We start from the raw sequence: 72089 nt of genomic DNA, 5'->3' as shown, positions 1-72089 counted from the left end.
AACCTAACCTAACCTAACCTGAGCAAACTCAACTTAAGATAACAAAACCTAATCAAACCTAACCTGACGAAACTGACTTAACCCAACCTAACCAAACCTAACCTGACTAAACCGAACTTAACATAACAAAACCTAACCGATCTTAATATAGCCAAACCTAACCTGAGAAAAATTAATTAACCTATCATAACTAAACATAACCAAACGTAACTTGAGCAAACTTACTTAACCGAACCTAACCTGACCAAACTCAACTTAACATAACAAAACCTAACCGAACTTAAATAAACCAAACCTAGCCTAAGCAAACTTACTTAACCAAATCTAACTTAATATAACAAAACCTAACCAAACCGAACTTAATATAACCAAACCTAACCTGAGCAAACTTACTTAACCAAACATAACTAAACATAACCAAACGTAACTTGAGCAAACTTACTTAACCGAACCTAACCTGACCAAACTCAACTTAACATAACAAAACCTAACCGAACTTAAATAAACCAAACCTAACCTAAGCAAACTTACTTAACCAAATCTAACTTAATATAACAAAACCTAACCAAACCGAACTTAATATAACCAAACATAACCTGAGCAAACTTACTTAACCAAACATAACTAAACATAACCAAACGTAACCTGAGCAAACTTACTTAACCTAACCTAACCAAATCTAACTTAACATAACCAAACCTAACCTGACCAAATCTTCCTTAACATAACCGCAAACTTAACCTTACCAAACTAAGTTATAACGTATAACCAAACCATTCCTAACCTAAAAGTTGTATTATGTTCAGTTATGTTAAAAAACTCAGTATTTATCCTAAGTTATATGAAAAAAACTTTATTGAAATTTCCAACAGGAATTTCCTCAAGAATTTCCGCAAATAAATTCCTGGGAACTTTTTTACAAAGAAAATTCTAACTTAGTTTTAATCTCATACGTCTCTTTTTTTAACATACTCCTTAATTAGTTAAAAATTATCTTTTATATAGATAAAAACAATAATTTATCTAGCAACTGAATTGTAATTTAAGGTTTTGAAAAATTTTTGAAAATGTCACTCGTTATCTTTTTCTTTTCTGTTTACGAAACTAGAAAATCTCTCTCTGTCTCGTGTCGATAATAAATTTCAAAAAGACATCTGCCGTGTGTTTGTTTGATCACAATCTTAATTAAGAAAGGCAATCTAGAATTGTCAGGGAAAAACATATTATTGTTTCCTTCAAAAAAAAAAAAAGAATTCCCATTGAGGCCAATTACTTTTAAGATAAGCCATTGGTCACACCCGGTTGTGCGTCTTTACGGATTGGCAGATGGGATATAAGTCAGAAAATGTATTAGTGTGCGCGGAAAGCAATATATATATGTGTGTTAAATAGCAAACAAAAGTTCCAATATGGCTTTTAACGATCATCATTTAGTATATGTGTATATGGTGTTGAATCGTTTCACAATTGGATAGTTCGTTTAGTGTTTATATAGCCACATTGGATAATGAGCACAGACCATTAAAGACTAACCGATATCCATCGACACATTATATGTACGCGGATAGATCTCGATTAATGATCCAACATCCTATCCTTTGGATGCTTCACTGACGAGAATATGTAACGAGTCTAATTACTGATATCCCCTATCTTATACTCAGTCTCATATTAATATCTTCAGATAAGAGTTAAAATGGAGCCACTTCTTTGGAATGCTATGGAATTTCTTGAATGAATTTTTTACGAGAAGAATTAAAATCTCATATGATTACTCTTTGAAATTTTGTTTTTGCATTTCAAAAATTTATTTATCAGTTTAACTTCTTTTTATGGTTCATTAAAACCACTTATGTTTAACTTTCTTTATAGATATATGAGTAATTAAATCATTAAAAAAAAAAAAATATGCTTAAAATAGAACAAAATAATTTAAATTTCACAGTGAAAACAAATGTATGCTTTAATATTGTCCGAACCCCTGTGAGATATATAGCGAAAAGGTCATGATGATGACGAAGGGAAAGAAAACCTTGGACCTATACCCAGAGGTTGTGTGTGGACAGTCGACTCGTCTCTCGTTTGACAAATGTCTTGCTCATCCCATGGGATTGAGGTCCACTATCATTCCCCTTCTATAACTTAACTTAACACATGACGTTACTTTGGACGCAAAATCCCGCGGAGCAACGACCCTTTTTTGACACGGTGAGAGCATTCAATTACTGCGCGACGTCACACAAAACTCCTACTATACCAGAGTATTTCAAACTTTTTTGGACCCTTGAGAAATACCTGGAAATGACATATTTTGCTCTATTGCGAGAGATGATAAAAATTCTTCTCAAAAATATAATACAAATTTTCTAAGAATTTATTTTTTTTTTTTTGAAGAAAATTTTGCAATAAAATTAGCAAGGTAAAAAAAAATTAATTACATTAATTATGAAAATAGTAAAAAATTTAATGGTGAACTAAGAAAATTAAGGGTATATTGGCAATATTAGCATATGAAGATCTGATAATGAAGATTAATTTTTATTGATATTTTTATGTACTAACTGTTTCTAACGTTTTTATTATTTTTGAATTTGTTCCGAGGTTCAAGCGACAGATGGCGCTTTAGTTGAGACCAGAGAGATTAATGGGACGAGTATTTGATCAAGTATGTATATATAGTTAGTCTATGCTCTGAAAGATTATAGACTACATGAAACCAAACTAATGTATTTGAAGGCAAGTGAATTTTAGTTGGATGTGAGTCGAATGATGTTGATAATATTATAAAAAATTGTTTGCTCCTTTTATTAATTTTAATATTTTCATTTTTTCAGGTTCGGCGATTACTATTTGGTCGTGATTTTGTGTATTGTAAAAGTTAACCTTAAAAAAAAGTTTGAGTTGCTATCAACATTTATTCATGAATACGATTTTGTCGTAATTTTGTGTATTGTAAAGTTAACCTCAAAAAAGAGTTTGAGTTGCTGTCCACTTTTATTCATTAAAGTAAAAACTATTACTATTTGGTTGTAATTTTGTGTATTGTAAAGTTAATCTCAAAAAAAGTTTGAGTTGCTGTTCACTTTTATTCATTAAAGAAAAAACTATATTACTATTTGGTCGTAATTTTGTGTATTGTAAAGTTAACCTCAAAAAAGAGTTTGAGTTGCTGTCCACTTTTATTCACGAATACTATTTGGTCGTGATTTTGTGTATTGTAAAAGTTAACCTCAAAAAAAGCTTAAGTTGCTGTCCACTTTTATTCACGAATACTATTTGGTCGTGATTTTGTGTATTATAAAGTTAACCTCAAAAAAGAATTTGAGTTACTGTTCAAATTTTCTGATAAGATTAAACGTTTCCAGTATTAATTATATTATAACGAAATAAATTTTCCGAATTGTTGTACAAAAATTAGACAAATACATAAAAATTAATTTTTACAAATAAAGCGAATTTTAAAGTTAGGTTATAAATTGAGACAAAAAATTCCCTATACAAGAAATATAAACTAAAAAAAAAAAAAACCCAAATTGAGGGAATATAGTATAAATATTTTTCTCTATATAGTAAAGCAAGGGGAAAAAATTTTTAATTAGTTTATATAAAAGTAATGTATGATATAATGTGGAAGACAACAATTAATCTGCTTAATCACTTGGTGCAGTGGGATGTAACGAGGTGGGCAACCCTCAACGGACGTCATTATCGAGATAGTTGTTATTGTTGTTTCAGGTAACAACTATAACAACTCGTACATTAATTAACCAGCTCGCTGGGCCTCTGTTTACCAACATAAACCCGTTTTCCTGCAGGACGCGTTCAATATTATTACATGAGTAAACGAAACGAGAGAGAGTAGAGAGACGCTATCTTCCATCAGGTCGCGCGCAGCTTCCCCCCCGAGAGATATATTCATCAAGCGAGCAATTCTCAGGGTTTATCAGTCTTTTAATGAAATTAAATTGTCTCGATTCACAAAATAAAAAAAAAAAAAATTAAGAAGCATTTTCAATACAGAAAATTTATTCAGTGAACTCTTATTCAAGAAATCAGTTTTTTGATTGAAGAAATCACTTTTTGGAATGGATGAGGGGGTGCTGAATGGAGAAAAAGAGTGAGGGTGAGAATACGCAGAATACGCGGATCACTTGCTTACGGTGGGGGTGTGTCCAGGACAAGGAACGGGCGGGTTCGAGTTCACATTGCTGAGCCAACATTGTTCCCCTTTATTTGATTACAGGGCATTCGTATACACGATTTTGTCGAAGTGAATTCTTCTTTCGCTTCTGGTTCGAATTGTCATATACATATATAGTAGATAGCATCATGGATTTGAAATCGAGTTGAAGTTAAACGCAAGGTGACAGTAGACGTCTCCGAATGTATACCTTTTTTTCTTCTTCATCCAGAAAAACAAATCCACCACGTAATTCCTAATGTATACAATTATGTAAAGGTAGTTTAGGAAAAGCGTGAGGGCGAGAAAAGTGTGACTGAGTACTCCCAATGGAATAAGGAATTTTTATCTGCCTTTGCGCTGAGAAACCGAGAATCCAACACACTATATAGCAGGTAAATATGTTTCCTAAAGCCGTTTACACTAACATTCTAACGGGGAGAATACATCCTTTCGCTTTATAAATGGAGGTGTAGAGCATGCCCCATAGGAATCGGGTTGGATTCACACCGGCTAACAGATGAAGCATTAGGCATCGTAATGGCGCTCCATTTCCCGAAGGAGGGGCTCAAAATATTTCTACAAATCATTACTTTTAATTTGTTCGTCCCTTTTCATCAAGAATAATGTCCGCGCGCCTTTCTTCCTCTTCCCCTAATTTTTTACATTAAAGTTGCGATGTTCAAAAACAAGAAGAAAAAAATAAATAAGAAAAATTAAAGCCAATATTGTGGCTTAAATTCTCATGAAAAAAAAAAAAATAATAAAAGAGATGTTTATATATAACAGTAATAGAATAGTCAAAATACAAATGTTGAAAAGAACGCCTTTTTGGATCCATATAGAGGAGGGAACTCGGAGAGAGACACCCCGCGGTTTACCATCCGGTAACTCGATATCGTCTTTTGCTTTTATATTGTACATAACAAAAAAAAAGCATGAATACCGTATCTACAACAATAAAAATCCCAATGTGTTACTACGATGCTGTGACATTAGATACCATTTAAGGATTAATATAGCCATAAATAAGACTGACTTCTGAAAAGCTATCCAACTGACTTCATCCCTCCAATCAGATACTGACTCTGCACATATGGCAAATATACAATAATTTGTCATAATGGTCTCGCAAAAATAAGGAGGGGGTAACAGGAATTCATTCGTATTTTCAGCTAATTCAAAATTCTTTTCTGTATAGTTTAAAAAAGTATTTTAGGAAAAAGAAGGTTTGACAATAGATCGTTCGTTCAAAATTTTTTTTGTTGCGTCAACAAAATTTTTGATATAGCCCAATTTGAATTTGAATGGAGCTACCAAAATTTGGATACCCTAATTAGAATTTGAATGGTACTTGCAAAATTTGGTTCAAAGTGTAGTTGGCACAATCAAAATTCGGTTCAAAATCTGCAGTTGGCATGATCAAAATTTGGCTCAGACTTTAGTTGGCACAAACCAAAATTTAGTTTAAACTGCAGTTGGCACAATCAAAATTTATCTCAAACTATAGTTGGCTCAGACTTTTGTTGGCACAAATTAAAATTTGATTCAAGCTGCAGTTGGCACAATTCAAATTTGGCTCAGACTTTTGTTGGCACAAACCAAAATTTGATTCAAGCTGTAGTTGGCACGATTAAAATTTGGCTCAAAGTGTAGTTGGCTCAGACTTTTGTTTGCACAAATTAAAATTATTCAAGCTGCAGTTGTCATAATTCAAATTTGGCTCAGACTTTAGTTGGCACAAACCAAAATTTGATTCATGCTGTAGTTGGCACGATTAAAATTTGGCTCAAACTGTAGTTGGCTCAGACTTTTGTTGGCACAAATTAAAATTTGATTCAAGCTGCAGTTGGCACAATTTAAATTTGGCTCAGACTTTAGTTGGCACAAACCAAAATTTGATTCATGCTGTAGTTGGCACGATTAAAATTTGGCTCAAACTGTAGTTGGCTCAGACTTTTGTTGGCACAAATTAAAATTATTCAAGCTGCAGTTGTCACAATTCAAATTTGGCTCAGACTTTAGTTGGCACAAACCAAAATTTGATTCAAGCTGCAGTTGGCACAATTAAAATTTGGCTCAGACTTTTGTTGGCACAAACTAAAATTTAGTTTAACCTCTAGTTGGTACAATCAAAATTTGGCTCAGACTTTAGTAGGTATACAATCAAAATTTGGTTCAATCTGTAGTTGACACAATCAAAATTTGGCTCAAACTGCAGTTGGCACAATCAAAATTTGTAGCTCAAACTGTAGTTTGCTCAGACATTTGTTGGCACAAACTAAAATTTGATTCATGCTGCAGTTGGCACAATTAAAATTTGGCTCAGACTTTTGTTGGCACAAACCAAAATTTGATTCATGCTGTAGTTGGCACAATTAAAATTTGGCTCAGACTTTTGTTGGCACAAACCAAAATTTGTTTGAATCTGTAGTTATCGCAGTCAAAATTTGGTTCAAACTTGGTTGGCACAACCATAGAGAAAAAAAAGTAATGGAATTTTATGGTCTTACCGGGTCTTACCCAAAGTTGGGTTCAACCAAAATTTTATTAAAGCACATAAATAACTTCGGTTGCAAATATATATTTTGTCGTCAACCAAATCCAGTGTACTTTCATATTCTTTATATCACCTAAAAAAAAAAAATTTTCACCAAAAATATTTAATCTGCAACAAAAAATATGTGTCGCACATAAAAAGGACAATTTTGGAGCGCATTTTTCAAAAATGAATGTATTTAATTTGTTGAATGTGCGCGCACACGCAAGAAAGTGAGACTTGGAGATTCCGGAGGTGTTAAAGTATATAGGAAATATAATATTCACAGTTTGTAGGAACAGGGCCGTTTAACATGCCAAATAAGAAAGGCACGCTCGCATGAAAGGGATGACATAAAACACATCTGCTGCCATGCAATCAACATTTCCAGTGCTCATGGTCCTTCATATAACCAGACTGTCGCATATACCTATGAATGTACATTCACATTCGCAAATATATACATACATATATATATATATATATATATATATATATATATATATTTCCCGGAAAGCGAATAATTTCATTCATGCAAAACGTTCGCAGACTCGGCACGTTCTGGCCGCCAAATTCGTGCTTTTACAGAACACCAAAAACTCCTATTTTTTTTGTTTTAGCAAATACTTAATTTTCCTACTATTTGCGAAAATTAAATAAATAAAATATTATTTCTTTAATCCTATCAAAATTTGACTACTGATGTAGTACCAGTACCAGTAGTAAACTCAATTTTTGGTTGTAAATTATTTTTCATTTGTAAATAAACTATTTTCTTTCATATATATTTTATTTGCAACGAAAAGTTTATTTCCACGATGTTGATTTTTATTGTCTTCTATGCTGAAAAGTCTTTTAAGAAATTTTCATATTATGCTTAATTTTCCTTTTTCATTCCCCCATGGAGGAATTTACTTTCTCAGCCTTGGCGCTTTTGTATATTATATATGTATATAGTTTGGACCATAAGCAAAACACTTGTCGCCAAAAGTCACGACTGCAAAGGAGTCTTAATTTCATTGCAGAAAGTTGTCGCTTGAATAATTAAAACACGTTGAAAACACGCGAGTTTTTCCACTTGCTTTGCATAAGAAATATGTATATATATATATATATGACAACTTGGGCGCATAATATTTGTCTCACTTTAAATATTTTATGCTTATTCCAATTCTTCAAATGAAAAAATATATAATAAAAAAAGTAATGAAAAAAATAAATCAGTTTCATCCAATTTCTAAAGTTTATAATTTGATGAATTATGGTAATTTAATTTTATTTATAGTAAATATAGTTATTAAAATAGTTAAATTAAATTGAATATAGTTATTAGTGAATCATTTGTTTTGCTAACCATATCCATCAACTATGATTTATAAAGGATATTTTATGAGATACATTATGTGCGTTCGTTAGCGTAGTGGTTAAGGCGTCAAGTTATAAGTGCAAGGGTCCTGAGTTCGAATCCCGACGTGTGTGATTTTATTTATTTTCTAAGTTTGTGTTAATTCTAAGCTACGTTTATAAATTTTAACAAAATCTGAAACTCTGTACATATTTACGAATAGAATATCCTAATTATTGAATGTGTACTTATTTATAGGAAAATATTTTCTTACAGGAGCGGATATTTCAGGATATCCTATGGACATCTTAGGGATATTATTTCGTCCAGGAAAATTAGGATATTCCTAAAATGTCCTAGGGATTTCCTGGATGTCCCTAGAAAAATCCTAGGGATATCCTAATTTTCCTAGACAAAATGATATCCCTAGGACGTCCGTAAAATATCCTAAATATCCGGATGCTATTAAGATTATTTCCTAAGTAAATATTATTAAAAATCACTTCGAATAAGTGAAATCTAACTTTAATAAGTGAAATTTCACCTTCTTTAAATTTAGAAAAGCTAAACATAAAGAGATTAAATTCAACAATAATGGGAAATAATAATTTTTAAATGGAATATGAAAAGAAAAGTTGTTATACAATAAAAGTGAAGTTGTGTATCGCGTTAGTTATATGGTGTTATATTAAGGTGTCACGCAGTCAACAAAGTGCGAACCAACCGAATCGAGGCTAATGAATGGCATCCTTTTTCTTTTGGTTGCACCATGAAAAATATGCTTACCCACCGCCGTGAAACGATGTCCCGCGGAGATGGCAGCTGGTTCAGAATGCCTCATTCACAACAGTATCTCCATCTCATCCTCTCCTGCCTCTTTCATGTATACAGATCAACTAGCTCTCAAATCACAGCTTCCTGCGTTATATTAACAAATCCTCATATATATCTCATTTATACTTCTGTATGATGCATTTCAATTCTCTTCAATTTTTCAATTCTCGAATTTATTATTCTGAATAATAATAATAATAATAATAATAATAATAATAATAATAATAATAACAATAATAATAATGTTTCCATTGTTGTTAAAACCGTTAATAATAATTTTGTAATAGAAATGCTATTTATTTATTAATACACGGAAAAAATATACCTGAAACAAGTAAAACTTTTGCTACCATAGTGAAACGTTTCGCTGTTGCAGGTAAAATTTTTTTTTATACTATCCCTCATAACAAAAGGATATCCCTAGGATATCCATAGGATATCCATATCAATGGTCAATATCCTAGAATGGTCCCCAGAATATCTTGGGATATCCCGCAAGGATATCCAAACCGCCGGTCTGTGGGACATCAACAGGACATCCATAGAATATCCACAGGATATCCCTAAGACATCCACAAAATATCTATTGGATATTATATCGCAGGATATCCATGGGATATCCAAACTGCCGATTTTATGGATATCCTTAAGAGATCCTTTTGATATCCATAGGACATCCCTAGGATATCTGCGGGATATTATCAATATATCCCAAGATATCTTGTGTTATTAGGGATTATTTTTATTTTATTCTACCAGAAATTGTCAAAGTTCATACGACTGGCGCAATAATGGTATGCCTCATCAGATTATAAATAATAGAAATAATAATATTGATGCGAATAATTCTAATTCAGGTTCAAAGAATTGAGTATATAGTAAAAGGAGGGAAAAATATAGAAATAACAAAAATTTATATATATATATGAATACTAAATGAAAGGATCTCAGAAGGAATACCGAGAAGACGGAGAAAAGTAAATCGCAAAGGGCCAATGAGCAAAATTTTATTCTTAATGTCGCCGATCAAAGACTCCTCAGAACGTGAGGAAGTCCAGGAAACATAAATTATTCTCTTAACAAGCCAAGTACACACTCTCTAATTGCAACGTTGAAATCGCATTTCATTAATGTTTATTTATTTTAACGACAACCATATCATCCTATTTTTGGCACACTTTGAATATATTTTAAAATTAAATTATAGTCATTTTAAATATATATAATTTCAATTGATAATTGTTCAAAAAAAAGATTAATTTACTTTTATAAATTATTTTTTAATCTATAAAATTTAAATGTCAAGGTAATTTTAAAATTCTATTAACTATCCATCAAAAATAGAAGATCTCTTTAAAAATTGTCGCAACAACTTTAGGTGAAATAAAATCATATATTTATAGAATTAAGCGAGGAAAAAAAGATATTTCTCTTTGCACTTGGCCTATATTTTTTTTTTTTATACTATAATGCAGTTATGAGATTTAAGTCGCTCTTATAGGGGGGGATTGCAAATTCATATATGTTTACCCTGTCAGAAGATTTTCTCACGAACCTATAGTTGGAATTATTTACCATCAGGGGAAGACAATTCGTGTAGGAGGGTGTGATATATAATATAATTTATAGGGTTGATCTACCGGCCACCAAGTGGTAACATCAATGGAAAAGTAAGGTCGTATATGACACGAAAAGAGCCACTCAAATGTTTATACTCATGCGGCTAAAATCACACCAAAATCTTTCCCTTAATCGACTACTTTTATCCCTCCTTGAAATGTCAACAATATAAAGAGAGCAAGAGAGAGAGAGAGAGAAAGAGAGAGAGATAAATGCATATATTACCTTTTATATATCTAAAATGTAAAAACTATTATTACAAGCATAAGAAAAACGAATAGTAAAAAAAAATGTTATTTTTACTGAGAAAAAACGAGTTCGAGTGGTTCTTAGCGATACTAGCGCTCTAGCGGAGAAACTGTTGCAACTCAGGTGAGAGATAATGGCTGACATATCTGCGCATCGCTAACTAAGTATGACATTGAACAGAAAAGTAACAAATTTTTTTCAAACCTATATCGAACTTTTATCTAAATCAAGAGATAAAATATTTTAATTTGCGCCAAATAGTTTTTAGTGAAATTGAATAATATAAATGCTTTCTATACATAAGGTATAAATTTTAGATGAAAAATAATGTCGATCTAACCCATTTAGGAAAAAAAAAGGGGGGGGGGTTGGGAGGAAAGGGGAATTGGAAGAAGGCGTACCTCCATCTGGCGCTGCATCTATTAATTAATTGACGCACAAGCGAAACTAACGGCGAGTTAATAAGCAAATTGCCACGCAATAAACTTGACTCACTAAGTAAAGCGGCGCGCGCGAGAGAAGAAAAGAGAAATAGCGAGGGCGCACTTTGGGATGTTAGAAAGTGAGATGGCTAGAACCCCGTTCTCATAAACATTTACACCCTCGACAGGGCCACAGATGCGGCTTGCTTATACCTCTCCTCTCCATCCAACTTTCTCTCTCTCTCTCTCTCTCTCTCTCTCTCTCTCACTCTTCCTACTACCCTTCACGCTTCTCTCGGCATAATTTAATGTCATTCATCCCATAGCTCGTTCACGAATTATTCACCCTTATTAAAATCTGTTGAAAATCCAACACTTGCGCGACCTACTACTCTGTACAAGTGTCACGTGATCGTTAATGGTTAATAACTTTTATCACCAACATTAAAAATATTTAAAAAAAAAAAATTGCCTTTATACAGCGTTGACTCGTTTATATTCAGTTATTATATTATATGAAATTTTATAAAATTTATTTGTGCGGAATTTGTCAATTTTATGGTTTTATGTGATAAAGATAATTATTAAAAAAATAACTTTTATTTAATGAATGTGGAGATTTTTTTTGTATTTTTTTTATATATAAATATAAAAGCAGATTCACTATCGTTAATTCATGTCAAGAGGTATATAGTAAAGTGCCGATCTGCCAATTATTTCGTATTCCTTATAGTATTATATACTGAATAGTGTGTGTGTGTGTGTATGGTGGAGGAGAGGATATAACCGCACTTATATGGTTAGTGCACACACAGAGGCTGGCACAGTACTTTGGGAAGTCGTTATTTGCCATCAAAGTTTAACGTCGTCGTTTTCGCGCTCAAGCCAATTTCAAGCCCACAACCAATCCGCTTCTGGTTACCACTCGCATATACAAGCGTTAGGGCAATAAAGGACAAGATGCATTTCAATTTTCCGTCTTTCATGTTCCAGATTAAATTCAATGCCCCTCACTCCTCCTTTCCTTCTCTTTGGGACATTTATAAAGGAAAATTTATTCACTTTAAAGAATATACGTATACTCTAAAAAAAGTTTTGTTTGAAGCAAATACTGAAAAAAAATTCTACTTTTAATTATACTATATTCTTAAATAAATATTTTAGGTTATATTTTCTTATTTAAATCAACCTATAAAGAAAATAACATTTTTGCTTTATTTTCAATTATAATTTAAAAAATAATTATATTATATTATTGGGTATATGAAATAAATTTAATGTTTTATTGATATTTCACTTATTTACTAGTGGCTATTGATAACACAGTAATAACTTTCCTTTTACTTTTAAAATTGAGAAAATAATAATTTTATTTTAAATTTAAACACGATTCGCGCCATTTTTTTAGAATTTCCGGTTACCCAGCTACCAATCACAGCTCAGCTTTACATTCGTCAACTCTCCCTTGAGGATCTCTACTGAAAACGAGGTATGTCGAAATAATATTATAAAAAATTGTTTGCTCCTTTATTATAGTTTATTTTAATATTTTCATTTTTTCAGATTCGGTGATTACTATTTGGTCGTGATTTTGTGTATTGTAAAGTTAACCTCAAAAAATATTTGAGTTGCTGTCCACATTTATTTATGAATACTATTTGGTCATAATTTTTTGTATTGTAAAGTTAACCTCAAAAAAAGTTCGAGTTGCTGTCCAATTTTATTCATTAAAGTAAAAACTATTACTATTTGGTCGTAATTTTGTGTATTGTAAAGTTAACCTCAAAAAATATTTGAGTTGCTGTCCACTTTTATTCACGAATACTATTTAGTCATGATTTTGTGTATTGTAAAGTTAACCTCAAAAAATATTTGAGTTGCTGTCCACTTTTATTCACGAATTCTATTTGGTCATGATTTTGTGTATTGTAAAGTTAACCTCAAAAAATATTTGAGTTACTGTCCACTTTTATTCATTAAAGCTTGGTCGTGATTTTGTGTATTGTAAAGTTAACCTCAAAAAAAAATTTTAAGTTGCTGTACACTTTTATATTCAGTAAAGCAATAACTATTACTATTTGGTCGTGATTTTGTGTATTATAAAGTTAACCTGAATGCAGACAATTCTTGAACTTGCAAATAGATTTTCATTGATAAAATTAATAAATGCATGATATAAGTTAAAATTCATTAATTTTAGTTACATCTTTTAATCTAATAATTTTTATTTTTTAAAATATTTTTTTCCTTTTACAAATGACAAAAATAAATATTTGCAATATAAAAACACATGAATAGCTGCGTACAATATATTTCTACCAAAAAATGTTAATGCAAGATAATTTTAACTTCTGACACAAATTCACTTAACCTCAAAATAATAAAAACCTCTAATAATAATCTATTTAAATAAATTTAAATAAATTTAAATAATTTTTGTCATTAGAAGTTATGTAACTTTATTTCATATTACCGTAAGAAAAATAAAGGCATTTAAAACAAATCATTAAAAATCATTAACGGAATTAGTTTAGTTAATAACTGTAGACTAACGAAAAAGAATAACAGAATGAATAATTGATAAGAGCTGAAGAAATGGTGAAGGTTTTTTTTTATGTCCATTGGGAATGACAACAATAACAATGATAATACTTTATGCAAATCCTCTATAATATTAGTTGATGAAGCAACGAAGAGTCCCCTTGTTGGGTTCATGACTCCCTCAGGAACGTTAGACGCACTCTCCCTCATCTTCTTGTCTCTATATATATATATATATATATGTATGTATGGTCCATATATATATGGACGCGAAAGTAAAGTGTCCCTTTTCCGTTTTGTCGATGCAGTTGACACTCTGAGAAATGACGATGCTTCATTATATTATAATATTGTAGGAAGTGCGTGCGTACATATTATACTGTTTGAATTCGTTTCGTTTTATTCATGCACACGCTTCAAGACCATTTATTTCAGGCGCGCGAACCTAGAAAAGTGGTGTGTGCGCCTTTCAAAAAGTGTGGGCGTCATATATATATATACATTTTCCTTTATTAATGATCTCTATTAATGTCATCTTCAATCGTTTTCTATATATTAAAAGTCAAGCAGTTCCTTTTTAAACCCCTTACAAATAATGTCCATTATTATCAGAATTAATAATAAAGAAAAAAAATTTTTTAAATATTTTTTATATTCTGAATTTTTAACCAACTTTATTTTCTATAATTATAAATTCTCAATTTTTTAAATATACTCTCTAAATCTAAATTAGTAAAAATGTTTACTAATTTAAATTAGTGACTCACTTTTTGCTTTAGAATCCCTAATAACACAAGATATCTTAGGATATATTGATAATATCCCGCACACGGAGAAAAAGAAAAAGTAATTTTTACTACTTTCATCAGAGTAAAACTGGACCAACTCGAAGTTTCTCCGCATCTCTGGCAATTTTTACTCCAAAAATAGTAAAATTTATTATTTCTGTAGTAAATTTTACTGTTTACTATTTCTAGAGTAAATTTTACTATTTTTGGAGTAAAAATTGCCAGATATGCGCAGAAACTTCGAGTTGGTCCAGTTTTACTCTGAAAGTAGTAAAAGTTACTTTATAAAAGAAATCTTTTTTCTCCGTGCAGATATCCTAGAGATGTCCTATGGATATCAAAAGGATCTCTTAAGGATATCCAAAAAATCGGCGGTTTGGATATCCTTTGGATATCCCATGGATATCTGAGGATATCTACAGGATATCTTCTGGATATCTCCATAGACTTTCATAAATGTCCTCCAGATATCCCATAGATATCGTCAGGATATCCCACAGATATTTTCAGTATATTCTTAGTATATCTTCTGGATGTCAAGAAGATATTTTCAGGATACTGTTTTTAAAGTCATTATGAGCACTACGAGTGAGAATAATTCGGTGAATTAAATTTTATATTTAAATAAAATAAAATGCAATTTGTTTTTTCGAGAAAGTTGTTTAATTTGAAAAATTATTAACAAATTTTTTTCTCATTCGTGATTCATTCCTTTATTCATATGCTTAATATTGTCAGAAAATAAATTGGCTTTAAACAATATAAATTCTTCCCCGCAAATAACGAATAACTATTAATATTAATTATACATTAAGTGCATGAGTTTATTTAAAAACTTTGAAAAATGCGTTTCAAATCTTCATTTAAAATAAATTAGAAGCTCATAAGATTTTTGTTTTTATTATATTATTATTCATTATATTAGCTTAACAATTTTAACCTTTAAATATATATGTTGAGATATTAAATATCACGTGAATATCCTAAGAATATCCCACGGACATTCTGAGGATATCCCATGGATATCCTGCGATATAATATCCAATAGATATTTTGTGGATGTCTTAGGGATATCCTATGGATATGTCCTGTTGATGTCCCACAAACCGGCGGTTTGGATATCCTAGGGATATCCTATGGATATTCCAAGATATCCTGAGGACCATTCTAGGATATCGACCATTGATATGGATATCTTATAGATATCCTAGAGATATCCTTTTGTTATAAGGGATTAGTTAAATTTTACTAATTGTTAGTAAAAGTGACTAATAATTAGTAAAATTTTACTAATTGAGAAGCAAAAAGTGAGTCACTATTTCAAATTAGTAAACTTTTTTACTAATTCGGATTTAGAGAGAACGAAATTAAAATAGTTTCTGATATATATATACCTAACCCAAGATTTATTTCTCGATGAATTTGGATGTTTATATTTCAATACGAGTTTATGAATGGCAATAATTTCCACACAACTTAACATTTCATATATATACATATATATATATATATACGCAGTTATATCTTTAGCCGCATATTGAGTTATAATTATTTTTATAAATATCCAATTATTTAAAATTTAAGATAAACAGAGAAATCTAATTTTCGAATGTTTCTCAACGAATCAACTTATAATAATGATAATAATAATAATAATAATAATAATAATAATAATAATAATAATTGAAGTTTTATATAGGATGCGGAAAAATTATTTAAGAAAAAAATTTAATTAGAAATGCATTTATAAATTAGTAAATAATGTAGGTAATTAAAAAAGATTCGATGAACTTAAGTGCGCAATTATAGAACTAGAATATAAATAAAGTATATTAAGGTATATATATGTATTATGATAAAATATATAATCTGAATAAAAGGAAATTAAAAATGAATAATAAAAAAGATAAACTTTTAAAATTAATTTTAGAAAAATTTTCTCCATTGCTTTTTGAATTAAAATTATTTATTATATTTGATTAATTCACCGAATTGCGTTCATTAAATGAATTAGTAATCGTTTTAAAATAATTGTTAGTCAAAAATTATTAAGTGTTAGTAGAGAAGTACTAATTCGTTTAGGGCAATATTTCAAGTAGTTGTATTTAATAACTAATTAGTAGTTTTCTATTGTCAATTATTAGTTTTCTACTATTAATTATTAGTTTTCTACGATCAAGTAGTAGTTTTCTTATATCAATTAGTGATAAGTGACAGTGACAAGTTTTCTACAATCAATTTACAATTTTTTATTAGCAAGTAGTAGTTTTCTATACTATTAATTAGTAGATTTCTACTATTAGTTAGTAAATTTCTACTATTAGTTAGTAAATTTCTACTATAAGTTAGTAGCTTTCAATAAGTAATTTTCTACTCAAGATTAGTAGTTTTTTACTATAACTTAGTAGTTTTCTACTATCAATTAGTAGTTTTCTACTTTTAGTAAGTAGTTTCCTACTTTTAGTAAGTAGTTTTCTCTTACCGCAGTTAGGAGTTTTCTACTATCAGTTAGTAGCTTTCAACTATCAGTTAGTAGCTTTTAACAAGTAGATTTCTTCTACAGATTAGTAACTTTCTACTATCATTTAGAAATTTTCTATTATCAATTTGAAATTTTTTTTATTATCAAGTAGTAGTTTTCTACTATCAATTCGTAGCTCTTATTAAGTACTTTTTTACTACAAATTAGTAGCTTTCTACTATCAATTATTAGTTGTCTACTATCAAACAGTAGTTTTCTACTTTCAATTAACAGTTTTCTAATATCAGGTATTAGTTGTCAACTATCATTTAGTACTTTTCTGCTATCAGTTAGTGGACAGTAGTTTTCTACTATCAGTTAGTAGTTTTCTACTGTAAATTAGTAGCTTTTTACAATCAATTAGAAGTTTTCTACTATCAATTTGCAATTTGTATTATCAAACAGTAGTTTTCTACTATAAATTAGTAGTTTTCTACCATCAATTAGTAGTTTTCTACCATCAATTAGTAGCTTTCTATTATAAATTAGTAATTTTCTACTATCAATTAATAATTTTTAACAAAAATTAGTCAAAACGGTTATTATAATTCTTAGTAAAAAAAATGATTAATTAATAGTAGAAAACTAAGAATTTGTTTAGTAAGGCATTATATCAATTAATAAACGTTAATACATAAATTAGTAGTTTTCTACTATCAATTCATATAGTTTTCTACTATCTACTAGTAGTTTTTTTTACTATCAGTTAGTAGCATTTAATTAGTACCTTTCTACTATAAATTAGCTTCTGTGTACTATCAATTAGCAGCTTACTATCACAGAAAAAACCTGAATTCAAATTGAGTATAGATTCTATACTCAATTTGATTCGCAACAAAAATGAAACTGGTTGTTTCATTTCGAGTTCTAAGGTAAAAGTATCAAAATGAAACAGGCAAGTTTCATTTTGAGAAAAAGAAAAATGGAAAAATATTGTGAAATAACGAATAATTTTGCACAAAAAAATGAAATATAATAATTACAAAGAAGTAAATAACACGCTAGACTTAATATATTTGATTAAAAATTGCTTGTAATCGTGTAATAAAATAATAAAGGAAATATGTTTTTAGGTTAGAAAAATGAAAACATGTGTTTTGACAACAGGAACGGTACTGCCAACTTAAATAATAGCGGTAAATTTAAAAACTTATGAAATTAATTATTATCTACGTAAATAATAATAAATAATTTTTATTTAAAAACTTCTAAATATTCGTACTGGTCAAAATAATCTTTCTGGTGTTGTTGAAATATTAGAAACAATAATTGAAATACAAAATTACTCTGCTTATGATGCCAACTTAGAAATCTGAAATTCCAGCCAATATCATTTTGAATAACATGAAGTTTGTCCCATATTCATTTCGATACCCAAAAGAAAATGAGTTGCAACAAAAATGAGTCTAAGTTTTTTCTGTGATTATTTAGTAATTTTCTATTGTCAATTAGTAATTTTCTACTAACAATTAGTCTAAAAATAATTTATTTAATGAACGAATCGTTGCAGTTAAATTAGTAAAATTTAACTAATTAATAGTAAAATTAAATTCTACTATCGAATTAGTAAAATTTAGTAAATTGAAAGCAGTAAAACTAATTAAAAAGCAAAAAGTAGGTCACTAATTCAAATAAGTTGAAATTTTTTTTTACTAATTCAAGTTTAGAGAGTTCATTTTTTTTTTCGTTTCTCTATATTTGACAGAATATATGGCATTTATTATATATGGCATATATATATGTATACATATAATCGTAGGTTTAGAATTGCGCGTGGTTGGAAAATGAACTCAATTCTGATGGTATATTACTAGTGCAATTAATTAAACCGATGTTCAGTCGTGTCAACGACCACGCCGTCGGGGTGGATAAAAGGGGGTGGAACTGGCTGGGATTTGCCAACTAAGCTACAGTACACTAGTATACTAGATGTAATACCTGCAGGGCTGTAACCAGAAAATTTTAGGAAGAGGGGGAAATAAACTGCAAGAGCCAACGTGGGAGGGGGGGTAGGGGGAGAAAACAACAAAAAAAAATGTTCAAAGGATTATTCTTCTTTTTTATATTGACTAATTTCTAATTTGCAATAAAAAAAAAGGAAAAGAAAAATAATTTCATAATATAAAAAAAATTTTTGATGTATTGGAAACAAAAAAATGTTTGCAAAAAAAAAAAAAAAATTTGCAATGGAATCAGCAAAATGGAAGCGACTACGAGAATTCTCGTTACCGCGTTATCTGTGGTAGCATTAAACTGGTGAAAGTGAGAGAAACCTCGAAATGGGGGGGGGGCAAAAAAGGAAGGACTCTCGTAAAGCTTAAATAAAGATAACCGAGGCTTAGGGGTTGATATCTCCTCGCGCTAAAGGGGGCGTTCCGGCTACGAAATCAATTTATTCTCCCTGGGCTATATAATAAACACACTTCTAACGTGACTAGAAGAAACTATATATATAGGGGTTGGACAAAAAAAAAAAAAAGTTACTTTGATTAGGTAAAATTAATTGCTATACACTCCAAACACGAAACTAATTTTATTGTCAAAAAAATAATTTTATCTTTAATTTTATTATCTTTATTAGCATTTTTTTTTCATTACAGAAATTCTTAACCTTTTTTTCTTCTTATAAAAAAATAATAAACGAAGAAAATTTTTTTTTATTAAATATAAATGATGAAAAATAGGTTATTGTAAGGCAGCGCTATCTACATAGAAATTAAAATTTCCGATTTTCAACTCGATAACAAGATTTTTTTTTCATTATTTTAACAGAAAAATGGTTTAGCTATGGTGTAATATTAATAATCAATTATCCTAAAGGATTTTCCTTTCTTGTTTTCGAATTGAAAATCCGAAATTTGAGTTTCTATGTAGATGGCATTGCCTTATAAGAACATGCCCTTACCCTAATAACACAAGATATCTTGGGATATATTGATAATATCCCGCAGATATATTAGAAATGTCCTATGGATATCATAAGGATCTCTTAAGGATATCAAAAAAATCGGCGGTTTGGATATCCTTTGGATATCCCATGTATATCGTCAGGATATCCCACAGATATTATCAGGATATCCAATAGATATCGTCAGGATATCCCACAGATATTTTCAGGATATTCTCAGTATATCTTCTGGATGTCAAGAAGATATTCTCAGGATACTGTTTTTAAAGTCATTATTAAACTAAGTGCATGAGTTTATTTAAAAACTTTGAAAAACGCGTTTCAAATCTTCATTTAAAATAAATTAGAAGCTCATAAGATTTTTGTTTTTATTATATTATTATTCATTATATTAGCTTAACAATTTTAACCTTTAAAAATATATGTTGAGATAATAAATATCCTAAGAATATCCCACGGACATCCTGAGGATATCCCATGGATATCCTGCGATATAATATCCAATAGATATTTTGTGAATGTTTCAGGGATATCCTGTGAATATCCTATGGATGTCCTGTTGATATCCCACAGACCGGCGGTTTGGATATCCCAAGATATCCTGGAGACCATTCTAGGATATCGACCATTGATATGGACATCCTAGGGATATCCTTTTGTTATGAAGGTAAATATCCACTTTTCAATGAATACATTTTTCCGCAAAAATACTTTTTGGGTTTTTTTTTCTCCGCGTGACTATATATTGAATTCATTTCGTTGTTTATATATAGAATTTATGGAAATCGATTGAATAATAAATTGTATTCATTTATTATAAAATATTCGATTATCGAAATATAAATAAATTAAAATAATCAGGTGTTTAATGAATTATTTATTATTTTAAATCTCGCGTCTGTATTAAATATATTGTCATTTATCTCTAATTAATATTATAAATAATTAATTGGTGTCTGTATATATTTGTGGAGGATATTCTGTAATTAAAAAATTAAAATCAACAAAGATTATTGAATGTTACTTGAATTGGCTATATGGCTTTATATCCAGACAGTATATGGACATCTTCTATTATTGAAACCTCGAAGTGGAAACTGTTGTAAGACGCGGACATTTCAAAGTCCAGTATCTCCCCTTTCCGTCTGTATAATACCTTCAAATCACCTTTGGATTTCGAATCACTTATATATATATATGTTTATATATAAAATACATTTTTTATTAAAAGATGTTTCTTACAGTGATTTTTATTTTTATACATAGTTGTACTTTTTAAAAATTTATTTAAAAAAATTTTTTAAATATATTTCTAAAATTTTAAAAAATTTCTCATATTTTTATATTTCTAATATTTTTAAAATTTTAAATATATTTCCCTCACAACAAAAGGATATTCAGGATATCCTTGGGACGTCCTGGGGATATCGATTTGTTTTCGGCGGTTTGGATATCCCTGGGATATCTTAGAGATGTCCATGGATATCCAGAGGATATCTTAGGGATATCCGAATCGCCAAAAGCAAATGGATATCCCCAGGACGTCCCAGGGATATCCTGAATATCCTTGTGTTGTGAGGGTTATAATATTTTTTAAAGTATTTTAAAAAATATTTCTAAAATTGTTTTTGAAATTATTTTTTTAAAAAAAATTATTTTACCCGAAAGGAGGAAATAAAAATTTAAGAAAAACCGAATACTCCATATTCAGAGACGCATTTGTTATCCTTTGAATGAGGAGCTATTTCTTATTATATTTTTTTTTTCTTGCGGGTCTGCTTTCCCCGTTGTGTGTAGTAAATGGATATAAGTCAACGCAGCGAGCAGTGGCTCTGTCATTTTTATCGCTTCGCTAAAATTAAGAAGGTGGAACCGCGAAGCTCTTTTCATTTTCATCTTGCACCACAAGAGGATCCTCCCTTTTTCTATATCTAGGCGCGCCACAAACCTGTCACACATTTTCCGCGCAAGATCCTATATTCATCAGATATAATTTATTTTCTTTTATTTTAAACTTTGCGCGCCCTACAAAATTTTACAGTAAAAAAAAAAATCTATATTAAAATTAATTATTAAATTAAATAAATCATAAATAACCAAATTTAGATTCGTAATCAGCGACTCCGAAAACATCCTAGTAGCAAGTTTCAAGTGAATCTAAATCATTTTTATTTTTTCGTCCGCCATATTGGTTCTGCCATTTTGAATTTCTAAAAATGAAGTTCAGATTTGTAATCAGCGACCCCTAAAACCCCCGAGTACAAAAATTCAGGCCAATTGAATGAATTTTTGCATTAGTCATCCGCCATATTAGATCCGCCATTTTGAATTTTTAAAAATAAAGTTCAGATTCGTAATTAGCGACCCCTAAAACCCCCGAGTACAAAAATTCAGGCCAATTGAATAAATTTTTGCATTAGTCGTCCGCCATATTGGATCCGTCATTTTGAATTTTTAAAAACTAAGTTCAAATTCGTTATCAGCGACCCAAAAAACCCCCGAGTAACAAAATTCAGGCGAATTTGATAACAATTTTTATTTTTCGTCCGCCATATTGGATTCACCATTTTGAATTTCTGAAAACGAAGTTCAGATTTGTATTTAGCGACTCCGAAAACCCACGAGTAAAAAAATTCAGGCGAATTTGATGACAGTTTCGCAATTTAACAAATATTTGCCAAATCTTTCAAATTTTACAAAGATTTGACGCCATTTTGGATCCGCCATTTTGAAATTTTGAAAATAAAGTTTAGATTCGTAATCAGCGACCCCAATAACCCCCGAGTGGCAAGTTTCAAGTAAATCTAAATCATTTTTATTTTTTCGTCCTCCATATTGGATCCGCCATTTTGAATTTCTGAAAATAAAGTTCAGATTCGTAATCAGCGACCCCGAAAACCCCCGAGTACAAAAATTCAGGCCAATTGAATGAATTTTTGCATTAGTCGTCCGCCATATTGGATTCGCCATTTTGAATTTCTAAAAACTAAGTTCAGATTCGTTATCAGCGACCCCAAAAACCTCCGAGTATTAAATTCCGGCGAATTTGATCTCATTTTTGCAATTTAACAAATATTATAAATTTTTATAACTGATTTGACGTCATATTGAGTCCGCCATTTTGAAATTTTGAATTCTACACTACGTTTCTCAAAAGTATTACAATTTTTATGCATTTTTGGTTGAGAATTGAATTTTAAACCACTATATTTAATTTTTTGATTAATCGAATTAATTTATAAAAACTTAGTTTTAGATTCGTTCAAAAAATTTTTGTGACTTTTTGAAATTCGAAGCAATCAGTTTTTATCAAAATCTAGAAAAATTATATTTAAATAAATTCTGTTATAAAATTCCTTTTTTCTAATTTAGTATTTTAATTTTTCTCAATATACATTAACACCAGTAGAAAAATGTCATTCAAATGTTACAGCATGTACACATGTGAATAGAGCAAAGAATAAAAATCAGAAATCCTCGACCTCAGGACATAACCGGATTATTTCATCTTTATAGAGAAATTCCAATAAGTGTTTTTTTTTTTTCCTTTTTTTAGGGGAACATATGGAATGTAGCAGGGGTAAGTATTTAATCCGACGAGGGTAACAATAAAAGTTACCCTCCTCAGAATTTTTTGGGCAGCCACAGGAGCAACGTAAACTTATATTTATATATATGAGTTTGAAGCGTGGTCCCTTTTACCAAAAGCTGGTACACATATAACGTAAGGAGAGAAAAAGTGAGAGAGAGAGAGAGAAAAAAGTTCTCCTTCTTGCTGGTACAATGCTCTGGGTATTGTGTGTATAGACCCCTCGGCTAATCGGATTAACGCATGCACTAAAAAAAGAGCAAACGCCCAAATCGCATTTATATTAGCTTCGTGAATGAGTCGTAAATATTTATGTTGCAGAAATTCACCCCCCCCCACTCCTTCTCTTTTGCTCTTAGAAATATTATCCCTTCTTCTTGTATTCTGCATTCAACAAAAAAAAAAAAAATGAAACTGAAAGTGGCTCACTAATCGGATCTCACTTCTTCCTATTCTTATTTTGTGACCACGACAATTTTTCTTCGCCTCATTCAAATGTGAATTGACACTGACGAGAGTATAATTGCAGGTGACCCCCTTTTTTTATATATGTAATTACCTTGTACAATGAAAGACTTTTCATTTTTAAAATTAATATAATGTATTTCTAAATGGGGACATCTACATATTTGTACTACGTATTTATAGTTGTATAAAACTGTTAGAATCTGAAAGTAAAAGTAGTACAAGTTTTTAATACTAAATAATAACTAAAATTAATACTGTTCGTATTATTTTTCAGTATGGTTAAAAATTGGTACGTTGTAAAAGCAGATAGTACTAAGTTTCTAACAATAAATAATACTGAAAATTAATAAGGTCAATATTAATTTTCAGTATGGTTAAAAATCTTGTACGTTGGGAAAGCAAAGCTATACTAGTTTTTCATTAAATAATATACCAAAAATACATTTTGGTTTAATGTTTCAAAAATTGGTATGTTCTGAAACCAAAAACAATAGTTTCTAATACCAAACAATACTGAAAATTAATAAAGCCATACTGATTGTCAGTATTGTTAAAATCTGTAAGGCTCTAAAAGCAGAGCCAGTACTTGATTTAAATTAAATAATACCAAAAATTAATGTTGTCCATATACTAACAATATAGTTTCAAAAACGTTACGGAAGCAACGCACTAGTTGTAACACCAAATAATAACGAAATGTAATAAGGTCCACACTAATTTTCAGTATGGTCAAAAACTGGTACATTCTGAAAGCAAAACTAATATTAGTTTCTAACACCAAATATTGTCGAAAATCAATAAGGTCCATACCAATTTTCAGCATGGTCAAAAATTGGTACATTGATACGACTAGTTTTTAACAAATTGATACCGAAAATTAATAACTATACTAATTTTCAGTATGGTCAAAAACTGGTACGTTCTTTAAGCAAATTTATAGTAATACTTTCTAGTACTAAATATTATCAAATCAATAAAATTGGTACGTTCTAAAAGCAAACCTCGTACTAGTTTCTATTAACATATATCTATATATTAATACCAAAGATTATTAAATCCATACTAATTTTCAGTATGGTCAGAAACTGGTACGTTTTTTTATACCTAAACAGTGTATATCCAAAACCGAGATATATCCCATTTTAAAATCTATTATTATAATTTTTACCTTTTTTTTGGATATTATCCTTTCCCAGGTGGAAAAGTTCCCGGTAGTACCGCTCCCGCTACCTGAACATTCACTACCAGTAGTCACTACCGGTAATTATTCCTAGACTACCGGTAGACACTACCGGTAATTTTTCCGGGACTACCGGTAGTCACTACCGGTGATTTTTCCATGACTACCGGTAGCCACTACCGGTAATTTTTCCGGTACTACCGGTAATCACTACTGGTAATTTTTCCTAGACTACCGGTAGCCACTATCGGTAATTTTTCCGGGACTACCGGTAGCCACTACCGGTAATTTTTCCGGTACTACCAGTAGTCACTACCGGTAATTTTTCCTAGACTACCAGTAGCCACTACCGGTAATTTTTCCAGGACTACCGGTAGCCACTACCGGTAATTTATCCGGTACTACCGGCAGTCACTACCAATAATTTTTTCGTTACTACCGGTAGTCACTACCGGTAATTTATCCGGTACTACCGGCAGTCACTACCGGTAATTTTTTCGTTACTACCGGTAGTCACTATCGGTAATTTTTCCTAGACTACCGGTAGCCACTATCGGTAATTTTTCCGGGACTACCGGTAGTCACTACCGGTAATTTTTCCTAGACTACCGGTAGCCACTACCGGTAATTTTTCCGGGACTGCCGGTAGCCACTACCGGTAATTTTTTCGGTACTACCGGTAGTCACTACCGGTAATTTTTCCTAGACTACCGGTAGCCACTATCGGTAATTTTTCCTATACTACCGGTAGCCACTACCGGTAATTTTTTCGTTACTACCGGTAGTCACTATCGGTAAATTTTCCGGGACTACCGGTAGCAGCTAACGGTAATTTTTCCGGGACTACCGATAGTCACTACCGTTAGTCATTACCGGTAATTTTTCCGGGAATTACAATCAAAAATTTTTTATTTGTTAATAAATTTTGATTGTAAATCCCGGAAAAACTACTGGTAATGACTACCGGTAGTCCAGGAAAAATTACCGATAGTGACTGCCGGTAATCTAGGAAAAATCACCGGTCGTGACTACCGGTATTAATTTACCACATTAATTTTTTGGTATTATTTAATTAAAAACTAGTACTAGCTTTGCTTTCAGTTACAGATTTTAACAATGCTAAAAATTAGTATAACTTTATTAATTTTCAATATTATTTGGTGTTAGAAACTAGTATTAGCTTTGCTTTCAGATCGTATATATCAATTCCCGACTATATACTAAAAATTAGTTTAGACCATATTAATTTTCGGTATATTAACTATATGTCGTATCAACGTACCATTTGCTTTCAGAACTTACCAGTTTTTGATTATATTAAAAAATAGTACAAACCCTATTAATTTTAGTTATTATTTAGTGTATCAGAAAATCTTTCTTTCCGAACATATCAGTTTGATACAACTATAAATATAGTAGAGATGTATTTTAAAATCCATTCATTAAATTTTAAAATCAAAAATCTTCCACAAAAGAAGTCATACAATTTTTTTCCCTAAATAACCTTAAGAATTTAAATTAATTTATACTAAACCAAAAAAAAATTGGTTTTTTTTGGGGGGAGGCACTTTCTTTATCTCATATTCGCTGTGGCAAACAACCTGTACGAGCGAGTGATACTAGGGAAGTAAAAAAAGAGAAAAAATAAGGCAGGTATAAAGTCGAGAAAGACAAGTCTGAAAGGTGAGTAAGACTGTTATAGTGAGGAGAAGGAAGAAGGAGCATAAAAGACTCGACACTCCGTTATAATAAAGTCCGCCCTTGGAAGCCTTCCGTCCGCCTTCTCTATATATACCTTCACTTTTGTGTGTGTATGTGCGGAAGGGTGCTTTGGCATTACCCAACTTACTTTGTTCCTGAACTTTATTAATTTTTCCTTCGGTCTTGGGGGAGCCAACGCTGTATAGAGATGCTGCCGGCTTGGATCTCTCGAGGTTTTTTAAGGGTTTGGGTTGAGTTGCGCGCGAAGGAATGAGATTCTTATGGGGGGACGAAGGGGGGGGGGCAAGAGAAGGGGGTTCTCTTCCTTGTGACGGGAAATTTTAAAATCTGTCGACGCAATGTCGAACGACCGAGAAAACTTTATTATTAGCGGCATCTGTGGCGATAAGAGAGAAAAAGAAGGGGGAGACAGATACAGACAAAGATGTCCCTTTTTTTTTTAATATTTAGATGATTTATTAAATTTATCTACTTCAAAAAATTTACATAAAAATAAATATACAAATAGTAAAATAAATATTAAAATAAATTGTGTCTAAAAAAAAAATTGTAGCTATGAAATAATTTTAAAGAATTATTCTCGCCAATGTATTTCATTGCAGATTTCATTCTTTTTCTCTTTTTTTTCTCTCTATCTCTCACTCTATCAGCTCTGCTGATGCAATATTCAGACTAGAAAACGACAAAAAAAAAAGAAATACGTGACCAAATCGTTCATCATCACCGGTGCACGAATCTGTCAGCTATATATAAAAAAAAAAAAAAATGTGCGCGCACTGTATAGGAAATTTAGGAAAAATGAGCTGGAAAGAAATTTTATTATTTATTTCGTAATATCTATTTTTTTCGGAAAACTAGATATTATGATTATTTATAGGAGTACTGTAGATTAATAGTTTAAATTATTAGTTTTTAATCTCAGAAATATATATTTAATGATTTATAAAATAAAATTAACTAATTTTTAATACAAAAAAAACTAAATTCCAAAAAAAATCTTTTCATTAGTTACTGGTTTTCTACATTTGTAACGAATATCCTTGCGCGGTTCATAAACAATATTTTCACCTTCATTTATATAACACATCATTTTGAAGGATATTGTAATATATCTGCCATTGCAAATTCCTGAAATTCGAAGAAAAAATGTAAGTATGGCAATGTTTACTATGGTAGCGATTATTATATTTACCGTTAATATGGTAGCAGTTACTATACAAACAATTATACTGCAGCAATGGTTAGTATGGCAACAGTTACTATACAAACGATTATTCTATAGTAACGATTTGTATATCAGCTGTTACTATACAAACTGTCACAAACGATTATACTATAGAAACAGTTAGTATAGCAAAAATTATTATACAAACAATTATACTACAATGGTAATTAGTGTAGCAAACTTGGGTATAGTAATAATTACTATACAAACGATTATACTACAAGAATGGTTAATATAACAACAATTATTATATTAGCAATTGCCATAGCAACTGTTGGTATGGTAACAATTACTATACAAAGGTTTATACTACAGCAACGGTTAGTATAGCAGCGGTAACTATACAAACGATTTTACTTCAGTAACGGTTAGTATAGCAACAATTGTTATAATAGTGATTGTTACAGCAACAATTGATATGGTAACAGTTACTATACAAACCATTAATCTATACTAACGGCTACAGTAGAAACGATTATACAATAGCAACAGTTTGTATGGCAAAAATTGTTATATTATAGATTGCCATATCAACTATTGGTATATGGTAACAATTACTATACAGAAGTTTATATTACAGCAACGGTTAGTATAGCAACAATTGTTATAATAGTGATTATTACAGCACCAATTGATATGGCAACAGTTACTATACAAACAATTAATATAAAGTAACGGTTAGTATCGCAACGGCTACAGTACAAACGACTATATGACAGTAACGAGTTGTATGGCAAAAATTGTTATATTATCGATTGCCATATTAACTATTGGTATGGTAACAGTTACTATACAAATGATTATACTATGGCATCGGTTAGTATAACAACTGTTACTATACAAACTGTCACAAACGATTATACTATAGAAACAGTTAGTACAGCAAAAATTATTATACAAACAATTATACTACAATGGTAATTAGTGTAGCAAACTTGGGTATAGTAATAATTACTATACAAACGATTATACTACAAAAATGGTTAATATAACAACAATTATTATATTAGCAATTGCCATAGCAACTGTTGGTATGGTAACAATTACTATACAAAGGTTTATACTACAGCAACGGTTAGTATAGCAGCGGTAACTATACAAACGATTTTACTTCAGTAACGGTTAGTATAGCAACAATTGTTATAATAGTGATTGTTACAGCAACAATTGATATGGTAACAGTTACTATACAAACCATTAATCTATACTAACGGCTACAGTAGAAACGATTATACAATAGCAACAGTTTGTATGGCAAAAATTGTTATATTATAGATTGCCATATCAACTATTGGTATATGGTAACAATTACTATACAGAAGTTTATATTACAGCAACGGTTAGTATAGCAACAATTGTTATAATAGTGATTATTACAGCACCAATTGATATGGCAACAGTTACTATACAAACAATTAATATAAAGTAACGGTTAGTATCGCAACGGCTACAGTACAAACGACTATATGACAGTAACGAGTTGTATGGCAAAAATTGTTATATTATCGATTGCCATATTAACTACTGGTATGGTAACAGTTACTATACAAATGATTATACTATGGCATCGGTTAGTATAACAACTGTTACTATACAAACTGTCACAAACGATTATACTATAGAAACAGTTAGTACAGCAAAAATTATTATACAAACAATTATACTACAATGGTAATTAGTGTAGCAAACTTGGGTATAGTAATAATTACTATACAAACGATTATACTACAAGAATGGTTAATATAACAACAATTATTATATTAGCAATTGCCATAGCAACTGTTGGTATGGTAACAATTACTATACAAAGGTTTATACTACAACAACGGTTAGTATAGCAGCGGTAACTATACAAACGATTTTACTTCAGTAACGGTTAGTATAGCAACAATTGTTATAATAGTGATTGTTACAGCAACAATTGATATGGTAACAGTTACTATACAAACCATTAATCTATACTAACGGCTACAGTAGAAACGATTATACAATAGCAACAGTTTGTATGGCAAAAATTGTTATATTATAGATTGCCATATCAACTATTGGTATATGGTAACAATTACTATACAGAAGTTTATATTACAGCAACGGTTAGTATAGCAACAATTGTTATAATAGTGATTATTACAGCACCAATTGATATGGCAACAGTTACTATACAAACAATTAATATAAAGTAACGGTTAGTATCGCAACGGCTACAGTACAAACGACTATATGACAGTAACGAGTTGTATGGCAAAAATTGTTATATTATCGATTGCCATATTAACTATTGGTATGGTAACAGTTACTATACAAATGATTATACTATGGCATCGGTTAGTATAACAACTGTTACTATACAAACTGTCACAAACGATTATACTATAGAAACAGTTAGTACAGCAAAAATTATTATACAAACAATTATACTACAATGGTAATTAGTGTAGCAAACTTGGGTATAGTAATAATTACTATACAAACGATTATACTACAAAAATGGTTAATATAACAACAATTATTATATTAGCAATTGCCATAGCAACTGTTGGTATGGTAACAATTACTATACAAAGGTTTATACTACAGCAACGGTTAGTATAGCAGCGGTAACTATACAAACGATTTTACTTCAGTAACGGTTAGTATAGCAACAATTGTTATAATAGTGATTGTTACAGCAACAATTGATATGGTAACAGTTACTATACAAACCATTAATCTATACTAACGGCTACAGTAGAAACGATTATACAATAGCAACAGTTTGTATGGCAAAAATTGTTATATTATAGATTGCCATATCAACTATTGGTATATGGTAACAATTACTATACAGAAGTTTATATTACAGCAACGGTTAGTATAGCAACAATTGTTATAATAGTGATTATTACAGCACCAATTGATATGGCAACAGTTACTATACAAACAATTAATATAAAGTAACGGTTAGTATCGCAACGGCTACAGTACAAACGACTATATGACAGTAACGAGTTGTATGGCAAAAATTGTTATATTATCGATTGCCATATTAACTATTGGTATGGTAACAGTTACTATACAAATGATTATACTATGGCATCGGTTAGTATAACAACTGTTACTATACAAACTGTCACAAACGATTATACTATAGAAACAGTTAGTACAGCAAAAATTATTATACAAACAATTATACTACAATGGTAATTAGTGTAGCAAACTTGGGTATAGTAATAATTACTATACAAACGATTATACTACAAAAATGGTTAATATAACAACAATTATTATATTAGCAATTGCCATAGCAACTGTTGGTATGGTAACAATTACTATACAAAGGTTTATACTACAGCAACGGTTAGTATAGCAGCGGTAACTATACAAACGATTTTACTTCAGTAACGGTTAGTATAGCAACAATTGTTATAATAGTGATTGTTACAGCAACAATTGATATGGTAACAGTTACTATACAAACCATTAATCTATACTAACGGCTACAGTAGAAACGATTATACAATAGCAACAGTTTGTATGGCAAAAATTGTTATATTATAGATTGCCATATCAACTATTGGTATATGGTAACAATTACTATACAGAAGTTTATATTACAGCAACGGTTAGTATAGCAACAATTGTTATAATAGTGATTATTACAGCACCAATTGATATGGCAACAGTTACTATACAAACAATTAATATAAAGTAACGGTTAGTATCGCAACGGCTACAGTACAAACGACTATATGACAGTAACGAGTTGTATGGCAAAAATTGTTATATTATCGATTGCCATATTAACTATTGGTATGGTAACAGTTACTATACAAATGATTATACTATGGCATCGGTTAGTATAACAACTGTTACTATACAAACTGTCACAAACGATTATACTATAGAAACAGTTAGTACAGCAAAAATTATTATACAAACAATTATACTACAATGGTAATTAGTGTAGCAAACTTGGGTATAGTAATAATTACTATACAAACGATTATACTACAAAAATGGTTAATATAACAACAATTATTATATTAGCAATTGCCATAGCAACTGTTGGTATGGTAACAATTACTATACAAAGGTTTATACTACAGCAACGGTTAGTATAGCAGCGGTAACTATACAAACGATTTTACTTCAGTAACGGTTAGTATAGCAACAATTGTTATAATAGTGATTGTTACAGCAACAATTGATATGGTAACAGTTACTATACAAACCATTAATCTATACTAACGGCTACAGTAGAAACGATTATACAATAGCAACAGTTTGTATGGCAAAAATTGTTATATTATAGATTGCCATATCAACTATTGGTATATGGTAACAATTACTATACAGAAGTTTATATTACAGCAACGGTTAGTATAGCAACAATTGTTATAATAGTGATTATTACAGCACCAATTGATATGGCAACAGTTACTATACAAACAATTAATATAAAGTAACGGTTAGTATCGCAACGGCTACAGTACAAACGACTATATGACAGTAACGAGTTGTATGGCAAAAATTGTTATATTATCGATTGCCATATTAACTACTGGTATGGTAACAGTTACTATACAAATGATTATACTATGGCATCGGTTAGTATAACAACTGTTACTATACAAACTGTCACAAACGATTATACTATAGAAACAGTTAGTACAGCAAAAATTATTATACAAACAATTATACTACAATGGTAATTAGTGTAGCAAACTTGGGTATAGTAATAATTACTATACAAACGATTATACTACAAAAATGGTTAATATAACAACAATTGTTATAGTAGTGATTGTTACTACTACAATTGATATGGCAACAGTTACTATACAAACCATTACACTATAGTAACGTTTAGAATATAGCAGCTACAGTACAAATGATTATACAATAGCAATGGTTTTTATAGCAAAAATTGTCATATTATCGATTGCCATATCAACTGTTGGTATGGTAACAGTTAGTATACAAATGATTATACTTTAGTACCGGTTAGTATAACAACTGTTACTATACAAAAGATTTTACTTCAGTAACGGTTAGTGTAGCAATGATTGTTATATTAACGATTCATATAGCACTTATTTGTATGGCAACATTTACTATACAATTGATTATACTATATAGCAAATGGTTAGTATAGTAACAGTTGCCATATAGAATAAAATAAAAGTAAAATACCATTACATAATTTCTACCTACTTTTAGCCAAATTTTCCGAATGATATTGCCGATGATATTCACTGGGATCCAATAAAGAATTTGAAGAATAATTGTAAAATAACATAATATTAATTAAAAAAAATACTTTTTTTAAGTGCATGTAGATAAACTTTTTTAAATATACATAAAAAGAATCGTAGCTCATTGAAAAATAAAACCCTTGGCATTGACAATCTATATCATTATAATCAATATATACATAATAATCAATTTAGATTAAAATTGGACATTAAAATTGTACAAGTTAATTAATTTTTTACTTTATTAAAAGTAAATTTCACAGCATCGATTATATTTAAAATTTATGCAGAAGCTATTATTATACTTTAAGAATGACAAAGTTAATTGCCCATTGTTTCGCAACGATATTTATATATATATATATATATATATATATATATATATTATGTAAGTTGACAAAACTTTTGATAAGAAATCATATCGTAAATTAATTAGTTTCTTAATTAAAAAATTTTAATAAAATGCCTATAATTTTATTTTTCTGTATATGTATAAAAATTATTTCTGTATATTTGTATAAAAAGTATAAAATATAAAAGTATAATTATTTTTGTATAAATATAAAAAAGTATAATAAAATATAAATAATAATTATTTTCTGTATATAATATAAAAAGTATAAAACGTTTAATTGACTTTGCGAATATATATATATATATATATACATGCTTTTGCTAAAATGTCCTATGGGGACTAATTTGAACTCAAGTTGGGCGCGACATTATTCTGGGAAATAATAGTTGTTTGAAGTACAGGGTATAATTGAATTGACTGGATCTAAATGGCAGGACGGCTATGGATAAGTTTAGTATATAGATATTGTCAGTCTAATCACAACGGGGGCACGTGCAAGGCATCCTGATCTTCAAACTTAAGCAAGACACGTTTGTAATATAGTTTAGAATTATATATATATATCTCCCGTTTATTGTCACTTTAGTATTGATAATTAAAAAGATGCTTTTTTATCTTTTAGAATATTAAAACAATTTTTTGTCTCAATTAAATAAAATAATAAAATGAAATAATAATAAAATAAAAGAATAATAAAAAAAAAGTATAAATAAAATCAATAAAATAATAATAAGGTAAAGAAATAATAAATAAATAATTAAATTAATATTAAAATGAAAAATTAAATTTTTCCTTAATTTTAACTTTTAAAAAATAAATTTATATATCGAGCGAGTATATATAATCAATTGACGAAATTAAAGAACAACTTTGTACTCTATATTAAGTGATGAAAGCTATCAAAATAATTAAACTAATCAAGTTGTCGATAATTAGATTAAAAAAAAAGTAAATTTCGACTATTATAAAATGATATATACTGAATTTAGTTTTTTCCAGAGAATTTAATGTTCTTTGTATAATCAATTTTATTCCTTGAAAATTGATAAGGAAATAATAATTAACTAATGATGGCAAAAAAAAAAAAGTGTGCACCCCATCACTATATATATATACTTTCATGTCTAATTTATTTTATTTCAACCGACTATAGACCAACTTTGATTCAAGAGTCGTTTTCGTTTGTTCCGTAATTAAGAAGGGTAGGGGGACCATTAAGGGGTCGTTGGGGTGTTTGCCCTCTAAATTCTTTAATGAATTGAGTCTATTTGGCCATTATGAGTTTCTTATTTACCTACATTATTGCTGTAATATTTAATAGTTGTTATGATATATTTTTTTACATTTCTTTTTTTTTTTTTATTTTATTTTCACTGTTGCAAAGATTAGAATAACGTTTAAATATTTTAAAATCTAAAATCTTTAGTTTGTTTCACAATTTTTTTTTTTTTAAATCCACTCAAGGAATTGATTTTACTTTATTAGATTATTTTTGAAAGATAAAAATGTTGTAAAAATTTTAAAATTCTAAAATTAGAAAAAAAATTCTTTTAAAATTGTTAGAATTTTTATTTTTACGGAATTTTATTGCTTATGAATGTACTCTTAGCCTAATTTTGATTTTATTATTTAACATAATTTTTATTTAACCGAATTTTTATATAACCGAATTTCTATTTAATTAAATTTCTATTTGACCGAATTTCTATTTAATTAAATTTCTATTTGACCGAATTTCTATATATATTACGTATATTACAGAATTGTTATTTTTATTTTGTTTTCTTTTTTCTTTAAAAAGTAAATTATATCACAGAAAATTAAAAGGCATTAAAATAAGCTGCAACGCTTATTATTTTAATCCAATTTTACTTATTTTAATACCAAAATGGATTAAAATAAGCAAAATTGGATTAAAATAATAAGCGTTGCAGCTTATTTTAATACCTTATAATTTTATGTGATAAAAATAATTTCCTTACTCAGGTAATTAGTAATGAAATTCATCCAAACAAATTAATTTTTACATTCTATTCATACAAAATATAAATGCAAAATTAAGTGCGTGGGAAAATGAAATTTTTAAACTCACAAGTTGAATTCATCCGGAAATGAAATCATCATTCAGAAGAAAAAGAAGAAGAAGAAGAAGAAGTTCCTTTTGAATAGAATTTTGTGTCATCCTTTATATTTTATAAATAATAAAATACAACAAGCTTTAGATGTCTTCTTAGCAGGCAAAGCCTATTATTAGAATTTCACTCGAGAATTTAGTGTTTACAGACATTGCACGCGCCTTTCAAAATACATATACACATAATCCTAAAGTATAGAACACACATATATAGAGAGAGAAAAAGTGACCACCCTGATGGTAGAATCCCAACTTCTCTTCTTCTTCCCGGAAAGAAGAGGAAATTTTCTTATTTTTATTATTTTTCAGTAAAAATTGTAGTAGCCTCTTTGAAATTCAAGTCAGAGGAAAACTACCTGTTCATATTAGTCACCCATTCTCCTCTTTACCCCGTCGTCATCAGTCACTGCAGGCGACACTTTCTTCGAGCTGGGAATCGGAACCATTCGCACAGGAGGAGACCCATTATTCGTCATTACATGGTTACTCGTGAAAACATGCTCACCCACCGTCATGATCTAAAATCTCATATATATATATATATATATATATATAGAGGGAAAAAAAGAGAGAGATCGACGAATTGTGTTTATATGTGAGAACGGGTCTTTGCCGAGAATTTCATGCTCTTTGTGGTCAATCGATTGTGTTGCAGGACGTATGTCAATATTTGGAGCTGCGTTCCGTTTTATATATATATGTATATATATATATACTCCCAAAACTAAGCCAATGCAATCCATCATTGCCAATATTATATTTTCTGGATATAGACTTTTATGACTGAAAATGTTAGAGGCGAAGAATACCATATGGTACTTAATATTTGACAGAATAAATGTATCAACAAAGAATGCAAAGCTCTTTTAAATTTGATATTTTCATGGAAAAAAAAATGAAATTTTTGACAATATTTGGAAATAAAAAGTTAGTGTTTAGCGAGAAATAGTATATGTCTTTCCAAACAAACGATATTATACTATATATAGAAACGGTAAGTATAGCAATCGTTAATATAGCAATTATTAGTATAGCAACAGTTACTATACAAAAGCAGCGGTTAGTATAGCAATCGTTACTATACAAATGATTACACTTTAGTAACGGTTAGTATAGCAATCATTACTATACAATTACGATTATACTATAGTAACTATTACTATGGTAGAGCCTTAATAACACAAGATATCTTGGGGATATATTGATAATATCCCGCAGATATCCTAGGGATGTCCTATGGATATCATAAGGATCTCTTAAGGATATCCAAAAAATCGTCAGTTTGGATATCCTTTGGATATCCCATGGATATCTGAGGATATCCACAGGATATCCACAGGATATCTTCTGGATGTCTCTATAGACTTTCATAAATGTCCTCCAGATATCTCATAGATATCGTCAGGACATCCCACAGATATCATCAGGATATCCCATAAATATCGTCAGGATATCTCACAGATATTTTCAGGATATTCTCAGTATATCTTCTGGATGTCAAGAAGATATTCTATAAGGATACTGTTTTTAAAGTCATTATGAGCACTACGAGTGAGAATATTCTGTGAATTAAATTTTATATAAATAAAATAAAATGCAACTTGTTTTTCGAGAAAGTTGTTTAATTTGAAAAATTATTAACTAATTTTTTTCTCATTCGTGATTCATTCCTTTATTCATATGCTTAATATTATCATAAAATAATTGGCTTTAAACAATATATAAATTCTTCCCCGCAAATAACGAATAACTATTAATATTAATTATACATTAAGTGCATGAGTTTATTTAAAAACTTTGAAAAATGCGTTTCAAATCTTCATTTAAAATAAATTAGAAGCTCATAAGATTTTTGTTTTTATTATATTATTATTCATTATATTAGCTTAAAAATTTTAACCTTTAAAAATATATGTTGAGATATTAAATATCCCGTGAATATCCTAAAAATATCCCACGGACATCCTGAGGATATCCCATGGATATCCTGCGATATAATATCCAATAGATATTTTGTGGATGTCTTAGGGTTATCCTATGGATGTCCTGTTGATGTCCCACAGACCGGCGGTTTGGATATCCTATGGATATCTCAAGATATCCTGGGGACCATTCTAGGTTATCGACCATTGATATGGATATTATAGGGATATCCTTTTGTTATGAGGGAGTATATGTCTTTCTAAACAAACGATTATACAATATAGAAACGGTAAGTATAGCAATCGTTAATATAGCAATTATTAGTATAGCAACAGTTACTATACAAATTAGCGGTTAGTATAGCAATCGTTACTATACAAATGATTACACTTTAGTAACGGTTAGTATAGCAATCATTACTATACAATTACGATTATACTATAGTAACTGTTACTATGGTAGTGATTGCTATAGTAACGATTTTCATAGTACCCATTGGTATGTCAACAGTTAGTATACAAACTATTATACTACAGCTACGGTTAGTATAGCAGCGATTACTATACAAACGATTGTACTATCCCACTTGGAAAGATTCCCTGTAAAGTGCCCCCTAGAGGTTCTATCAGAATTCGGCCGAAACTTCCAACGTAATTCCGTCAGAATTCCGTCGGAATCCCATTGGAAATTCTTTGGAACTCCAATGGAATTCCGCGGGATTCTGACGGAATTCCGTTTAATTTTTTAAAAAATTTTTAGAGTCCTAATTTCGTCGGAATTCCATTGGAGTTCCAAAGAATTTCCGATGGGATTCCGACGGAATTCTGACGGAATTCCGATTAATTTTTTTCAAAATTTTTAGAGTCCTAATTCCGTCAGAATTCCGTCGGAATCCCATTGGAAATTCTTTGGAACTCCAATGGAATTCCGACGGAATTACGTTGGAAGTTCGAAAGAATTTCCATCTGAGTTTCAAAGAATTTCCAATGGGATTCCGACGGAGTTCTGACGGAATTATGACGGAATTCCGATTAATTTTTTTCAAAATTTTTAGAGTCCTAATTCCGTCAGAATTCCGTCGGAATCCCATTGGAAATTCTTTGGAACTCCGATGGAATTCCGCGGGATTCTGACGGAATTCCGTTTAATTTTTAAAAAAATTTTTAGAGTCCTAATTCCGTCAGAATTCCGTCGGAATCCCATTGGAAATTCTTTGGAACTCCAATGGAATTCCGACGGAATTACGTTGGAAGTTCCAAAGAATTTCCATCTGAGTTTCAAAGAATTTCCAATGGGATTCCGACGGAGTTCTGACGGAATTATGACGGAATTCCGATTAATTTTTTTCAAAATTTTTAGAGTCCTAATTCCGTCAGAATTCCGTCGGAATCCCATTGGAAATTTTTTGGAACTCCGATGGAATTCCGCGGGATTCTGACGGAATTCCGTTTAATTTTTAAAAAAATTTTTAGAGTCCTAATTCCGTCGGAATTCTATTGGAGTTCCAAAGAATTTCCGATGGGATTCCGACGGAATTTTGACGGAATTCCGATTAATTTTTTTCAAAATTTTTAGAGTCCTAATTCTGTCGGAACTCCGTCGGAACCCCATTGGAAATTCTTTGGAACTCCGATGGAATTCCGACGGAATTCCGGCGGAATTCTGATAGAACCTCCACGGGGCACTTTCCGGGGAATCTTTCCAAGTGGAATGGTACCTTATTAGAAAATCTTTTGTTAAAAATCAAAGATTAAAAGTTTGATGAAATTGTCTTGTGTAAAAATCTTATTTCTTTTTGTATTATTATACTTTTAATTGCGGTTATATATATATATAGTTACAAGAGGGGAATGAAACATTTTTAGCTTCTTTTGAAACAAAAGCCACTGTCATTATGTCAGTGTTTGTGCGAACTAGATGAGAAACAAAAGCTGCAATAATTAATCCTCTGAGAGTGTGAAGAAGCACGAAAATTTACGACTGACTCCTAGACGTCGATTCAGACTTCCATTACGATCGTATTTAAGCTTTATTGATATTTACTTGGATGTGCCAAAGCCGACAATAGGTAACTTGGTCACGTGTTTCTTTCTCGTTATCGTACTAATCATCAGTTATATAAAATGTAACTTTATATTTTTTTTTATACTATATATCATCAATAAAAATCATTTAAAACTTAAAAAGAAACCTTGTTTTTCTAGTGTTAATAATTCTTAATCCTTATACACCTGCTAAAAGTACATTTTTTATTAAATTCTTAGTGTCAATGAATGTAATGCTAATGTTCCCCCCAAAAAAAAAAAAAAAAAAATCACGAGCGTCGATCAAATAGCGTTCATGTCGTCTGAAATCCCAGCAAAAGGAACCTGAGTTGTAAACAAATCGTAAAAGAATAAAAGCTTTTTTTCGTTCTCGCCTCTCTTTCGTTTTCGTTCATCGTTTCACCATTCAGAAACCGTCGACTAAGTTTTATACTATACGACATAAAAAAAGAAAAAAAAAAAAAGAAAAACCATTCCTCGTATTTACAGTGACGTTGACTTTTTAGCATCTCAAAACACAATTTTCTGACTTTGTTATTATGCGTCCAATAAAGCCAAAGTCATTTTGAATTGAATATAATATTTTTCGTCTCATAAAATATGAATGAAACTCATTCAAAAGAAAAGAAACAAGTTTTAAAAAAATTTTAGATTCAATATAATAAAAAGATTTTTTATTAGAGAAAAAAATAAAAAAAAATTTTTTTTTTATATAATTATAGATAATGTAATATAAATTATAGAAACTATATGGAATTATATTTATAGAATAGAAAAAAAAAAGATTTATATATACATATATTCTTTAAGCGAAATCGGAGAGAATTTGGTGTAACTGCATTTGTTGAAATAACAAGGCATGTGCGAGAAAGAATAATGGGAGTCTAAAGGGTGGCCACACCACCATGACCGTCATCGGTCTGTATATTTACCTACATTATGTATTACATTGGTTTATATATATATATATATATATATATATATATATACATATATATGAGGGGAATGAAATAATAACTCCCCCTCTATACTCGGAGCCATTAAAATCCCCTCCCCTTTCTCCTGAAGCATTATGCTGACACTTCTTTTTTTTATTTTCACAATATCTTCTTAAAGAAATATTAAAAATATTATAATTAATTATAATTAATATAATTATAATTAATATTAATAATTAATTATTAATTTATATTAATTAAAATTTTAACCTCAATCTCTTCTTGGGAAATTACTTTTTCACGCTCTCCTCAGACATAAAGCGCAAATGCTCCTTATTTTTAAAATTCTTTCTTCTAATAACAAAAATCTTCTATTATATTTAACAAATTTCCAAAAGCGATACCAATATACCGTGACCTCGACACCGAGCTTGGAGAATTTATTTTCACTTATTTTCAAATACAGTAGAACCCCGGTTATCCGAGCTAATGTGGACCGAACCCACCACGGATAAAGGGATAACTCGGATAACACGGACTTTTATTATAATTCTAATATATATAATTTCCCAGGTAGAAAAATTAACATTACTAACGTTACTAATATTACTAACGTTACTAATGTTACTAACGTTAGTACATATAAAAAAATTAAGAAAATGTTTCTAAATTGTATTTTTGCAGAAACTTGTCGAAAATCGACCACCAGGAAGTATTTAATATGTTCTTACCCGCACTTTTTATAATTTTCATTTCTATTATCACTTCCACTTTTTTATTTTCATTACCGTTTCCACTTTCACTTTTTCTAATTCTCATTCGCACTTCCATTCCCACTTGCACTCTTTCTAATTCTCATTTCCACTTTCACTTCCACTTTCACTTTTTTATTTTCATTACCACTTCCACTTTTTCTAATTTTTATTCCCACTTTCCTTTTTATAATTTTCATTCCCACTTCTACTCCCATTTTTTCCACTTCTAATTTTCATTATAGCTGTTGCCATTTCGACTAAAACTATTTCTAATTTCCATTTACGCAACCATTTCCACTTTTTTTAATTTCCATGGATGGAAATTAGAAAAAGTGAAAGTGATAATGAAAATTTAAAAAATTAGGAATGGAAGTGGGAGTGAAAATATAAAAAAGTTGTAATGAAAATAAAAAAGTGAAAGATGAAATGGGAATAAAAATTGGAACAAGTGGAAGTGAAAGTGTGAATGAGAATTAGAAAAAGTGGTAGTGACAATGAATATAAAAACCTGGAAGTGGAAATAGGAATGGGAATGAAAATTAGAAAAAGTGGAAGTGGCAATGAATATAAAAAAGTGGAAGTGGAAATGGGAATGAAAATTAGAAAAAGTGGAAGTGAAGTGGGAATGAGAATTAGAAAGAGTAGAAGTGAGAATGGAAGTACGAATGAGAATTAGAAAAAGAATAAGTGGAAATGGGAATGAAAATAATAAAAAGTGAAAGTGAAAGTGGTAATGGGAAAGTAGTGGCAAAGTTTCTGTGAAAATATATTTTAGAAACTCTTAATTTTTTTATAGGTACTAACGTTAGTAACATTAGTAATGTCAGTAACATTAGTAACGTTAGTAACGTTAATTTTTTCACCTGGATTAACATTTTATTTTTAAAAAAAAGTCTTTACTGCAAACGAGAAAAGTATTTTTTATATTCTTAAACAATTTACTAAAATAATAATAATTTTTCAAAAAGTACCTATTAAATATTTATTAACAATATAATTATACGAACAGTTACATATTTATATGTATGTAATACTGTTTAAATATATTCTTTGGTAATTCTAAAATATTATTTTTTAAAAGCAAACTTTCTTTACAATGATAAAAAAATAATATTTAAAACGTTTTTAACAATAACTGTTTAAACAATTAATTGTGAATTATGAAAGGTAAAAAAATTAATAGTGTTATTCGAAGCAATAAAATGAAATTAAAATTATGATGTAAAATTTTTTTATAAAACATTTAAATTGTTGTAAAAAAAAAAAATTGGGTTAATTAATCTGCAAAGAATTTTTAATTGCACTAAAGTGAATTTTTTGCGATCAAGATTATTATACTTTTAATGAGTATAAAGTATAATTTAATTTAAAAATTATTTACTTATTGTTTAATCATTTATTGTTTAAACAATAGAAACAATCATTTATTGTAATGTCCATGCTTGTTTTAATAATTTGCCTTCATGCAGAGTATTAATTTTCATAAATTATTCCACTAAGCATGTCAGTTCGTCTTATTAGATTAATACACTCAGAGAAATGGTATATTTGTCTCCGAGCCTACTAACTCATTTATTTGTTACAAATATATTTCATTTCATTGAAATAAAAAATTTATTTGAGCCAAAGAAAAATTTATTTCTGACAAATAAAATTTTTATTTACGTCAAATAAATAAGTTATAGTAGGCTCTGAGACAAATATACGTTTATTTAACTCAAAAATATATTTATTTCGTTCAAATAAATCATTTCTCTGGGTGTAAAAATTGAATATTTCAACCCCTATTTTCATCCCTTAAATCAACATCGCAGCCGCTAAAAAAAATTACATATCTTATATTTTTTGGTACTCTTTAAGACCTATATGGTTAAAAATCAATCTGGAGGTGGCACTTGAATAGTGTTATACTTGTAAGCAATAAAGCGCAACCAAGCGAGGAATATATCGCTAGTTATACGTAATTATAAAAAGAAATTTATTTTTAATATTTTCTTTTATTTTATATAAAAATTTTGTTCTAATAATCAAATATTTAGTTTTCATTTTTAGGTTAAGTGTACGAAACTGAATTCGTTATATATATACATATATTCCTCCATGTTCTATTTTCGAAGAAGCTGCACTAATTCTTCATTCAACATTTTTGAATAATAATTAATATTTACTTACTAATATATATATCACTACATTTAACAAAAATTTTCAAACTGTCTATGCCTTTTGATGCGATGTAAAAATGGCGTCACACCGGATACGGGGTTTACACGCACGGACTTGCTAATCTTTTAATTTTCGATAAAATTTCCTCAAAACTACATATGGGGCATTCTATGGGAAATTTTCATTGAAAATTTTTTTTTGTCCAAAATATTTTTTTTCGAAATCTATATGAAAATTAAGGAAATACGTAATTTTTTATTTTTTTTTTATTTGATGAAAATGACGGAATTAAAAATCGATAGTGTCTCTTTTGAGAAAACTCACTTTATAAGTTTAATTTCAACTTTTTTGTTGCTTCTGTTATACACGGAGAAAACAGGGTAATAAAAACAAAGTAAAAAATGATAGGGAGTTTGGTATAATTCTTTGACAGCATGGGAAAAATACTCGAATTCTATGCAAAAAGGAAATTTTGTATATAAAAAGAGTAAAAAATTATATATGGAAATTAAAAATAACTATGCTTACATAGTAGAAACTCTAACTTTGAAAATTTACTTGACGTTGATATCACAATTTGCGTTACACTTTGAGAAATTTAAAATGCTTGATGTGATTTTGTGCTTCTTAAATTTAACAATTTTAATTATACATACTTTCGTATAAAATGCGGTTTACAAACAATAAAATATTATAGAAAATAAAGTAAACAGTCCGAAATAAAGAGGAAAAAGTCAAATCTATAATGCTACAAAATGCATGTAGTTTAAACAATTATTTCCAGAGTAAGTAAATGAAGATTTACAGTGCATTGCTTGAGAAAGTGCTTTGCAGCATGGGAATATTTGCTCGTCAGGTAGGCGCTTATCCCCCATGTTTTTGAAGTAAGTTTCACTCGATAGATCTATCGAAAAATGTCTTTATATTAAGTACTTTGTGTGAAATAAAACATAGTAAAAATAATTTTTCTCTTAACAATTTTCACGATTATGAAAAAGATTAAATGTACTTCCGAAAGTATATTTCACATGTTGTATAAAGCAGTAAATATTTTAACCTATCTGGGTATTTTTACAAAAAGAATATAAATATATACTTCTTTTGAACTTATTTTTACCCAAAAATTTCTTGAAAAATCATTATGAAATAGGGAAAATTTGATATGTTTAAATAAAAACGTTTTGTGCATCCTGTAACGACGCAGCGTCCATGACGCGTCACTAGTTGTGATCGACATCTCAAGACGACAGCATCCATGTAGTTTTTGTGAAGTGAGAAATATTTATTATAATCTTCCTTCCGGTGAATTAATTTCAAGGTAAGAGAATATTATTTCATTATAATGCCAAACAATTTTATTTTAATATTTTCGAAAAATCTCGATAGCGTCGCTTTGCTTAATTCTCCCTGTCCCAATAGAAGCGTCTTAACCATTGATGCAGGGTCGGCTTCAGGCAAAATAGTAAAATTCAAAGCCTTAAAGCTTGCCCTGTTGACCGTTTCTCTTTTCCGTCCTTGTCTAACTCAAATGCTTCTATAAAGCAACGTAAACTTTAGAGAAGGACAAAATTAATTTATAATAATTTTAATATTTATGCAAGGTATTTCCTTGTACATAATTAAGTGATTTGAAGATTTTAGTAAACCTTCCTACCGCGGGGGAATTTACTAGTTAAAAACGTGTACACTTGACTATCGGTATTACACCTCATATTACCCTTATTACTAAGTATTACACGTTATTACAGAGTATTACACATTATTACAGAGATATTACAGAGTTTTTTGCGTTATTACAGCACCGTAATAACGCATTATTACATGGTATTACACAAGTATTACAGAAAGAGTGTTCACTTGACTGCCTGAGTAAATTTCCCCTCGTTTCCTATACTCTATAACCAACTCACCAACCAACTCCAACTCTACAACCAACCAAAAGCAACTTTAGTTACGTGCTGCTTATTTAATCCATCCATTTAAATATTTATTAATAATTTAATTGAAATTTCAAATTTACAGCTGATTGAATACTTGAAAAATAACGCCATTACTATTTCAAAAAATATAGATGTCTTGGTTTAAATGCTGATCCAGATTTGGTAAATGTGTTTTTTATATCTTATTAACACATTTTTGGTAACATAGGTTTTATTAATAGATACTAATACTTAATTTCTTTATAAACAGATAAACATTGAATTCAACTATGTATTTTTCCAAATAAGGGAAATAATTTGTTCCACATTTGGAAAGATATTCGCCAGGATATTGCACTTTTGCTAAGAAGCAAATTGAAAAGTAATGAAGACAAAGAGTCAATTTACAATATTGAAGAATTGTCAGAAGGTACATTTTCTAAAATACAAAATAAATAAATTAATTCCCTATGCTTATAATATTGTTTTTTTAACAGAATTTTGTTTCATTTTACAGAGCAACAAGATGCAGTGGTTCTTTACTTACTGCCGAAGCTTATAAGACCATCATTTTCGAAATACGGAGAAGATCCAAGGGCCAAAAAATCAGACAAGTACAGCGATTCATCTGAAAATACTTCAAAATCTACGTGCAATGATATACAAGAATCGTTTATTTATGTTTTCGAAATATTTTTGAAATATATAGAGAATTTATAAAAATTGTATGTCTTATTTATTTTAAACTTCATTTATTAGAACTATTTAATATTATTAAAATTGTCGTTTCAGATTATTTATGAATAATATAATCCATAATTATTAATTATCAGAGTTTTTGATATTTTGAGAATTAGAAGTGAACAAATATTAATTAAAATTAATATTTTTATAATATTAATTCCTAAAAAATGATTATTAAAATATGTAAAATTAAATTTTTAATAAAAAATTAATACAAATATTATAATTTTCTCATTAAAAAATAACTAAACTCTCTGCATAAAGTCATTTTCAAAAAGTATTAATACATATGAAAAAATAGTTTTATATCCTTCTCAACAGAGTAAAAATTCCCATGCTCATAGTATAAGATGATTTCTTGATGGCACTGGCAGGTAGTGTTGGATAGCTACCGCTACTTTCTAACATCACAAAAATTCCCATGCTCACGGTATAAGATGCTCTACTCGACGGTACTAACAGCTATTATTGTGTAGACGCCGCTACTTTCTAACATCACGAAAATTCCCATGCTCACGGTATAAGATGCTCTACTTGACGGCATTAAAAACTAGTAAAGGATAGCTTATAGTTCTCACTACCAAAATTAAAATTCCCATTCCGCACTGGTTTTCATGATATGTAGGATAAGATATTTTGTTTTGCAGTCTACAAAGTTATACTATGTTTTAATATATTTACAACTATAAGCACTTCTGAAAATTTGTAAACCAATATATAGGATAATATAGTATTTTAAAAATTATATTTTGCTAAAAATGACGAGTTGTCACCACCTTGCCATTAATAATATAAATTTTTCCCATGATTTCAAGCAAAAGTTCCAAGAAATTTTTCTCCGTGTAGGTACGTTATTTTTGAGTACATATTTGAAAAATTTGAGAAAAAATGAACAAATTTCATATATATAGAATAATTTTTAATTTATTAGTACAATAGATTAAAAAATGTTCCAAAAACACACTTTCTTCGTTGACGTTAAATTACAAAATAAATCATAACTTCCGTCATTTTCATCAAATAAAAAAATAAAAAATTACGTGTATTTCTTTATTTTTCATATAGATTTCGAAAAAAAATATTTTGGACAAAACAAAAAATTTCCCATAGAATGCCCCATATTATTAATTTTTTGCTTCATACGTCTCTTTCTTCAGTACGTGGACAAATTTTGATTTTGAAACGTTTTTGGTGTATTAAAACTATTTCTTCGAATGTTTTCATTTATTTTTTTCCATTAATAATATTTCTCCGATGTAAAAAATTGTACCAAAAAAAAAAAAACATAGGAAAATAATTTTTTCTTTAAATTCCGATGAGCAAACACATATTCAATGTATGTACACACTAAGTTTTATGATTCGCACATCGTTTTACCTGTCCTAACTCTGGTTTGTAAGTACGAGAGGAGCTTATCTTGTCTGCCTGTGCTTGAATACCTTATCTTGTTAAGCAGTGCGCTTAAGATTGTCGCGCTCTCAGTTAACCGTTCTCTCGCCATGTAGGTATATAGTCAGCATTGTCTTGGGTCACATTGAACAGGTTTGCGTGGGCGAACAAGCCGGTTTTACAGGTGACCGTTGGTCTTATGGCAACACTATATGCGAAGACACTAACACTTTCTTCAAAAAAAAAAAAAAAAAAATCACTAATCATTAATCCGTCTCTGTCAATCCTAAAAGGTTGTCATCAATTTCAAAAAAAAAAAAAAACGATATATTACAACAAAATTGTAAAAAATTTTTCAAAAATTTTATATCGTCTTAAAAAAAATCGTCTATATCAAAAAATATCATATTTCATATATGGGTCGAAGAAAATTTAAAGATTGAAACGTAAGTCTAGGAGTTTCGTTACAGACGTCGCGACAGATAGGCGACAGATTGACATAAAAGTGGTCCAAACATAAAAAATGCGGCAGTAAAAATAATTCTTCCTTCAGGTCAAAATCAGGATATTCGGTCAAATGGAGATAAAAATGTAACCATCCCGCTGGCAAAAGCTTTTAACATTTTTTTTTTTTTTTTACTACATATTTGATGTAATCATGCGTCTTAGTAGAATAACTAAAAATTAGAATCTACACAGGAAATTAAAAGGTATTAAAATAAGTTGCAACGCTTATTATTTTAATCCAATTTTGCTCATTTTTAATCCATTTTTATTATTAAAATAAGCAAAAAATTGGATTAAAATAATGCAGCTTATTTTAATGCCTTTTAATTTTCTGTGTAGTTTAAAAATTACTAATAAGGAAATTATATTTATAAATTGTAAGTGCCTGTTAAATTCTTATGGGGAATTTTTTTTTTTTTTTAGAAAATATATATCTTTAACACACTAATTTGGTATATTTATCTGAAAACGATAAATCATTGTAACCCTAATGGAAAATAGTTGTCTTCTAAAGTTGTTTGGATATACTATACGGAAATATCGGCTACTGTATATGCGGCAAGAATGAAAAATCGTTTTCTTCCAAGATGAGTCAAGGAAGGTTTTTTCAGTATATATATATATGTGTGTGGACACACGGAAGACCAAGTCGGCTCGTTAGAGAAGAGCCAAAAACAGTCCAAGGGTACACTACTAATTCAGCTTGACATAATTGGGGGTGTTTGTTACCTGGACACCATCCCCGTGGTACATGAGCGTCTGGTACAAGATCGTATAACGAAGAAACATGGAAAACCTCTTCGGGCGATTCTAGGGTCCGATTCGATGCTATCGCCATCAGACAGCTTGTAGCCCAGCATGCCTCTCAGCTTCCTTTTTTTTCACTCTTTTTCTCTCTCTCTCTCTCTTTTTTCATCTTCCTTTTTCTTCTTCTTCCTCAGCTTCCCTTCACCGCACCGATCCCCTAACTCACAATAAGCCTGATCTCATGTCGCTCTCTTTCCTCCCTTTTTTTTCTGGTTCAGGATCTTCCTGTAAACTTTCCTCGCACTCTTTAATACCCCCTGCCCCCCTCCCACACCTTCGATTCTTCCCTCATTTACACTCAAAAAAAAAGATTTTTTTGATTTAAAGAAATCAAATTCTTTGATTTAATGCACAAATTAATACAAAGAAAATTTTTTTTTGAAATTAAGAAGCTTATTATTGGTTTATAGTTTATTTAATTCAAATAAAAATTATTTGCTTCAAGTAAATATTTATACCCTCATAACAAAAGGATATCTTGAGGATATCCTCAGGATATCCTAAACTAATGTAGGATATCCTGAAAACGTCCATAGGATATCCTCAGAACATCCAAACCGCCGTTACGTAGGATATTTTTTGGGATATCCTGAGGATATTCTAGGGATATCCCTGAGATATTCCAAGGATATCCTAGTGATATTCTTGGGATAAACTTGGTATATCGTTAAAATATTCTAGAAATATCGCTAAGATCTCCCTAGGATATCATTATGATTCAAATTTTGACTATTTGAGATAGCGATTTTTTGATACAAATAGGTTTCCCGTGATTGTCAATCATCTTTAAAATCTGGGCCTTAAAGTTGATAATTAGAGCATATATTTAAGCCAAAAATGCGATTTTCGACACTTTAAATTCGTTTTTTATGGAACTGACGGAATGAAAAATTTTTGTTCTAACATATGCACCGAAAGTAAATTTTAGATATCTTGGAAATACATTATAAATACATCCAAAAAATATGTTTTCCATTTTTATTTAATGAATTTGTATGTTAGAGTCGTTTAATGGATACCTTAGGGACATTTTTAGAACGACTCAAGGATATTCTAACCCTTAAGATAATATAGACATACTGTGGATACTGTGTCCTAAGGACATCCCTAATTATTCCAGGGATATCCTTTGGATATCCTTAGGACGTCCTAAGGACATCTCTAATTATTCCAGGGATATCCACAGGCTATCCTTGGGACGTTCTAAGGATATCCACAGGATATCCTGATAATACCCGGGGAAAGGATTAGGATATCCCTGGGACGTCCTAGGGACATCCTTAAATATCCCTGGGATATCCTAACCGCCGCTACTTTGGATATCTTTAAAGTATCGTTAGTATATCCCTGGGGTATCCCTAGGATATTCAAGGGATGTTTTTGGAATATCCTAGGATATCTGGTGCTGTGAGGGTATTTGATAATAAATCAAGTAATCGGTTATTTGAATCAAATAAATTTTTTTCTCAATGTACGTCTATTCTGTTATCTAAATTGTTATTTTAGATAAAAGAAATACAATTCGAATTTCTTTTTTTTTTGGGTAATTAACATTTTGTAATTAGTTTTTGCTATTGTCAAAAAAAAAAAAAAAAGAAAAGAAAATTGATAGAAATCTAAATTTTTTTACTTCCTGTATTAATAAATTCCTTGTGAAATTTATATATACTGATTCGAAACATATATCTAGAATAAGATAAACCATGAACCGGAAATCTAGACTCATTATAAGATATTTGTGCGTGACGACGACAGATCTATGTCGGTGAACTTGAAAGAATTTCTCAAGGCTGAATAATGAAATTTAAATAATACAAGCTACTTAATGTGCGATGGATAAATTAACACGTTTATTATATTATATTTTAAATATACATAATGAAAAAAAAATTTAATTGAATCAAATAAACTGTATTATATCTCTCTCTAAATCTGAATTAGGAAAAAATGTTTACTAATTTGAATTAGTGACTCATTTTTTTGCTTATGAATTAGTAAAATTTTACTAAATTATTAGTAACTTTTACTAAAAATTAGTAAAATTTAACTAATTCTAAAGCAAAAAATGAGTCACTAATTTAAATTAGTAAAATTTTTTACTAATTCAGATTTAGAGAGTATTTTAATTTAAATCAATAATTTCTGTATTTCAAACAAAATTTGTAAAAATTACTTGGTTCAAGCAAAGATTTATTTGCTAATATATAGTCTACTATTATTATTATTATTTTTATTATTATTATTATTATTATTATTATTATTACTGTTATTATTATTATTATTATTACTGTTATTATTATTATTATTATTATTATTATTATTATTATTATTATTAATTATTAATAAAATAAGAAAATTCAAAATTTTGCAAAATCCGATGTTTTTTTGGATTTATTATTTTTTAAGATTCCTATACCTGTGTTTCTTGTTTGCACTTTTCATAAATATATATTCGAAACTCTGTTTTTCACAGCTGCAAAGTTATACGCATATATAACCAATATGATGTTGGAAAAGTCGGTAAAAGTCAAACGTCTTGTGTAAACAGGTAAATACTATGATCCATTAATAAACACCAAGTCGCACGTATATTTTTCAAAGGATATCAATGTATATATTTATATATATACTTGCGTGATCCTTTTTAAAAGTCGAAAATCCTGCTTTTTCGGGGTATAACTCATCTTGAATTTGTAATTTCATATCCACGCGCATTTTAAAAAAAAAAAATCGTGCCGCTTTTCAAATATTTTACTTTAGTGTGAAAATAAAAATTTTCCCCTCCATATGCAATATATATATATATATATATATATATATATATATATATATATATATATTTCTTTTTTATTTTCTCAGAGAGAGAAAAAATTATATATTTAAAAAAAATTTTTTATATTAAAAAAAAATATATATATATTTATTGTTACAGAAAAAATTATTAGGGTCAGTTGGGGTTAAATGGGGACAAAATCGCTATTTTTCACAAATTACGAAAGTTTCTTCCTTTAAAAGGTAATATTTGCGGGTTTATTTTTTTTAAGTTGTTATTTACATTCTCAGGATTAATTTTATGTAGCAGAAAAAAATTTAGATAAACTTTAAACACATGAAACTGACTGTCCCCATTTACCCCAAAATTTAGAAAATTTCATTAAATTTGGGGTAAATGGGGACAGCATAGTTTCTAAGAAAGTTTTAAGAAAAAAGTTACCTTAAGTATATATTACTGTATTAAGGGATGAAAAAACTTGAAAAAAAATTTGTAGTAGATATATAATAATTGAACCAATTGAAATTTTTTTGATTTTTTTTTTTTATTTCAGTATTTTGTCTCGCATTTGAAAAAAAAACAGACTTAAAAATCATACCAAATTTTTTTTATCTTGTCCCCATTTACCCCAACTGACCCTATTAAAAAAATATATATATATATTTTTTTTGTTACAGAAAAAATTATTACATATTTTTTTCTTTTTTGAGGAAAAAATAATATATTTTTGTAAAGTATGCAAGAAAGAAAAAACTGATTTTTTTTCTCAAGGGTTCTAAGAACCAGTGTATACTCTCAAGTGTATGTGAGTTGTAGGAAAAATTATGTTTGAAAAATGACATAAAACTGCGACCCAAGACACTTGTTTACAGGCCAATGTTTCGCTTTTTGAAAGCTTAATGGCCATATTTCGAATCAAGAGTCTTAAAATGTGACAAAAAACGAAAACATGTCACTCATTCATTCTCTTGAGACGCGTATATGCATAATACTTCTTCAAAAGAAGTTTATATATTTTATCGGTTTTCTGCGCTAAGTGCTTTCGTAATAAAATCTTTTCGTCTCAAATTATTAATGTTTTATTCCTTTTTTTTTCAATTTTTTTTTCTTCTTTTTCTTTTCCTTTTTCTTTAATTGAAATTCATAAAAATTATTCTAAAATTCCTGATGAAGATTAACTTAAAGAGAATTGGAGTATTTAACTAATGTACGGGTTTTATTAAGATAAATATCACCTTGGACTTTAGCTAATTGATACATCTTTACTGAGGTATATAATAAATTTATTTAGTTTGAGAAATTGTTTTTGAGCAAAATCTCTTATATGTATATATAAAGGACACGATAGAAAACCGGAGAAAATGAGGATGAAACTGGGAACGATATTTATAAGCAACAAATGACAAAGGTGACAAGTCGGGAGGAATTAAATTTATTACGCCGTCAAACGAATAGCTTGAGCTTTAACTTTCTTGTGTCTGAAAATACGCAATATATATATATATATATATATATATATATATATATACATACATACATGAGTTTATTCTCGGTTCTTCGTTGATGGACCATTTACACAGATCATCGACTTAACAATATCTCTTATTCCCTGCGCTCGCAAGAAATCATCAAAAAAAAAAAGGTGAAAACTTTTGCTAAATTTATCTAATTTACAAATTATATTATTACAATTATTATTTTATTTTTAAAATTTATTATTTAAATAATTATATTTCTATATATTATAAGAAGATTTCGCCGCAGCCGCCGCCGCTGTTTCGGAAATTTTGACCTAGGATGGGGGGAGTCCCCCCTCTCCTAAATTTTGAGGTTATGTTCGTTTCTAGACTCTGAATATAGCCGCAAGTCCCTCCTCCCTCCTCTCATTTCCCCTCCTCTGCCAAAAATGACCTAAATTTTGAGGTTATGTTCGTTTCAAGGCTCTGAATATAGCCGCAAGTCCCCCCTCCCTCCTCTCATTTCCCCTCCTCTGCCAAAAATGACCTAAATTTTGAGGTTATGTTTGTTTTAAGACTCTGAATAAAGCAGTAAGTCCTTCCCTCTTCCCTCATCTCTCTCCATATTTCCCGCCAAAAATGACATAAATTTTGAGGTTATGACTTGAATTTAATGGTTATGTTCGTTTCAAGACTTTTTAATAATTTATTGGTTTTTAGGCAATTTCATTGAAATTATTTTTAAAAATAATAGGAAGGGAGGGAAGGAAGGCAAGGAATAAATAGAAAGGCAACCCCGATGATTTTCCACTTTAAGGGTTAAATTTTTAAAGGCTTGAAAATATTAAAATTTCACCTAAATTTTGAGATTATGTTTGTTTCATGGTTAAGGGAATTTAAGGTTATGTTCGTTGGACATAGCCTTGAACCCAACGGTCGTCCCTTTATCTATGCCCTTGAATTTTGAGGTTATGTTTGATCTAAGGCCTTGAATCCTGAAAACCTATGAATTTTGAGGTTATGTTTGATCTACGACCTTAAATCCTGGATACCTAGGACGTTGAATTTTAAGGTTATGCTTTTGTGGAGCGTCAAATATAGTTATATTAATAGAATTATTGCTAAAAAAAATTTGTAAATAAAATTGACTTGTTTTATTTCTAAATTTTAAATAAACACGTGTACCGGAAGACTCTAATTAACATTGTATAATTGAATACAAAGTCATAGGGTAAAAAATAATTAGGAATGACTTTGTATCATTATTCAATAGTAACTATATATGTATATATATACAATACAATTTTGGTCATTTGATTAAATCGACGAAAAGGTCATGAATATATTTGTAAAGTTTAATTGAATCGAATTTGTAAGTTATTTTGTATTTTTTCTCTATTTCTCTATTTTTCTTTTTTTATTTTTTTTTTATAGTGTTCTTCAACCAAATTATGTCTAAATTATAACTTAATTTTCAAATTTTTTAAAAATATTTTATTATCAATTCAAATTTAATTTCTCTTAATGTAAGAATTTTTTTTTCTTGTACGATATTGATTGCGAAATAAAATATAATATTCGCGCCAATTTCTCGGTATAATTTCAAATAAATTGAGAAGGGTGACTTTTGGTATTATATATCATATAAGAAAAAGAGAGACGTGGAGAGAGAAACAGAGTCGATGGAACCTACGAATTCGGTTAAAGTTTGTCGACGACATTAAGTCACTTGTGACGTTATTTATAGTAAAACCTGCACAACCCTTATACTACATTTTGTCGTATTGTGAGTCGCGCAGGGCGTGTCGTTGACAATGGCTTTAATGAAAACTCACCCTTGACTTTTTCCCACAAAAACCTCCAAGATATTTAATTTCCTTCAAAACAAAAAAAAAAAAAAAAAAAAAAAATTCCATAAAAAAAAGTTGGAATTTTCTTTTTTGCTTTTTACAACAATAAAAAGAAAAAGTTAAAACTTTATTTTGGAAAAAATTTACTAATACACAAAACGTTTAATTATAAATCAAATAAATATATTTATTTGATTCAATCAAAAATTTTGTTTGAAATAATTATAAATTTTTTGCAAAAAATTGAGTGAACATAAAAAATTGTATATTTAGTTCAAATAAAATTTTTCCTTCAATTTTTTTATTATTTGAGATTTTTTTTAAAATTTATTTTTCTCATTTTTATTTATTCCTCTCATATTAAGAGGAACAATTTTTAGATGAATAGTCTTAGAAGAAAGTCCTCTCAATTTGAGAGTTCAAATAAAATTTTTCCTTCAATTTTTTTATTATTTGAGATTTTTTTTTTTAATTTATTTTTCTCATTTTTATTTATTCCTCTCATATTAAGAGGAACAATTTTTAGATGAATAGTCTTAGAAGAAAGTCCTCTCAAATTGAGAGGACATCCTTTCGAATCATATTCTAGAGAAGAATATAAATTCAAAATAAGATGAATCCTCTCAAAACAAGATTATTTCTTTTTCGGTGTATATGTATGTATATATGTATACATATATAAAGAAAGATGTAATTCGAAACAACTCGTTTCGTTTGTCAAAACCCATTATGGATAAATTTCTCGGTTATATGCGCGTTTCACAAGAGGAAGAAGATCGCGCAGATGCTGCTTTTGCTGCTGTTCACAAGCGAATACGTTCGACACAAAGACAATAACCATAAAATTCCATGATAACGATATATAGAAAGAAGAGGATTCTCGAGAAAGAAGAGAAAAGACTTGTCCTCATCGCGTACATTTATATATAAAGAGAGAGAGAGAGAGAGAGACAAAAAAAAAGTTGAATTCTTATCGAAAAACAGGATTTTATTGACAACTAAATACAAAAGTCGCTTTTAAAATTAGATTATAAATCCTGTTTGCAAAGTTTTTAGGACTGTTACCAAAAAAAAAAAAAATTTTTTATCAAACTGAAAAAATTCCTATTATTCGAGAATTACACGCAGAAAAATGTTTATTTAAATCAAAGAAATATTTCTTTAATATAAGGTCAATTTTTCTTTGATTTAAAGAAAATTAATTTGATTTAAAAACAATTTTTTTGATTTAAAGACAATTTTATTTATTATTCTTAATAAGACTTTGTTTGAAATTAAAAAAGTACCTATTTATTTAAATTAAACAAATTTTTTTAAATCAAATAAATTTTCTTTAAATTAAACAAAATTTCTTTAATTCAAATAAATTTTCTTTAAATTAAAGAAATGTTTTCTTTGACTCCAAAGAAATACATCTTTTATCATTCAAATGATTAACTGAACTGTTTTCCGTTTATAAAAATTTATACTTACTGTTCGACTCGATTGATAACTATATATACTTGTAATTGCGCAGTAAAGTGAAACATGTTTTTAGGTTATAAAAATGAAAATTTTTAACAGCACTGTAAAAAAATTCTATAGAGTAATTTTACAAGGTTGGAATTTGGAAAAAAGTGATCACACTTCCCAGGTTGTAAAACAATTTTCGTTGTATAAATAAAGCCGGAAAATTAGATAGCAACATAACCTAAAAGTTGTTTTTTGTATATTATAAATTTTGCCCTTATGTCTTTTTCGGTTAAATAAGTGTATACTTTTCTTATTTAAAATACCATTTTATGGTATTAAAATATACATAAATAATTCAAATACACAATTGTTTGTAAATTGCTTCGCGAACTTGTCGCTAGGGTGCATCACAGTCGATCGTGTCATTTTATCATAGTAAAGCATGTGTATTTAAGAATTTAAAATATATGATCTCCTAAAAACGAGGTAAGTCGAATAATTATGTTAATAATGTTATTCAAAATTGCTTGATATATTATTACTTTATTTTAATATTTTTATTTTTGCAGATTCGGTGATTACTATTTGGTCGTGATTTTGTGTATTGTAAAGTTAACCTCAAAAAAATATGAGTAGCTATCCACTTTTATTCATGAATACTATATTTGGTCGTTATTTTGTGTATTGTAAAGTTAACCTCAAAAAAAGTTTGAGTTACTGTCCACTTTTATTCATTAAAGCAATAACTACACTGTAAAAAATCTTTTTAGAGATTGTACATTCACAATTTGTATTTGTGTTAAAATTTGTAAAATTACTATATTCAATATGGTTATGTTACTACATTAAAAACAGCACTTTTACCATTTTCTGTAAATTTACTACTTTCAAAGTGGGTAATAGGTGACGGATGCAACAACTAATTATGTTTCACCTATTATCCGCTTTGAAAGTAGTAAATTTACAGAAAATGGTAAAAATGCTGTTTTTAATGTAGTAACATAACCCAAGTAGAAATATCCGTAGCTCGCCGTAATTAAACACCGGCATGGTACTGATCCAATACTGGCTGTCGGTATTGACTTTCAGTACTGGCAGTGTACTGACTAATACACCGAATCAGTACTATGTCGGAGGTAAAAAAATATTAAAACCAGTACTGTCAGTACACTGTCATTCACACCGAATCAGTACTATGTCGGTGATAAAAAACATTAAATGAAAAAGTCTTTAAATTATTTCAATAGGTAGAAAACGATGATTTTTTATTTAAAAAAATGTATATTAATTTCTTTCGAATACTTTCCCTCAAAATTTTGGATGTAATTGTAATGTATTATTATATACCTATATAAAATATATTTATGTTTTTTTAGTTATTTTAGTACTCATTGAAATATGTGCATTAAGTTATTTATCATGCATACAATAACAATAAGTTGAGAATTTTTTTCTAATAGTTTTAAAAATAAAGCAAATGTAATTTTTTCACTGTAATTTTTAAATATTATTAATAATTAAATATTAAATTTAAAAAATTTTTCACCATTCATATTTTACAGTCGTCTTTTATTAACTTATTTTTAATTATGTAGGGTCAGTCGGGGTAAATCCGAACGGGGGGTAAATCCGAACGCTAATTATTTCAGCTTAATTAAAATTTTTAAAAATAAGTTCGATATGAGAATTTTTACCTCAGATCCTCTTGAAGAGATTCTAAGTATTATCCCATTTTTTTGTTTGTTAATTAGCAACAGCATAAACAAAGATAACAAGTATTGCAAAAAAGATTGAAAATCAAAGATGACACTCTTTCAGTATTTTGTCTCGTATTTGAAGAAAAAGAAGCTAAAAATTCATTTTATTATTTATAATTGTTTGTTATGAATACTAGAACAGAAACTATTTTTTATTTTTGCCTTCTGTAAAATTTTATTAACAATATCAGACCGTTCGTATTTACCCAAAAAAATTGGAAAACTGGGGTAAATCCGAACGGTATTTTTAATAATTTTTTTTTACATCAAAGCCACACAAAATTGTTTTTATTTGATTATACTATTATTTTAACATTATAAAAGTACATAGAAAAAAGTTTTTCTTTCTATACGTATCCTCGTTAGTAATTAATAAGCAGAAACTTAATCTCTGTTTTCTCGAAGGAGTGTTTCAATTTTTTTGCCAAATGGTTTGTTGAAAAAAGTTTTTCAGGATCTTAATAAAATTTGGTATTCTACGGTTTTTGGGGTCGCTAATTACCAATTTGAAGTCAGTTTTTCAAAATTCAAAATGGCGGACGAGAATTAAAAAATTCATTGGATTCGCTCGAAAATTGTTACTCGGGGGGTTTCAGGATTAGCAAATTTGATCATTTTTAAAAATAAGTTTTAGGAAAGTCCGCCATTTTGAATTTAAAAAATTTGACTTTTATTTTTGTATTTACATTCAATCACTCCAAAATACTTTCTGTACCAAGTTTTGCAAAAATCCGTTATGATTTGATAAAGTTATTGAAGGTTTTAATTGTGTAATGCATTTTAATTTTTAACCTGTTTGATTTTTGTATTTATATATGATGCATTATTACATAATAGGTTTATTATCGTATTTTTTTTGAGTTTTTATATAAGTTTAACAATTGCAATACTTTAAATTTATTTTCCCTAAGATTTTTCTGAAATACAGTGGCGTTCGTATTTACCCCCATATTTTAGGAAAGTTGCAAAGTATCGAGGTAAATACGAACGCTAAGTTTCCTGCGATTGTAATTTATCAAAAATTTTTTCTACCCCATAAAATTGTTCTATGGAAGTAAAGTAACAACTTCATGCACCAGAATACCGGAAGTATTTTTTTTTTAAAGAAAAAACTTATGTTATTGTTGAAACTTACTAAAAGCGTTCGGATTTACCCCAGTTGACCCTAATTCATCAATCATTTTTGTCTGTTTTAATATTATTTACGGTAAAAATAATTTATTAAAAATATTTAACTGAAATTGATATCCAGTTTTATTTCATTAAATCTTTGTAAAAATTGAAAAAATTTTATGAGTTTAAAAAATTTAAGAATAAATTCATTTTATTTTCGTGATCAATAGATAATACAAACTTTGAAATCAAAACTTTTGTATTAGGTGAACTACTTCAAGTCAGCACTTCAAGCCAGCGCGGCTGTGCGGTATGCGTATCTGACTTGCGTTCTAAGGGTTTAGGGTTCGATCCCCCATGCGTGCGAGATTTTTCGTTCTTAGTTTTAAGTGTTATAAGTACAATATTTGTTCATGTGTAATATCAATTATTAAATAATTATTAAATTAAGTATAAGTGCAAAGTAAAAAAAATTAAATATTATGAATTTAAAAAAATAAAAAAATTTACAACACAAATTATTTTTTGTAAAATAATTTATTAAAAATAAAATAATTTAATCAATATAAATGATAATTATTATTTTAATTATTTATTGTTAATAATATTTTATATATTCTAAATAACATTAACTATTATTGGCTTCACATTACCTGTTCGTGGTAAAAATGGGAGTAATAAGCTAATAAGGATGAAATTTGCATTGGAAAGCGTGTTTTAGCATTTTGTAAAAAAGTGAGATTTTAAGTCCGGATGAGTACTTTGCCAGTATTATGCCAGTATTATTCTAGTACTACGTTAGTACTGGTGAGCGGGACAAAATCAGTACTGGACAGCGTTACCAGCCAGGGTTGGTCCACTACTGGCCCAGTACGGCAGTCAGTACCGTTATACTGACTGGCAGTGTTGGGTCAGTACTATGCCAGTGGCACATTTCTACTTGGGAACCTTATTGAATATAGTAATTTTACAAATTTTAACACAAATACAAATTGTGAATGTACAATCTCCAAAAAGATTTTTTTACAGTGTATTACTATTTAGTCGTGATTTTGTGTATTGTAAAGTTAACCTCAAAAAAAGTTTGATCCACTTTTATTCATTAAAGAAACAACTACTATTTATTATCAGTAAGTAATAAAAATCGTATATATAAAGAAAATCTTTCTAGTATTGAAATATCAGAAAAAATAATTGTAATAAAAATTACTTTGCAAATTCTGCCATCCTGAAATTCCGTCTAGAATCATTTTAATAACGAGCTTGAAGTTAGTCGCTTATTTAATTCGATACCCAACTGAAAATGAATTGCAACAAAAAAAAGTCAAATTTTGTTAAGAAAAATAAAATTTTCGTTTTCCCCTAGTTCTCAGCTCACGGTTAAACAGATCCGGCTACTACTTAGCGATACAATATACTGTTTTGTTACGAAAAGGATTTGTGGTAATCCTTCATCTAATTTGCATACTGATTGTATGAAATGTTTATATTCTTTGCTGTATCAAAAAAAAACGACACACCTGCTGTACCGAAAATACCATCAACCATATCTCTTACACCTGTCTGCTTAAATAGATAATAATATACCTATAACCATCATCGAATACTTCAGAAAAATATAGTATTTCAATTAAAAAAATACAGAAGAAATAATTCACCATGCATTAAAAAAATAATTCTCTTCTGTGTGCGATGACCTTGATTCCTTGGTAAGTGGACCTAATGACAAGTTCGCGTGTTTGAAAAACGTATATAAACCCGTAGGAACAGGATCGAGGCGGAGCGATTAAATAGGAATAAAGGACGCCCACAAGGGGAACCTATCAGAGTCGACGTCGATGGGAAAAAACTCGACTGTTAACAAGATGGCTCAGCCGGCACTTCGAAGGTGGTTTCTCTGGTACCTCTTCGTGACGCGACTTTGTGGCGCTGGGTATATATATCTACCCTTTCAACATGGCTGCCTTTAACATATCCTTCGCGACCTCAACTATATATATATATACACTTCCAATGAGCTTCAGGTGACATCCCCCCCCTTCTTAGTGTTTTATGTGCGTGTGAGTGTGTGTGCTCACACAACCCTTGTGGAGACACACTTTGTCCAGACTATCGGCAACATGCAGTGTTGATGATAGTCCTTACAAACAGCTTCCGTTCTTACTCTGGGTGAGAAAGCGATACCACTGAGCGCACATAAAACGCGCGATGATAGCATGGGATATAGCCTAAAGGACCTTCATGTATTGCACTTGCTTCCTATCATCGAAACGTGGGTTTCAAATCGCCTTCTTTGCACCTGTAATCTCTCTCTCTCACTCTCTTACAACTTGGGTGATCTTTCTCTTTGGGACAGAAAGATTCTTTTTTTTTATTCTTGAACAAAATATTACCAAATTTTACAAATATTGGATATGACGACACAGGACCCCGGGATAAAATGAATATAGTATTCGAATAAGTATACGCAGTAATCGGAATATTCGAAATAGTATTCCAAACGGTATTGAAAGTATATAGAGTTTACCAAATAGTATTCTAACTTGTATACATAATCTCCAATGTATATCTGAATGTCTTCCGTAATATTCGAAACGCATATGACAGTACACTGAGTAAACTAAGCTGAATCTTCAAATAGATCATCTTAATTTCCTAAGTATACCAAAGTATTCAGAGTAATCTCGAAGGTCTTCAGAAGTCTCTTAAAAGTATGAACATCTTCCGGAGTATATAAAATGAATACTGCAGTCTCTGAATTGTTCTATACTTAATTGGTGATACATAGATGGCAGAAGTAAAAAATTAGAATGGCACTAATAAATAAAATAATACATAATAAACTGAGATTTACAGTATTTTATTTAAATTTTAGTATTATATTTTGAGTAAGAACTACTAAACATAACTGATAACAAGAAGAAAGATTTTTTATTAATACTGCAAAATATTTTTACTCTAAAGTAGAGATTGGAGTATTTTTTCGTTTTTAAAAGTTTGCCACATCTCGTTTGTATTAGGATGACCAGTCAAGGGTTTCTCGATGTAAGAGGTCCTATTTTATGAGTTTTTCGGTACCTGTTTTTATCTTATAGATTTATTTTAATAGAAAATGTGTGAATTTTGAAGATGCAAAGAGACGAAGAAAATGTTTTTAAATGTTTAGTATTTTTTTAAATTTTCCTAAAGTAGATCTTCAAGTTTTCAGTTGCTTTCTAGCATTTGCCAAGAACGAAGGGGAACCTACAGTCGGTTGTTAGTGAGTTAAAGTGAAGAATTTATTGAGAATTTATTTATTAATTATTATTTTAATGTAATATTTAAAGTTTTTCATCAAACGAAATAATTTAAAGTGTAAGATAATTCTTTAACTAAAAAATCCTGCACTAAGTGACACAATTAATTAATAACAAATTACCCATCGAATGCTACGAAATCATATGCTAAAAAAATTATAAGCAAATCAAGTAAGTTTTTCATATATTTTTTATTTACTTAACCAGAAATTTATATTTTATTAAATATTATAATATAATATTAATATTATAAATGTTAACCTTGTATTCACTGACAATTGTAATAGTTTATTTAAAAAATTATTATATAAAATATTATAACACAAAAATTTTTTATAAAAAATAATTTAATAACATTAAAATATTTAAATATATCATTGATTAGAATGCAACTTAAAGTTGACATTTTTTTCAGGTACGGAATTATGAGTTTCATAAAGGATATACCATATTACTTATCACTTCAAATATTTAATTCAGATAGTTATTTTTCTTTATGTTTATCTATTTATTTATTTAACTTGTATATTAATTAATTAAGTATTACATATTATGTATAATTATGTTATTTAAGAAAAAAATTTTGTGTATATTTGGTGTTTATTTGTATATCAAAAAATATTCAATGAATAAATTAATTATCATTTAATATTATTTATTTTTATTCACATTTATTATTAAGAAGAATTTTTGTCTATATGACAATGCGACATCTATTAGACACCATTAGAACTCTAGTTGGAGTTTATTACAAGATAATTTGGAAAAATTTATATAATATCCCATTGTATACAAATGGTATACTCTTCTCTCTATGTGGTAGATCTTAGTATACCATCAGTTTACTTTAGTAACTTTTATCAAAGTATTCAACAGTCTACCTTTTGGCACGGAGGAATACTTATTCGAATACTATGTGACTCAAGTTTACTTTTGGAATACCTACATTTTTCATGCCGGGACTAAACAGAATCTAGATCACCGTCTACAAACTCTTGCAAAAATAGTAATATTTTGATATCTATTTTCTTTTAAAATAACTAACAATAATTTACAAAATGAAGGCTGATAACCTAACATCCGTAGGGTTTAAAAAATCAAAAATTTTAAATACAAGGTAAAAAGTAATTGCAGTATATACATAAGCAGATTTTAGGTTCAGACATACGAAAAGGGTCCTGTGGTATGCACATTGGTTCACTTCAGATCTATTTTAAGTTTAAGGAATATTTTAAGCTTAAGTGTATCACCCAATTTTCAATCGTTAAATAAGATGTAATTTCCCTATCTAATTCAGTGGACATTTTTTAGTGTTATTGTATATTAAAAGTTTTGGATTTTCTCAAACCATACGGATGTTACTTTAATATTCATAACAGTACCAAAAAAACAGTAGGCTAACATAACCTTAATTTAGGAACAGATTTATTTCCCTTACCATAAATAAATTCCATAATATCATCAATTTGTTACTTAGAGGAATTTCTTTAATGAAGGACAAAAAGTTATTAATGTTAAGAATTATGTGGACCTTTTTTTCCATATATACTTTCCATTGAGTTATATGGAGGATGCGAGACATGTAAATTGCTTCATATACCGAGAAAGACTATGGTGAATACGAGAAGGAGCCTCTTTAAAGTTTGTAAGGTGGAAAAATGTACGAAAGCCCTTTGTTTTACGACCGCGATATGACCGTACAGCCAGACTTTTATTACTTTGCGCTTTTCGGCTCAAAGTCAGTCTCGATCAATGCGAATACTATATCCTCTCTTCATCTCACTTTTTAATAGCTTTTTCCTACGGTCAATATATTTATTATATTGGCCTGATGCAATTTCCTTCATTTCTCAATATACAATTTTTTGTTGAATCTTTTTTTAGTTTTTTTGTTCTTAAATAAAAGTAAATTTAAATAAAAAAAGGAAGGAGAAACCAATACTGTGTTTTCCAATTGAATGATCGACATGCACACATCATCAAGTGAGGTAAGAGTCGGCAATCGTCTTTGAGCTCTTTAGGCTGGCGCTAAAGAAACGATGAGCCAAAGTGGGAGAAGAGGTGTGCGGGAGACGCAATTTATTCTATAGAGAGGGACCGCGTTGAGAACTTATATAAAATGTAAACGAAAATCTGTAACGTAGCCTATATCCTTCTGTATTTGGCGGTCGATCCTTCGGGACAGGGTGGCGATCGGATTTCTGATCGACCAACAAGTGGTAGCGGCTGCTTCAAAGAGTTCTTCCTCTCTCCTTCTTTTCTCACTCGAGCTCAGCAACTCTTCTGCTCCTCTCCCTCTTCTCTCCTTCTTTCTCTCTTCACTTCAGTATGACAATCGCTCTCGTATCCTCTCTCTCCTAAATACTCCTAAAATGCTAAAAAAGAAACTGACAAAGAAATGTGTGAGAGTAAAAAAAATAGAGGAATAAAAAAAAAAAGAAGTGAACTCGATCGAGCTAATGATGTGCCGCGCGGCGCTAGCGAGAGATTTCAGAGATCAGTCGCGTCGTCCCTTTACCTCTTTTTACACCGCATTAATCCCTTCTATACCCGCATTAATCGATGGTCCAAGTTCAGTTCTTTATAGAGAGTCTCACTTGTTACTATAGTCGCGCATGAGAAAAGCCATCCACCAACTATATGTATACGCCATGATCGTTATCCTGTGGACGTTTTACAATTTATTAGAAACTACTCTCTGATGCTCACAAAGAAACTCGCCAAGAAAACTATTTCCTGACACGAAACTATTGCCAATATCGGATGGTAATCGTTCAATAGTGTTCGCCATACAGTCTATTTACTTTCTCTATATATATACTTTGTCGGAATGAAAATTGATCATTTGATTTATCATCAAATCATTTATATTTATTTGGTAAAAGTGCTTTGCATTTTACATGCTTTGAAAAAATTTTAGGTTATGAAAAACGCTACTATTTTCTATTTCTGTATGTAACAAAATAATTTGTTTTTGCTTGGATTTTAAACATAAATATGAATTAATTAAATATGTATAATTACATAAAAATGTAAATAATTTTACAGCTAATACATTTTACCAAATTGTATAAATGAAGACATGTGTACCTCAAAAGAAAAAAGAACGCAAGTAGCTGAAGTCACATATTTCACGACAGAGAAAGAACTACTTGCTATTGTATGGAGTTAATTAAAATTTTGATCATACATTTTAGGTTATTATATAATTATAAGAACCGATCACAAAGCGTTGACTTTCGTGAAAAGTTGTAAATTATTAAGCGGTGGAATTACGAGATAGATCTTAGCTATTCAAGATTTTAATTTCAATATTGAATATATTAAAGGAAAGTATAATATTGTAGCGGATACTTTGATTAGAGCACTATAGTTTATGAAGAAACAGCATAGTACTAGATTCTCATGAAGGAAAATTATTTTCGTATAATTTAGCAAAACGACCTTCATTCTTATTGCGAAATAAATTTAAAAACATAATAGAAGAGCAAAATAATTACTCTATTTGAAAAAAAGAATTTTAGTTGTTAAACAGGGAAAAACTAAGCCTTATATATAGTCGATAATAATGTAAAATAATGAAAAAGTATAATTAACGATTTAATTGATGAAAGACATGAAATTTATGGACACGTTGGTCCACAGCGAGTTTTTCGTATGTTAAATGAATATATTTATTATCCACATTTTGCAAAAATAATAAGGTATAGAATATTAAATTGTGACTCATGTCAGAGAAATAAAGTTTCCAATCAAACAAACTTTTCTGAAATGAGAAACTACGGACCCCAAAAACCAGGTGGAATTTTATGAATTGATTTTTATGGTCTATTACCAAATTTTAAAGGAGGATTCAAATATATACTATCTAACTATAGATGCTTTTAGTGAATATGTTAAATTATATCCTATTAGAAAAATGACCACAAAAGCGCTTATTAATAAAATTTCCAATCATCATATTAAAAAATTCAGTAAACCGGAGAAAATAATTACTGACCATGGAACTTAATTTACTTCAGGGATTTAGACAAGTAAACTAAAAGAAAAGGGGATACAATTGGTATAGTTTCATCAATTAGGTACCCACAAGGAAATTTTGTTGAATGAATACATCGGGAGTTATCTAGAATTTTTAGGACCCTTACCAATGGTAAACATAGTTCTTGGTGGAATTTGATAAAAATAATTGAAACTTCTTTAAATGAAACCCACTATAAAATAACTGAGTTTACGATAGTCGAATTACATCTTAATAAAAAATCTAAAAGAGCATGGGGAAATTGGTTTAACTTTTCACTAATTCCGAAAACTATGGATTATGATAGGAAATTAGAGTTAGCATATGAGAATATTTGTAAAAAAAAGGAAAAAGAAGAATTGAAAAATTTATTATTTTGCAAAAATTAACTGAATTTAAAGTCTTATAAAATTATTAACCCGGCATGAAAAATGTAGGTATTTCAAAAGTAAACTGGAGTCACATAGTATTCGAATAAGTATTCCTCCGTGCCAAAAGGTAGACTGTGGAATACTTTGAGAAAAGTTACTAAAGTAAACTGATGGTATACTAAGATCTACCACATAGAGAGGAGAGTATACCGTTCGTATACATTGGGATATTATATGAATTTTTCCAAATTATCTTGTAATGAACTCCAACTATAGAGTTCTAATGATGTCTAATAGATGTCGCATTGTCATATAGACAAACATTCTTCTTAAAATAAATGTAAATAAATAATATTAAATGATAATTAATTTAGTCATTGAACATTTTTTGATACATATAAACACCAAATGCACACAAAAATTTTTTCTTAAATAACATAATTATACATAATATATAATACTTAATTAATTAATATACAAGTTAAATAAATAAATAGATAAACATAAGAAAAATAACTATCTGAATTAAATATTTGAAGTGATAAGTAATATGGTATATCCTTTATGAAACTCATAATTCCGTACCTGAAAAAAATGTCAACTTTAAGTTGCATTCTAATCAATGATATATTTAAATATTTTAATGTTATTAAATTATTTTTTATAAAAAATTTTTGTGTTATAATATTTTATATATTAATTTATTAAATAAACTATTACAATTGGCAGTGAATACAAGGTTAACATTTATAATATTAATATTATATTATAATATTTAATAAAATATAAATTTCTGGTTTAGTAAATAAAAAACATATGAAAAACTTACTTGATTTGCTTATAATTTTTTCAGCATATGATTTCGTAGCATTCGATGGGTAATTTGTTATTAATTAATTGTGTCACTTAGTGCAGGATTTTTTAGTTAAAGAATTATCTTACACTTTAAATTATTTCGTTTAATGAAAAACTTTAAATATTACATTAAAATAATAATTAATAAATAATTCTTAATAAATTCTTCACTTTAACCTTTAACGAAGGTTCCCCTTCGTTCTTGGCAAATGCTAGAAAGCAACTGAAAACTTAAAGATCTGCCTTAGGAAAATTAAAAAAAAATACTAAACATTTAAAAACATTTTCTTCGTCTCTTTGCATCTTCAAAATTCATACATTTTCTATCTAAATAAATCTGTAAGAAAAGAACAGGTACCGAAAAACTCATAAAACAGGACCTTTTACATCGAGAAACCCTTGACTGGTCATCCTAATACAAACGAGATGTGGCAAACTTTTAAAAACGAAAAAATACTCCAATCTCTACTTTAGAGTAAAAATATTTTGCAGTATTAATAAAAAATCTTTCTTCTTGTTATCAGTTATGTTTAGTAGTTCTTACTCAAAATATAATACTAAAATTTAAATAAAATACTGTAAATCTCAGTTTATTATGTATTATTTTATTTATTTGTGCCATTCTAATTTTTTACTTCTGCCATCTATGTATCACCAATTAAGTATAGAACAATTCAGAGACTGCAGTATTCATTTTATTTACTCCGGAAGATGTTCATAGTTTTAAGAGACTTCTGAAGACCTTCGAGATTACTCTGAATACTTTGGTATACTTAGGAAATTAAGATGATCCATTTGATGATTCAGCTTAGTTTACTCAGTGTATTGTCATATGCGTTTCGAATATTACGGAAGACATTCAGATATACATTGGAGATTATGTATACAAGTTAGAATACTATTTGGTAAACTCTATATACTTTCAATACCGTTTGGAATACTATTTCGAATATTCCGATTACTGCGTATACTTATTTGAATACTATTCATTTTATCCCAGGAAATAGGTCAGATAAAGAAAATAAAATAATAGCAAAATTCCTACAAATATATGAAGGTCCTTACGAAATTAAAAAAAAAGTATTAAAGCCAGGAACATATATTTAGTGGAATACAAAAACTAAACTGAAAAAAGGAATGTACCACAGTCAAGATTTAAAAAAAATCGAAACAAGAAGGACCCAACTGGATTAACTCAATGTTTGATCTAATACATCAACTTTGAAACATTAAAATGCTTTATAGAAAAATTTCCACTAAGATTTCTGCTATATTGAGGCAAATGTTGCCAATATTGCCATGAAAGTTCAGTGTAGAATTATTAATAGAAATCCTTTTAAATGAAAATGATGAGTGTCAGGTTATTTGAGCAACACATAAATTGCGTTATAGGGTATATATATAAACCCGTAAATTATACGCTGCCATTAGCAGGCGTTTTGCGATAACGCTGGTGCATAAAAGGTGTTTGTGTATATATATATAACAGTGCAATCCTGTATCTCTATATAAGAGAAAGAGAGTGTTGGGCGAATTGGAAGAGAAAGAGCGAAACAGGGCCAGTCCTCTCGCGCGTCTGTTGGCACCATAATCGTTTCGACACCATAGCGCATATAACCAACTTGTATGCAAATTATACTCATGCAATGGGGATCTCATACGATTAGGTTGGCCGTGCTGGCGCAAGTTTACAGCGCCAACACGCGTATAAACCTCATAGTCGTGTTTTGGTATGAGTGTAAGTACGTAAACACATATATATATATATACATATACGTAGGCATAGAAGTGCTTCACACAGAATGTTTGTATATGCAATATATAACTAGACTAAGTACGAGTAACCAATTACGCGCTCATTCTACCAGTTATTTCTAGTGTAAATACTTTTAAGTTGTTTATATGCTAACAGCGTTCGATGTAGAAAAAATGCTATCCTCTTTAGTGTCATACATTTTATACTGCAAAAAATTTAATTAACTGGTTGCAAATCGAATGGATCATTACGGATTACTATGGAAATTTGATATCAAAACAATCCGAAAATCCTTATTAGTAAAGCAAATTCGGATGGACAAATCTTAAAATTAACGAAATCCGCAATTAGTCGGCAACAAACCAAATTTAGTTTTGATACTTTCTTAACACTTCCTACTTCTGTCGCAATAATTTTTTCCCCTACTTTCACCTTTTGACCAATGGTGATTGCCAAATTACAATCCTGTTTAAATCCGAAATTAATCCGGATAACTAGTAAAAGAATCTGCATTTAGGTTTGATTATACAAATTTCGTATAAGATTTGATTAATTCCGGATTAAAACCAGCCAAATTTCAAATCAGAAATATAATAACAACATCTGAAAGTAGTAATTGTTTAGAAGAAATTATTTTTATTCAAAATTAAACATTCATCTTGGATTAAGCATCAAAGTATACCTTGTTAACTCAAAATGGATTACGAGGGCGCGCAAAACTCGTCTTTTCAAGTTGAAAGTTTTCCGGAATCCGGCTCTTAAAATTTAGATAGATTATATATATATATATAATACGAAAAGCGCGCAGCGGCAGAAACCGTCGCGGATTGTCGCGAGGGGGGTGTAAGGGGGCGGGGTAAAAGCGACATCCCATGATGAAGAAGAAAGGTGTTGGAGCGATGGTGATGAAGTTGGGATTTATACTTATTATACTTAAGGAAAGAGGACGTCTTTTTAAAAGGGGGAACTAACAATGAGGGATGGTGTGGACCAAGAAAATGTTTAATGCCGCGGAAAGTGAGAGAGAGGCTCGAGTAATTAATATCCATTAAATTGCCTATAGCGACCTGCGCGCGTCTAATTAGAGATTTTGTGTCTCTGAAAACAAAGACGCATTAGCCATTTTTTATATAAGAAAATATTTCAAAAAAATAAATTTTTGCAAAAAAAATTGAAGATTTGTGGAGAAAAAAAATACTTTTGCAGAAATGTTGAATCAGAAATCCTGTTTTTATCTAAACTATTAGTTGGATATTCCATAACTAGAATATGTAATGACGATGATTATGAATCGGAAAATATAGATCATGGTGCTAATTAATAAGCAAATCTTAGTCATTAATAATTGAATTTATACCAAGTTGTATTCTAATTTTTATTTTTTGTCTATATAGAAATTGTCAGGTTATTTCTACATGCTAATCGTTGGCTGGCTCGTTACCAGCTAATTTGCACTGTAAATTCTCATTATTTTCACAAGAGAGTGAGAGAGATTCGTGTTGTATTCACTTCGCTATGTTAAGTATATACATATACTTGTCGCTCAGCTTTTAATCAGTAAATCAAAGTGAAAATGTGTATATAGAAATCGTTTCTGATTTACTTATCAAATAATTTGTTAGATAAGGTAAATGCGCTTACAGTTTATTTTTTGTGAATTGGAAAAAATGTATGCTATTAAATATGCAGAATTTCTGCAATTAAAAAAAATTGTTTCAAAAGCATATAAGTGCTGTAGAATTTATACTGCATTTTATAAATTTTGTAGCATATGATTTTGAATCAGTAATTTTTATGATTTTGGCAGAAATGCTGTTGATGTTCCAAAAGCATATGCTGTATAATCTGTACTGTATTTTACAAACTCTACAGCATATGATTTTGGAACATCAACAGCATTTTTGACAAAAGCATAAAAATTAGTGATTCAAAATTATATGCTATAGAATTTATAAAACACCAGTACAAATTCTATATGATTTGGAATTAGTAATTTTTATGCTTTTAGCAGAAATGCTGCTGATGTTCCAAAAGCATATGTGCTGTAGAATTTATATTGTATTTTACAAATTCTACAACATATGATTTTGAATCACTTATTTTTATGCTTTTGGCAGAAATGCTGTTGATGTTCAAAAAGCACATGCTATAGAATCTGTACTGTATTTTACAAACTCTATGATTTTGGAACATCAACAGCATTTTTGACAAAAACATAAAAATTAGTGATTCAAAATCATATGCTGTAGAATTTATTTTGTATTTTACAAAATCTACAGCATATATGATTTTGAATTACTAATTTTTAAGCCTTGGCAAAAATGTTGTTAATGTTCCAAAAGCT

At 29.3% G+C, this 72089-nt stretch overlaps 2 long non-coding RNA genes across 2 annotated transcripts; one reads left to right on the top strand and one right to left on the bottom strand.

The window, feature by feature from the left end:
• Nucleotides 1-27808: 27808 nt before the first annotated feature.
• Nucleotides 27809-33496, bottom strand: LOC127288694 (uncharacterized). Its single transcript, XR_007844074.1, has 2 exons — nucleotides 33325-33496; nucleotides 27809-28034 (listed from the first exon to the last, which is right to left on the bottom strand). It is a non-coding gene; the product is annotated as an uncharacterized LOC127288694 (long non-coding RNA).
• Nucleotides 33497-44047: 10551 nt separating this feature from the next.
• On the top strand, nucleotides 44048-46323 carry LOC127288695 (uncharacterized). Its single transcript, XR_007844075.1, has 4 exons — nucleotides 44048-44996; nucleotides 45701-45780; nucleotides 45869-46027; nucleotides 46115-46323. It is a non-coding gene; the product is annotated as an uncharacterized LOC127288695 (long non-coding RNA).
• Nucleotides 46324-72089: the final 25766 nt, after the last annotated feature.

Source organism: Leptopilina boulardi, unplaced genomic scaffold (assembly GCF_019393585.1).
Source record: "Leptopilina boulardi isolate dan_hultmark-lab unplaced genomic scaffold, ZJU_Lbou_2.1 LbouV2_392, whole genome shotgun sequence".
Lineage (NCBI taxonomy): Eukaryota > Metazoa > Arthropoda > Insecta > Hymenoptera > Figitidae > Leptopilina > Leptopilina boulardi.
This window is presented reverse-complemented; position numbering and strand designations above follow the sequence as displayed.